Genomic DNA, 64,009 nt, shown 5'->3' with positions numbered 1-64,009 from the left:
TAATTGTTGTGACAGTGTAGTAATTGTAGGGGCAGTGTAGTAATTTAGTGTCAGTGTAGTAATTGTTGTGACAGTGTAGTAATTGTAGTGACAGTGTAGTAATTGTTGTGACAGTAAGGTAATTGTAGTGACAGTGTAGTAATTGTAGTGACAGTGTAGTAATTGTACAGTGACAGTGTTGTGTTTGTTGTAGTACAGTGTAGTAGCAGTGTGTTGCTGTAGTAGCCAGTGTACAGTGTGTAATGTGACAGTGTAGTAATTGTAGTGACAGTGTAGTAATTGTTGTAACAGTGTAGTAATTGTTGTGACAGTGTAGTAATTGTAATGACAGTGTAGTAATTGTTTTGACACCTAGTACACAGCACAATGTAGTGGTAGTAGTGACAGTGTAGTAATTGTAGTGACAGTAAGGTAATTTTAGTGATAGTGTAGCAACAGTCACAGTGTAGTAACGTCACAGTGTTGTGACAGTGTAGTAATTGTTGTGACAGTGTAGTAATTGTAATGACAGTGTAGTAATTGTTGTGACAGTGTAGTAACCTGAGTAGGCTCTTCAACCTGCATCATACATGACACATACACACACGCACACATGTACATGTGCATGCATACACTCACCTCTGCACTGTAATGACGCAACTTTCTGATTTATAATTCATTACTTTTTCAACGTCTTTTATATATTTTTGTTATATATATATATATATATATACATATATATATATTTCATTTTATATTTAGACTGTACTTTGCATGCCTCTTATGTTTCTATTTTTTACATATTCTTGGAGCTGCTGAACTGTGACTTTCTCTGTGAGATGAATAAAGTATCTATCTAATTGTAGTGACAGTAAGGTAATTCTAGTGATAGTGTAGCAACAGTCACAGTGTAGTAACCGTCAGTGTTGTGACAGTGTAGTAATTGTTTTGACAGTGTAGTAATTGTAGCGACAGTGAAGTAATTGTTGTGACAGTGTAGTAATTGTAGCGACAGGGTAGTAATTGTTGTGACAGTGTAGTAATTGTGACAGTGTAGTAATTGTTGTGACAGTGTAGGAATTGTACTGACAGTGTTGTAATCGTTGTGACAGTAAGGTAATTGTAATGCTAGTGTAGTAAAAGTCACAGTGTTGACAGGTCTACACAGACCATGGTCAGTCACACACTTTCCTTTGTTGTTAACAGAGAACAGAACATGGATGTTGGAGAGATTTAAAGAGGTTTAAATTGCTGATGCTCCTGCAGCTTTTTTGTGTGACATATGGAAACATCATCAGTTTCTGTATCCATTAATTAGAGTTAAAAAATTAAAAGGCAGACAATGTCCGACTGTAGTGAGCTTCATGTAAACAGTCTGAACATTTAAACACCATCACTCCACCAAAACAGGGAGTGCTCAAGAGCTCAAAATAACTTTCTGGCAAAAAGGTTCTGTTGTGTTCTGGTACCAAATACCATGCATTGGTTCAAATCTGTGTCCGTTCTGATTGTTCTGTATCAGTTCTGTATCAGTTTTGTCTGAGGCTGTTTCCATGGACCCAGCTTAGTACAGAGTCTGACTCGAGCGTGACTCGAGCGTCGGTGCTGTTGCCATGGTAACGCGCAGGTGAAAAGAGGTGTCGTTCTGAACTGTAGCTCATTCCCACCTGAGTAGCCTCGTTAGCATTAGCTGTTAGCTCCTTAGCTTAGCTCCCGCTAGGGCTCCTACCTGCTCCACGGTGGCCGGGTCCACGGACTGCAGCCGGGCCGCGTTCTCGTACTCGTCCTCGCTGTTATTTCCGGCTCCCTCCTCCGTGTCCTGGCTGGAGCCCACTCCTCCGTTCCCGGTCACACCGGGCTGGCCTCCGCCGGCCAGAGTCGCCACCACTCCGCCGGAGCAGGTGCCTGCCTGCCGCCGTCTCTTACTCAGTCCAGGCCCGGAGCAGCAGCTGCCGAGGCCGCCGCCGCATCCGACGACGCCGGCCGACACCACCAGCTCCCCGCGGGGCACGGCCACCATCCCCCCGCTGCCGTCCCGACCGTCCCCGGGGCCCACCGGGGACACGGAGCCAACCGGCGGCGGAGAGGCCTGCTGCGGCCGGGAGCTGGCCTCGATGCTCCGCCTGTCGTCTCTGGCGGAGGGCGGAGCGGGCTGGTACGACCACGGCGGAGGCGAAGCCCTCGGCCGCGCTCCGGTCCGCCCCGCGTGCGGGTGCTGGTGCGGGTCGGAGCCGCTGCGACGGTCGCTGTCATCGGCGTGGTCCGACACTCCAACCCCAGAGCTGGGCTTCTTCTTCGGGAGGATCGTCATGTTGGAGAAGGAGAGACGGAGGGAGGAGGAGGGGGTCAGCGGGTGACGAGTCCTCCCTTTCTAGATCTAAAGTGTTGCTGTATTCGGCTCCGGTCCGGAGCTCCGCCTCCACACACCGAGAGCTCACCGTTAACGACGCGGGAGGTGAAGAAGCGGCGGCGGAGCGGGAACTTTCCCTCTGTTTAGAAAAACAAAAACAAAACGAGGCTCCGTCCGTTTCTTCTTTTTCTTCTTCTTCTTCTTCCTGCCGACATCAACAACATCAACAGACTGACGGGCCGTGGCGTCACTTCCTGCTCCCAGCGTCTACGTCATCACGTCCATGTTCTCTCACTTTATTTATCATAAATGTGCCGTCAAAAGTTGGTGTTTTGATCGCAAACCCTGAGTCAGCACTTTTTTCCAACGCGACTTTATTGTAAAATGAACGAGCGGGAGGATCAAAGGCGAAGATAGAAGACACTTTAGGAACGAACTTTATTGACAAACTGACGTGAAACATCCTTATTATGTATTCTTATTCATTCATTCTTTCATTTTTTAAATGAACATTGACAGAATCATATGTATATATATATATACATATATATATATATATATACATATATATATATATATGTCTGATTTTTACATGATGTGATATATATATATTTATGACATCATGTAAAAATCATACATATGTGTGTGTGGATATATACAGCAGCTGCAGGGGGTCAAAGGGCACAGGCCTGAGGTGAACCACAGTGAGACACCTGCTGAACTCTGTTTAAAATCAGCACAAGGAGCTGAAATCTGGAATCTAACTGACATGACCGAAATAAACATATGAATAAATAAATCATTTTAATTCAGTTTTAAAACATTTTTTATTTTTTTTTTCAAACTTTTCTTTTCTCTTCCCCATTTACACAAAACGCACCCGTTTTTTATTGAAGATTCTTCGTCTTCGTCTTATTCTATCACCTGTTCATTTGTTTACATCTGTTGTTGTAATCTGACATTAACAGGTTTAGCAACACATTTTTTGTAAGTGCCTGAATATACATTTATGTTTGTCAATCTGAAACAATTTAAATGTTTCTTTAAAGGTTAAAATATTTAATAAGATAATACAACTACACACACACACCTACTGTTTATGAACACACACTGTATATACATATATACACATACATGTATATATATATATATATATATATATATGTATATACACAGTATATACATATATATGTACATGGGAGAAAAGAAAATCAGACACCTGCCGTAGAGTGACGTCTTTATTTATATCAACACGCACACACACACACTTCTAGTTAAAGTTGGTGCTCAGTGTTGAGTGACAGTAATAACAATAATAATAATGATATGTTTTATCTTTGTACAAATACCCTGCATTTTTAATGTTACAGTCAAGTTTAATGCCAGTGCTCATCACCAGCAGAGGGCGCTGTCGTTAATGTGAGTGTTTATTTACCAAACATCAGATTCAGACTCTTGTTCAGGTTCAGGTCCTGGTCCTGGTTCTGTTCTGGTGTCACACGTTCAGTTTATTCAGTTTGTTTGGGGTGGAGTGGCTCAGTGGTTAAGACCGTTACCCTGTGTGCAAAAGAATTCATGGTCGCATGTTCAACTCCACCCCTGGCAGGTTGTACTCAGGTTCCCTTGTAAGTCGCATTGGATAAAAGCCTCTGCTAAATGACATGTAATGTAATGTAATGTAATGTTCCTCATCAGTGAAACAAAAAAGAGGCTTGAGTGACAGGTGTGAAGCCCTGCCCTCACCCTCGGCATAATAGGGTCAAATAAAAGGTCAGGTCAGAAGAATGTTCTTCCTGTCCATGCAGAAGGTTTGAATAAAGCTGGACATAGAGGGGACTGTTGCCACGACGACCACCGCAAACAATAATAAACCGTGATGTGTTCATGCTGCGCGGCGTTCAACAACACAACCGTCTGTCTCCGATCGAGTCCACATCACAGACAGACAGACAGACATTTGAAGGCGGGGCTTGTAAGTGCGAGTGTCAGTGCTGCGTTCAAGTTCAGTACAATAACCTGAGTCTTTGCTTTGACAGTGCAAAGACCGTCAGTGTGCTTCACACGAGGGGAAGGAAACGAGGGAGGACACGAGGAAGGAAAGAAGGACATGAAGAGACTCAGAGGTTTACAGCTGATCTTCTGGTGTTTTTATGTTTTGGAGGTCAAAGGTCAAAGGTCAAATCATCAAACTCTTATGAGATGAAATGGTCCAGATATGGAACGGTGTCTGTTTCCAACACAGGCCCCTCTCTTCTTTCGTCTTCCCTCGCCCGTCTTGCCCCACCCTCCTCAACTGAAATTCAGTGCTTCTAATGGGTAAGCCCCGCCCCCTTACGCAGCTACCACATGTACGTCTTGGAGGTGTCAATCTGACTGAGCCCTGACTCTTCCCCCCTCTGTGCCCCACCCCTCTCGTCTTCCTTGTCGTCCTTGTCTTTGTCGGCCTCGCTCTCCCACAGTGTGATGAGGGGCGGGTACAGCTCGTTGAGTGGGATGGACGTGGACGCGGCGTGCTGCATGTACGTCTTCAGTGAGTGACCGCCACTCTTGTGCTGCTGGATGCGGCGTCTCATGTAGAAGGTCAACAGGGTCATGATGGACAGAGCGAACATGGAGCCCATGACCGCTGCCAACGCCACGCTGCTGCGCCGAGACGCCACCAGCTCCACCGAGAAGCCCGCCTCCTTCGTGGTCACGTTCACACAGGAAGTGTGGATGGGAGAGGCGGGGCTCGAGGGAGGGGAGGGGGAGGAGCCAGGAGAGGAGGTGGGAAAAGAAAGAGCCGAGGAGGAGACGGTGAGACAGACGTGATACTCGGTGGCAGGAAGAAGGTGAGTCAGGTTATATTCCTGCACGTCCACCGGAACCTGAGGACACAAGGGACACAACGGTGAGTTTAAGGACCTCCTGTCCCCACTGAGCTTAGGCTCCGCCTCCAAAAACTACACTCACTCACTGACAACTGCTAACTACACTGCCCTACTGCCCCCGAATTCACCACAGACGCTCAACTGTCCTAGTGTGCCTGAACTCACCACATATACTCAACTGCCCTACTGTCCCTGAACTCACCACATACACTCAACTGCCCCTGAACTCACCACAGACACTCAACTGCCCTACTGTCTCTGAACTCACCACAGACACTCACTGTCCCTGAACTCACCACAGACACTCAACTGCCCTACCGTCCCTGAACTCACCACAGACACTCACTGTCCCTGAACTCACCACAGACACTCAACCAGACAGTGACTGCAGCACAGGTGGGCAGTCTCACCTCAGCAGTGAAGCTGATCTGAGGATTGTCTATGTGGACGATGGCACTGGTCCAGTGGAGCAGAGGGGGCGGGGCTTCAGATGAAGATCCTCCACTGGGAAACAACCTCCACTCCAGAACCACGGACTGGGCGTGAACTACCTGCAGCAAGAACAGGAAACAGGAAACAAGAAGTTTAATGAAAGTAACAAAACATTTGAAAAGTCAAATATGTGAAGATTAAAATAAACCAGAACCTTGGCCAGAACCACCAGAGAGGCTGCAGCACTCGACGAGTTCCCCGACCAGGACTGATCTCTGCTGGACTCGCCCTCCCGCCAGGTTCCAGCGCTGGACAACCAGAACCCCTGAGAGTCCACTGACACCGAGACGCTCCTTGTGTCTGCGCCCTCCGAGTTCCACGCCACACAGGTGTACACACCTGAGACACACAGGGGTCAGTCAAGACCAGGTCCAGCACCCAGCAGTTCTAGAACTAGTATCAAAACCTGGACTGGGACCAGGACCAGGGCCTGGTCTCTAGGCTGGTCTGAAGTGGACTGACCTGCGTCTGAGGACTCGGCGTGTTTGATCACCAGAACTCCGAGTTCTGACATACGATGTTTGGTCTTCTTTGATCTGCTCAGGCCCCACCCCTCCTCTAATGTGATTGGTGCAGCCATGTTCTCAGAGCTCACCTGACCAGAGGAGACACACAGGTTTAAGTTTGTGATGTCATAGGAAGGATGTCACACGCACACCCATGACCACACCCACCTTATCTCCAGTGGGTGTTACCCAGTAGAACTGAGGGGCGGGGTCAGCATCCGCCCAGCACTCCAGTCTGATTGGCTGCCCAGCTGTGACATTCACAGTCGGTGGGAGGGACTGAGGACAGATGTGAGGGAGACAGCTGTTGGCTCCGCCCACACCCCACCCAAGTGCCACTACCTCCTGCAGCTCCCGACCAATGAGGTGAGAAGGGGTGGAGCAGACGGTGATGGACGGCTCCAGCAGCCTCACATGTGATTGGTTGCCGAGGTGCGGCCCCCAAGTGGTAAGACAGTCACATCGCAGCGGGTTTGAGTGGAGAGACAGCTCATCCAGAGAGGGGAGGGATGAGAGGATGTCAGCTGACAGGAGGCGGAGCTGGTTGTTGTGGAGGAGGAGAGTTCGCAGGGAGGACAGCTCACTGAGGGGCAGGAGGAGGAGGAGGAGTCATCAGATTCATTCAGTGTGAAACAGGAAGTAGCGTAAGGTGCGGCATGCTCACCTGAAGGCCCGCGGGTCCACGTAGGAAAGTCGCGGGTTGTTACAAATCTCCAGTTTGACCATTTGTGGAAGCTTCTGAAAAGCTGCGCCCTCCACCATCAACAGGTCGGCCATGTTGTTTAGACTGGAACGTAAACACAGCGCTAATGTTCACGCTACGACATCACACACAATCACTGAAACATCTGTGAAAGGTTTGAGAGAGTCCAGGTCAACACGTGGACTTGGACTCAGACTGACCTGAGCTCCTCCAGGTGCTGAAGCTTCTGGAAGTCTCCCTGCTGGACTCGGCTGATCGGGTTCTTGTTCAGGTCCAGGAATTTCAGGTTAGGAAGCATGTTCAGAGCATCCCGAGGAACCGACCTGCAGGAACCAGAACCACAACAGCTCACCAACGAGACCCAGAGCCACAGGACAGGGTCTCTGACTGAGCTGCAGATGTAGACTCACCTGAGCCTGTTGTCATAGAAGGACAGGCTCTCCAGGTAGTCCAGACCCAGGAAGGCAGTGGTGGGGACAGACGTCAGTCCCATTCCCGCCAGAACCAGACTATGGAGACGGGACAGAGGCAGGAAGTTTTTTTCCTCCAGACCCAGGATGGGATTCTCCCCGATCATCAGGATCTCCAGAGACGGCAGGGACTCAAACCAACGACTGTCGATGGCCACTAGACGGTTAGAGTTCAGGTGGAGCCTGTAAAAGAGAGAGGAGCCGTGAGGGGGAGGCGCAGGAGGAGGAGGAGCAGGAGGAGAAGGAGGAGGTACCTGAGCAGGTTGTTGAGTCCAGTGAAGGCGTTGGCAGTGATGGAAGAGATGTGGTTGTGGTTCAGGTAAAGTTCTTCTAAACTGCTCAGGTTCCTCAGACTGAAGTCCAGAAGTTCCTCAATGACGTTCTCCTCGGCATACAGAGTGACCAGTTGAGACAGAGAGTCCAGACCCATGGAGGTCACCTGTGTCAAGTGGTTCTGGGACAGGTCCAGTTCTGTCAGGTTTGTCAGACTCTGAAGTTCAGTTGAGATGAACGAGATGTTGTTGCTCTGTAGCAGAAGAACCTGGAACACACTCACACACACATCACTGTTAGCCGTGAGACGATGTTATCACTGTGATGATGTCATCAGTGTGTGACTCACCTGTGTGTCAGTGCAGATGTCCACAGGAACCATGTGCAGGTGAAGTTCGTTACAGTCCACGGTTCGAGCCTGATGATACACAGACTGTGACGTGAACCAGGGCCGTGTCTCACACACACACTGTTGAGGACAGAGCACAGCGCCACCTGCTGGACACACACACACACACATCTGTTTAAAAACACAGCATTTTCACTTCCTGCTTTCCACTGAACATGTGACTGTGGTTTACCATGACTGGCCCCACCCACTCCAGCACACACTGATGACATCATAAGGCAGAGGAGTGGCATGAAGAGGACTGCAGTTCCCATGATGCACTGGGGTAAATGATGACAACTTCCTCCAGATATTCAGAAGAGGCGGAGTCTCATCTACTGTCAGTAGCTCATGTGACTGTCTCTGAAATACAAAGGTAACAATTAGCCTAGCATAGCATTTAAGCTAAGTCACTAAGCTCCTCCTCCTTCAGAACATGTGATTCATTCACACTCACTCTCTCACACCACACCTCAGAGAGAAGATCAGTGATTTTAACATCAGAGACACAAGAGGTGCTGTGTCACCTCTGGTGTGAGCTGCTAATGTTAGCATCCATGACTAATAATTCTATTCTATCATTTGGCACTATTTATGATGACATATTAGCATGTTATCAAATAAATCCGCTACTTTACAGCCTGATACTCTTAACTTCAATCTCAGTGAAAACAAAATGGCTGCCAGCAGAGACACAAGAAAAACAGGTTTCAGTCGCTTTAACAAAAGACTTGTCTCATAAAATCTATGTCAGTTTACATTCACGATGCCTTAACAACATGTTCACGTCACTGTGAGACAGACTTTTCCAACAGGAAACTGAAGTTTGTAAACCACTGACTCACACACACCAAAGTCCATAGAGAAAACCAGTGATTTTAACATTACAGAGACACAGGAGTTGTTGATCTTGGATATCCACGCTCCAGATCCAACGGCACCCTCCTCCTCCACCCAAACATAGGAGCACAATCACGGCTCGTTCAAACACGGCACACATGGCCTGGAAGATATTGAGCTAAAATGCTACTATTAACATTGAAAAATTGTTAAAAAAAATATGGGAGTTATTTAAATGGAATAAAAAGAGATGTGTCCTGACTAGGCAGACTAACACTATGTTTATGCACTCATTTCAAGTCATTTTTTATACTTTATAGTTTAAAAAAAATCAAACATTTTACTGTGGATGAATAGGGCACATCACTTTGTTTTATAGTTTACTGCCATGGAGGCTTGAGCCTCTAAGGATTTTTTTTGTAACTGATGCAGTTATGGTACAGAAAAACAGAGGTTAAATATTGAATATTATGACAGTAAATGAGTTTGTTATTGTATTTTATATGAATATTTCTAGACAAAAAGCTTCTACTTATCAATAACTTCCAAGTTATGTGATGATGATGTGAAAAAAAGAACAACAAAATGTGACCTAAAGACTCCATATGAGTGTATAAACATAGTACTAGCCTGCCTAGTCAGGACACACCTCCTTTTATTCCATTTAAATACTTACCATATTTTTTTTATAGTTTTTTAATGTAAATATTAGCATTTTAGCTCAATAGCTTCCAGGTCAAGTGACCCAAAGACTCCAAATGAGTGTATAAACATAGTACTAGCCTGCCTAGTCAGGACACACCTCTTTTATTCCATTTAAGTACTTCCCATATTTTTATAATTTTATTAATGTAAATATTAGCATTTTAGTGTGGCCTAAAGACTCTAAATGAGTGTATAAACATAGTACTAGACTGTCTAGTCAGGACACACCTCTTTTTATTCCATTTAAATACTTCCCACTTTTTTTAACCAATTTTTCCAATGTAACAGGTCATGTGACCTAAAGACACCAAATCAGTACAGGACCATTGTACTAGACTGCCTAGTTAAGACACACCTCTTTTTATTCATGACATGTCATTTAGCAGACGCTTTTATCCAAAGCCACTTATAGTGACACAAAGTGACCACACGAGGCAGCAGTGGACCAGCAGCTCCTGTGTCCCGTGAGCTAAAATCACTGATTTTCTCTATGGACTTTGGTGTGAGAGAGATGTTTTTTTTAATTGAAAATACTTTTTATAAACACATGCAGACTGTAGGACAGATCATTCGTGTTGTTTATAAACTATGCTATGCTAAGCTAACAACATCCTGACTTCAAACTGTCTGTGGTGATGTCATTATCATCATTATTGATCGTTATTGATGATGATGATCGCCATTATTAACAAGTTTAAATCTGATGCACACGCACACACATGCACGCACGCACGCACACGCACGCACACACACACACACACACACATACACAGCAGCAGGCTGTTCCCGGGCTCTCACACTTTCATCATCTTCATCATCTAAGATGAAGGACACATGTTCTCACCTCGTTCTCCTGCTCAGCCTGTCACAGAGTCCGGAGCAGCAGCAGGTACCGGCTTAGATCCCGCGTTTGCTTCGGGTTCTCTTGGTCGTGGTCCTGCTGGTCCAGGTCGTAGTTCTGTTGGTACTGGTTCTGTTGGTCGTTGTGAAGCAGAACCGGCTCCTTTTCTATCTGAAGCATCACCTCCCGTCCCTCATGTCCTCCGTCAGGTACGCAGCAGCAGACTCCAGCTCAGCCAATGACATTTAGAGACGCAAAGAACCAATCAGAGCTCAGGGCTGATGAGCGGATGGGGGTTACATGACGTAATGCACCAGATTCTCCTGCTGACTTTTCTTCTTCTGTGTTTTTAACCCTCCCTCTCACACACACACGCTCTCTCACACTCTTTTATCATCATCATGTTCATCATCAGTGACGTCACAGTGGTCCGGTCAGTCTTCATGAGTCACAGTTACTGTATGAGTGATGAGTGAATGATGATGATGGTGATGTTAAGTTGCATTTTTAAATTTAAATTATATCTGAAAACAACATCTTTATTTTATGTGAAAGTAAATGATTTCTCGCATTATTATCATTGTTATCATCATCATTATCATCATCATCATTATTATTCTTAGAGCTGTTTTTAGAGATTTACTCTTTCTATGTTTACACTATCAATACTTAGTTTTAGTTTCTCTTATGTTTTCCAACAACAACAGTTTCATGTATTGTTATTATTATTATTTTTATTATTATTATCTGTTTACATGAGACACAGTGATGTTACAACACTGAGTGTCCACCGGGGGGCGACTCTGAAGCGTTTCAGCCCGTCTTCAATAGAACATGATGTCACTTTGTACATGATTTTTACATTTACAGAATAAAGTGGGACACACATGATTGACAGCGAGATAAGGACCTGATCATGTGACGTAGATATCGTAGACTTAAAGTGACGCAGATTTTATGAACCAAGTCTTTTGTTAATAATAAAATCTTGTTCTTTCTTGTTTTCACTCAGAGTGAGTCTCTGTGTCCCAGGCTGGTGAATGAGTGAATATTAATGATACTCAGATGGAGCAGAGGCCTCAGAACAAAATAATTTTTATTATCGTACTTACTTCGTTTGTAAAAAACAGGAACATCTACATCAAAGTCCAGAAAAATAGTTACGTTTGACATTTTCCAGTAAACACGTGGACACGTGGAGCTGCGTCTCAGAAAAATAACAGCAGACCCCGCCCCTTTACACAATAAACTCCTCAGCCAATCACTGGTGAGGAGGGGCGGAGCCACGCAGGATCTGACAGCAACGACGCACCACAGAAAAAAAGCCCAACATGACGAACACGTCAGTCTAGAATAAAGATTCAAATATGTACAGTCACTTCCTGTGTGACTTCATCCTGCTGCAAAGCATCATGGGACACTCGCTCAGTATGACCAGACAAAAGGTCAACGACACATCCCGTGATAATCATCCAAGCAGGGCTCCAGCAGCTGATGACACGCCCCCTCACACTCATGCTCAGACAGCAAGGCTGTGGGAGGAGCCAGAAGTCAAGCACCGTTTTCACGGTAACAGTCACTGCAATGAGTGAACGAATAAAAAGATCAAGAAACAGACACACCGATCATATGATATCGATCGCTTATCAATACACGTGTCACGTGACCCAGAATTACCCAGAATTCACGGCTGCAGCTGATCCGTATAAAAACAACATGGGTGGAGTTGTGCTGGTGAGAGAAACCATTCATGGCTTATTGATCATCATGCAGCGTCTGTTTCCATGGCGGCGACGTCAAAACTTTATCGACAAAATAGAAGAAACATTTCTCTGATATAAAAATAGATTCATGCTGTCAAACAGTCAGAGGTCAGGACAGGAAGTGACGCTCAACGCTGACTGCAGGTCACACACACACCTGTGACATCATGATCGTCACCGTTATATTTACTCACTCCACATCAGTCAGTCACAGTCAGCTGATTCACGAGCTTCACTCACGTCCTGACACTCAACACCTGTGTGTGTGTGTTACAGACTGGTGGTCACACACACAGAAGCATAGATAAACATGTAAACAGCGCCACCACGAGGAGCATCAGCAACAATAACAGCAACAGTCAGGTAAGGTTAGCGTGGTAACAACAGTGCTAGCAGTTAGCATCACAAACAACAACAGTCGTAAAGAAGTCGTGATTATCACTTTTCACTTTGATAAATTTTTTTTTAAATAAAACTTTTTAAGTTTTGCAGCTGATTTTTCCCCCTGCAGTTTTCAATGTAGCCACACATTTACACGTGACCCACAATGCATCTGTGCTGCAGGGAGCCCCGCCCACGGAGAGTCTCCCTGTAAATGTCAATGTACTAAAAAGTGCTTTGTTTCATGCAGAGGGGGTGCTAACGGCTATCAGTGACGAGCTCTCAGTGACAAGCACATCCTCGCTGACTGAAGCTAAAGAGGAGCTAATGCTAAGTATTTACATCTACAAAAACAGCCACAATTTAATTTTTTAAAATATTACTGATTATAGATCATAAGTAAAATATATGATAAACACTTGTTTTCTAACTGGGACGTAAGGTCACGACCTTCGAAGCTAAAAAAAAAATCCTCATCTAGCTAATATCACGGCTGCTGGCTAATGTAGCAGCTAAATATTCATCAACAACGTAAACATACAATGTTTCTACATTTGTATCAACAACAAATCATGTGTGACCTCGTCAGCGCCCCCTGCACTGCCAGCACGTCATTACACCTTTGTCTGTGACATCATCACTGCAGGTCGCCAACAAAGCGTTCAGGAAAAATATGGACCAATCAGAGCTGCCCGAGGAAAACGACCGTCGTCGTCATCAAAAAGATTCACTCACCAGGAGTCACATGACCACATGTCAGAAAACAAACATCCAAACACTTTAAAGAGAAATGACTCTGATGATCTTTATCATCATCATCATCATCATCATCGTCTCTGCTCTGTGCTTGGTCCGTTCAAAGTCATGCTGAGGACATCAGTCCAATAACAGGACATGCATACATGTGAGGGGGCGTGGCCAGGAAAAATCACGTTTGTGAAGGAAACCAGCAGAGACGATGGCAGGGTGTGAAAATCAAACACGCCCACTTTGACATGGATCACCCTCCTGAAAACATGAAAAAAAAAAAATCACGTCGTCCCTCAGACGTTAACGTTCTCATATCATTGACAGTCCACAGAAAAAAAGAAGAAGAATCCCTCGTTCATATGACGAGCAGTGCTCACCACAGCACTCACGCTGAGGGAACAAGGCCTTCAACAAGTTCCTGTCTGAGCGCCACACTTCCTGTTCCTGGAGTGTGTCAGTGGCTGTCCAGGTGCAGTTGTCCTCCGGGCCTCCAGGGGGAGACAGTCAGGTGAGTCCTGACCTGATAGAAGAGCGAGGAGTGAGGAGCGAGCTCAGGGTTTGTGAGGACCAGGAGAGAGGACGACGGGAGTGGACAGACCGTCAACGCTCAGAGCTGGAATGTGGATCTGATTATTACTGCTGCCGTTAGACGGAAACTAGAGACAGAGAGAGACAAGAGGGACAAGAGGGACAGAGAGAGAGAGACAAGAAAGACAAAGATAGACAAGAGGGATAGAGAGAGAAGAGAGTGACAAGAGAGACAACAGGGATAGAGAGACAAGAGAGACAGAGCAACAAGAGAGAAACAAAAGGGAGTCGAGAGAGAGAGACAGACAAGAGACAGACAAGAGAGAGACAAGAGAAAGAGATTATTTCTGTGATCATGTACGATATAATCAAGCATCGCAATAAAAAAATCATCGTATGCAGTTTCCATGACAACAACAATGGTGTAGAAAATGTTCAGTATTTAAAGTGAGTGAAAATGCAGAATAGTTTATCAACATACAGTTAGAGTGATTGATTTATTTATGAGTGATCTCTGCAGTCATTCCACGACGTCATGATTTATGTCAGTCATGTTTATTTTGTCTGTTAGCTTTAAAAATATAGACCCACACGAATGAGGAGGAGGGGTTTGTGTTCACATGGAATTATAGTTTCTGATTCTTTAAAGAGGCCATAGTATGGTCCTATCTCACTTATATGTGAGATGTGGAGGTGTACTTAGAAACATGAAGTCATTTTTATGGTCAAAAACGTCCTCGTCGCTACAAACAAACCAATGTAAATGTCACATCACTGACGCTCTCATCAGCCTGCTATGTCCTCTTTAAAGATCCCAAAGCCCAGAAGTGCCCATTAACGCTGCATTTGTGTGTATCTGCGTCATTACCTCGTTTATAAAGCCCTAAAAGTCCATAACAATCAGTTCAGCCACTGCTGAAAGCGCAGGGTTTGATTGTTTTCCTGAGCTCTACGAAGCGGAATGGCACTTCCCTTGACTAGTTACGTCACTGGCGAATTTCACCACTCCTCTAACAGCAGCGCGTCCTCCAGTGACGTACTTTCAACCGTAGAAGAAGAACTACTCCGTACAATCGATACACTCAGCAGCTACAACAAGAGTAGTTGTAGCTGCTCGTAACCACAACATTATCCAAGCTACAGGCGTCCTGCAGCAGTCTTTCACTTGTCTCAGTGTCTTCTCACTCTGGGTCAGACTCCGGATCAAATGCATAAGGGATTACAGCATTACTCATTGTTTTGATCATTGCTAGTGGTGCATCTGCCTTTTCAGAGGGGGAGCTGCGGGTCTGAGAGCTGAAGTGCCAATTACATCACTTCCAGGTAACTGGCCAATCACAAGACAGCCCCTGTTCTGCGGCTGTGGTTTTGGTCTGAAACAGCACGGCTGACGAGAGCGTCAGCGATGAGACATTGACATCGGCTCGTTTTTATGGCATCTTTAACAACACCTGTAATAACCACTCACTCTCCCACACCAAAGGCCACAGAGAAAATTACTGTCTCACTGAGGTCAATCTGAATAAAGGATTTCAAACAATGAAGTGACAAAATGCATTGCAGTGTGTGTGTGCGTGTTACCTGGAACGAGAGTTTGGCCGGAGAGCGAGGAGCGATGGGACTGAGCGTGCTCCAGAAGTGGATGGTGGAGGGAAGAGGACTGGGGGTCAACAGGACCGGAGTCTGGACACAGAGAAAAAGAGACGGAGATGGGTGAACACACACACACACACACACACTTTTTGACAATTGAGCAGAGTGTGTGTGTGTACCAGAGCGTGTGACGTGATGACGGTCGGCGTCAGTGTGTTGGTGGTTGGAGCGAGCAGACTGTTCACGGCTGCGTTCACCTGCACAGCAAACAAACACAACATCAGGCTGTGATGTCACAGGTTTGTCACCAGTCAGCTGACTAAGTGACGTCGATGTCATTGGCCCTCACCTTATCCAGAGAGAGGCCGGGGGGGAGGGAGGGCGAGGAAGGCAGCTCCAGCCCTCGAGGTTTCTTTGGTTTTGGAGGGGCAACGTCTGAGGCGGAGGTCACAGGAGGGGTTACTGTCCAGGAGGAGTAGAGAGAGGAGGAGGAGGAGGAGAGAGAGGAGGAGGAGGAAGAGGAAGAGGAGGTGAGAGAGGAGGAGGCGATCACCACAGTAACAGAGGGATCTGAGAGAGAGAGAGAGACAGAGAGAGAAAGAGTTGACAGTCTTTTGTTAAGTGGCTAAAATCCATTTTCCTTTTCTTTATGCAGTGAGCTGATTAAAGTTAAACAGGAAGTGTCTGATGTCGTTCAGCATCTTTTACACCTTCTGAAACCTGACAAAATGGCTGCCAAAGGCTCTTTCAACCACAATCACAAAAAAACAGACCTTCCCTTTAAGGGATCCTCCTATCCCAACATACACACACACACCTGTCAGTGTGTCCTTCCTCTCCATCTCCACTACGCCCTCCCCTGTGGCCTGCTGACCTCTGACCCCGGGCTGCAAGCAGGAAGGGGGCGGGGTTTCTACAATGGTGAGGGGGGGCTGTGAGTCGCCCGAGTCACAGATCAACTGAGGAACCTGGAGGAGAAACAGATGAACACCGAGGTCAGCTGACACTGTGATGTCATGAATATGTTAATGAGATGACGTCATCACTGTTCCTGGACCAATCAGAGAAGAGCCGAGACAGAAAAGTTCAGCCTGCGATTCACAACTTTGGACTGTGGAGAGCAGCGTCGCACAAATAAGAAGAAGACGAGAAACTCTCACCTCGTCTACCTGCTTCTCCTCCAGAGAAACCATCTCCAGCAGCTCCTCCTCTGACGGAAGGTTCTCCTCCTTGATGATGATGGAGGGACGGACGGTGGGAGGCGTGGCCACAGAGGGAGGAGGAGCAGCCACCTGCTGCTGCTGGGGGGTAGGAGGGTTAATGATGACAAAGACCTGTGGGGTCGGGTGAGTCGGAGCAGTGTGAGGGTGAGGAGGGAATTGAGTGTCTTCAACACAATCATCCTGCTGTGGCGTGTTCATGCCAACGGAGGCAGGAAGTGGAGGGGTGGAGCTTGCTGACCCGCCCAGAGGGATGAGAGGGGTGAGGGAGGAGGGATCCCCGACACTGGTGAGATAGATGTGAGGAGGGTCGTTCAGAGTAGGAGGAGCCGGAACAGGAGGATTCTTGGAAAGAAGGAAGTAGACGATGTCAACAAACAGGAAGTCTGACATCATCGTGGACATTTTGTGAATGAATACAGAACATTTATTACAGAATGAACCTTTAACTCTGGTCAAAACACAACATGTTTTTGTTATGTTTATGTGTGTGTTTATTTTATGTCACAGCAGTGAGGGAACGTGTGGCACTGACTCAAAAAAACTCACAAACAATTCTACAGTACGTGTACGTTCATATTTAACCGTCTCACCTCGTCCACCTGCTTCTCCTCCAGAGAAACCATTTCCAGCAGCTCCTCCTCTGACGGCAGGTTCTCCTCCTTGATAACAATGGAGGGACGAACAGTGGGAGGCGGAGCCACAGAGGGAGGAGGAGCAGCAGTCATAGCCACCTGCTGCTGCTGCTGGTTGGCAGGGGGGTTGAAGATGACAAAGACTTGCGGGGGGTGGTTCGGGTGAGAAGCAGGCTCCTGTGGGGGGGTCAGTGAGTCCCCCACAGGAGCCTGCAGGGGGATGAGGGGGGTGAGGGAGGAGGGATCCCCGACACTGGTGAGATAGATCTGAGGAGGGTCACTCACAGGAGGATTCTGGAAAACAAACCATGAGACCATGTCAACACGCAAGTCTGGCCTGAATGATGATGACGAGCAGAGCTGTCACATGTCTAATACTCACCTGTGATTGGCTGCTGGCATTGGCCGGAATTTCAGGACTGAGCACCGGAGTTGGACACGGAGAGGACTGAGTGACCATCACCTGGAGAGAAGAGTCTACAGCAGCACCTACTGATGATGATTTAGACCCTGGCAGTACAGAGACCTGAGGAGGAAGAGGAGGAAGATGAGTTGATGGCCTCTGATTGGTTCCAGCTAATGTGACATGATCAGCTCACCTCTCGGGGTATGCGGTCGAGCTTGGGGGCGGGCTCCTGCTGCAGCTCTGTTCTAATTGGCCGGGGGCTGGGCGTGGCCTGCAGTGAGTGGATGGTGAAGGTGGAGTAGAGGCCGGATCTCATGTAGTCATTTCTGGAACTTTTGGGCGACGAGCGCTGTCGATCAATAACAAACTAATCAGTTTACGAGAACATTCGTGAGGTCACTTCCTGTTCAAACAGACAGTCACCGCCCACCTGAGGTAAGGTCTTTGACGGACAGGCTGGCGACACGCCCCCGGGGCATTTTGATTGGTTGCCAGCGTCAACATTGTCGTTCTTCGGAGCATCAGTCTCTTCAGGCAGTGAAGGGTCAGGCTGACTGACAAACTTATAAACAAAGTTCTGACCGCTCACCTTCTTTATGATGTTCTGAGAGAAACACAAACCATCACATAGTAGTATTATTAGCAGTAGCAGTAGAAGTATTAGCAGTAATATTAATCGTAGAAGTATTAGCAGTAATATTAACAGTAGAAGTATTAGTAGTAGTTGTAGTAGTATTAGTAGTAGAGGTTTTAGTAGTAGCATTAGCAGCAGCAGTAGTATTAGTAGCATTAGCAGCAGCAGTAGTAGTAGTAGTAGTATTAGCAGCAGAAGTAGTAGTACCTTGTCGTAGTAGTATCTCAGGGCTCGGCTCAGCTTGTTGTAGTTCATGTTGTGCTTGTTCTTGCGTAGTCCCCACAGTCGAGCCACTTCCTCAGCGTCCAGCAGCTTAAACTCTCCATCTTCACCCGTCCACGAGATCAGGTGACTTTGACGCTGGTCCTCCAGCAGGTGGAGCAAGAACTGCCACAGGGTGATGGACGGGTCCATGTCTGCACCAGAGACAGAGATCAGAACAGATCAACACCGAAGAGCTGACATCACAGCGAGGGGCGTGTCCCTCCACCATGTAGATCATTGACTGACCTGTTACACTATTAACTGACCAACATTCACCATGCACTTCACAGCAGAAGATAAACAAACACAGTTTCTCTAAAATTCTGCTGTAAAAATCTGTCAGTATGTGTGTGAGTGAGCGAGATACAGAGAGCAGTGACAGCCGCTCATCCTGCGGGAGGTCACACACACACACACACACACACACACACACCATGTTGAGCAGCCAGTTGGCGTCAGGACCTTGTTCTCAAAATCATCATCATCACCATCTTCATCATCACCTCTCATACTCCTGTCTCTGTGATCATCACACTCACACACAACACAGTGCGTCAGTGTTGCCATGACAACACGCGAGTATTCCATCACTCACTCAGAGCGGTCTCCATGACAACAGTCAACATCTGTAATATAATAACAAAGCGACAGGCAGCGGTCACTCAAACATGCATCAGTCAATCAATCAGCCAATGACTGATTCATGAGACGTGATTGATCGATCAGTCAGTTTTTAAAACTAATTTCAAATCAACTAATAAAATAAAAAAACTTCCTTGGATAAATACCATAAACCTCTATGATTTATCGTTTCACCCATAATTAAGATGTGTGTCAGTCTGTGTGTGTTGCACACTGCGCACATGAACACATGTTTGATATTTTGTGGCTGAATAATTTGAGGATTTTTCTGACAGAATTTGATTTGTGATATAAAGTGTGATCTGTGTGAAGTGATGGAGCAGCAGGACCAGGCTGCATCATCATCATCACATGACCTGTTCTATATTCTACTGCAAAGATGAGACAAGCTGTGTCCACCATGTGGGAGGAGAAGACATGTTCCACCATGATCTTCGCTTCATGTTCCCATCATTTCTGTGACATGTGTGTCAGACACGCCCGCCACCAAGGCCATGTTTCCACCAAGTGGAACAGTTCAGTTTGGTTCAGTACAGTACATATTTGTTTGTGTTTCAATTAGGAATAGAGCCAAAATAACCAGCCCCAATTGTTCCATTATTTGACACCCTTCCTTGGGGTACCAGAGTACAATGGTACGGTCAGGGTAGAGCTAGACCAGCTCCACCCATGTCAAGTCAGCCGATTGGGCGAAAGAGAAACGATGGGTGTAAATATCTCATGGATGTCCACAGGCTGTTCTGCCCAAAGACTATCAGACAAAACAGAAAAAAGAGCTGCTCTGTTGTGTTGTTATCACACCAGTACTGTACTGTACCATGATGGAAACACAGCATCAGTCACACAGCATGTTTCACTACAGTTTTCATTCACACATTCATACAGTGTATCTACGTGCAGTGTATCACACACATTTCATACACACAAACACACACAAGTTCATAGCACACACACAAGTTCATACATGCTGCTGCAGCTGAGCAGGAACCACAAACTACCTGGACCACACACACACACACGGCTGCAGCTGCAGCAGGCCTCAACAGCGTCCTCACACCTGTTGTTCGTAAACGTAAACACAGCATCATGTCTCACCATTCATGTCTGTGTGTGTTGGTCGTCTCTTCCTGTAGTTTAATTACGTCACACTCACAGGTCCTCCATGATCTCTGTTCTTCTTCTGTAGTCTGTGTTGTTGTTGTTGTTGTTGATGATGTTGTTGTGTAGCCAACAGCTCTCTGGATCAGTCTGACCACAAACAAACCAGCAGTTTGTTTTCCGGCTGTCGTAAAATAACGGCCCGGCCCGCAGCTGTCCCGTGTAACACCGGGACAAACCAAAGTTAGTTCCGCCGATCCTCCACGTGAGACAGTTAACGGGGAAGTCACCGGCTCACGGTCCGGTGTTAAAATGAGACAAAGTGTCCGCCGCTGTCGTAAAACAACAGTCTGAATGAGAGAATAATAAACCTGGCTTTTTCACAGCGCAGAGCGATGCTAACTAGCATGCTAACTAACAAACTGACATAACCGTATAACAGCCAGGCTACATATTAATACGAAATGTAACCGACTACGATAACTAACATGTTATACGCACTTTAATATAATAACGGGATAACCAGTGTGCTAAAATGTTTCTTTAACATAACATGGCAGTTTAACAGACACGATAACCAGCAACGCTAACTAGAGACGCTAACGCCTCCAGGCTCGGGTCTCGCGCAGCCTCAAACACCAAACTGACGCCAACTTTATCCAACTTTATGGGTGTTCGCTCAGCTTGCTAACCAGCTAGCCTGGCCCCCTTCCGCCTCGTCCACTCTCGGTCAGCTCTCTGGCACTGCTGCCGCGGCGGCGGCGGCGGCGGAGCCGAGCCTCGGGCCTCCGACACCAGAGAAACGTAGTGAGTGAACCCCGCCGACGGTTGTTTAGTCTCGGGGAGCGGAGAGCAGCGTCCGCCCGCGGAGACCAACTTCATCCCTCAGGTGTTTCCACAACTCTTTCCTGTTGTGAGCGACGCGCCCGCCCACACACCGCCAACAACACTACCACACGTCCGGCGAAGGATTTCAAAATAAAAGTCTGTCGAGTTTGGAGTTGTTTTTATTCAATTGACAGGCAAAAGTACATACAATGAAAAACAGGCACTTTTTCTTTTTTCAAAAACAACAACCACTTACTTATACCCTCCCACCCCCAGCCCCTCCCAATCCTACAAAATTTTATTATCGATCCATAATAACACACATCCTTCCCTCTTAGCATAAAAAGACATACAAAAAGTACACAGATAATTAAGAGAAGGTATAGATCATTCATTAGTCCTGTAGTGTCTTTAGACTAGCTATGTAACTAATCATGCAGCCCCAAACCGAATCAAATTTTCCAGGTGTCCCCCTCAGATTGTATTTAATTTTCTCCAGATCTAAGTACAGCCTAAGGTCCTTACTGCTTTCTACGTGATAATAAAGAAGCAAAGGCAAAACTATCTTTAATTTTTTCCTAATTGTTTGATGGTCTGATAAAACTCCAAAAATAGCCAATTCTGGACAAGGCGTCAATTTCACATTTAGTGCTTCTGCAAGATGTTTAAAAACATCTGTCCAGTGAGCTTGCAGACGGGGACAAGACCAATACATGTGGGTCATGTTCGCTGGTGACGAGTAACACCTATTACATGTGTCTGGGACATTGGGATACATTTTTGAAAGTTTGGAATTGGTAAAATAAATACGATGGACAACCTTAAATTGTATTAAATTAAGCCTGGCGTAAGATGTACTGTTATTTACACGAATTAATGCTGAGTTCCAGACACCATCATCGATAACCCTGCCAAGTTCTTGTTCCCAGTCTTTCTTGATTTTATGAAGAGGCGTCCCTTTGAGATGGGATATTAAGGTGTACATTTTTGAGATAAGGCCTTTCGGATTTGTGGGAATGTCCAAAATTGAGTCAATTACTGAGTTAGGTGGAAAATTGGGGAAACAGGTACTATTTGATTTAACAAAGTTACGAACCTGGAAGTATCGGAATAGGTGAGACTTGGGAAGGTTAAATTTTTCACATAATTCGCTGAAGCTAGCGAAGACATTGTTAATATAGAGATCACTTAGCCTGACAAGGCTGAAGCTCTGCCATAGAGAAAAGGCATTATCAATGCTGGGAGGGAGGAAGAGATGATTGTTATGTATGGGGCTGTGATTAGACAATCCTTTGAGTCCAAAAGTACATCTGAATCAGAACCAAATTTTAATTTTTTTTGGAAACTACAATTGGGTTGCATGTATATTGGGATGGTTGAAAGGGCAATTTTGATGTAAGTAGAGCTAAGAGTGCCGTAGAGCAGGATTTAGCTTCTAGTTTACACCAGATTAATTCAGGTTCGCAAATCCAGAGAGTAATTTTGCTTATGTTAGCTGCCCAATAGTAGAGTCTTAGGTCAGTGAGTGACAAACCACCAACAGACTTATGCCTTTGTAAAAACTCTCTCCTAATCCTGGCGGTCTTGCCTTTCCATATAAAAGATGAAATTAGCTTGTTTATAGCATGAAAAAAGGAATTGGGTAAAAAGCTCGGCAAGCGTTGGAAAAGATACAGGAAATGTGGAAGAACGTTCATTTTGATGCAATTTACCCTGCCTGCTACAGTTATATGTAAATTACACCATCTTTCCAGATCTGATTTAAGCTTGTCGATTAGGGGTAGAAAGTTGTTCTTATAGAGATCTGACATCTTACAGCAGATATGAACACCAAAGTATTTAAAGCTGCTTTTAGACACTTTAAATGGGAAATACACAATCGGGGACCCCAAGGGCTGTTATTTACAGGAAAACATTTGCTTTTTGAGGAGTTCAATTTATAACCGGAAAATGCTCCAAAGCTGTTTAGCAATTCAATTATTTTAGGGATGGTGGTTACTGGATCAGAAATAAACAATAATAAATTGTCCACGTACAAGGAAAGTATATGTTCCAAACCACATCTGTGAATTCCTTTACTAAAACTGGCCGATTTAAGTGCTATAAATAGAGGTTCGATTGCCACAGCAAACAACAATGGACTCAGAGGGCACCCTTGGCGGGTTCCTCTGTTAAGTGTGAAATATTGGGATTTCATCCCATTAGTACTTACGGACGCATTAGGGGAAGAGTATAAAAGTGAGATCCAGGATATAAACTTAGACCCAATACAGAACCTCTTTAACACCTCTAACAGATAACTCCACTCCACCCTATCGAAAGCCTTCTCCGCATCCAGGGAGACCACCACTTCTGGTGTGTCCCCGGACGCAGGAGAAAATAGAAGGTCAAGGAGGTGGCGGACGTTGGAGAAAGAGTGTCGGTTTTTCATAAACCCGGTCTGGTCGGGTGACATGATACTTGGCATAATTTATTCAAGTCGTAAGGCCAGTGTTTTAGCTAAAATCTTGTAATCGGCATTTAAAAGGGAGATAGGATGGTAGGAATTACAATCAGAATCTTCTTTACCCGGCTTAAGTAATAAGGTTATTGATGCTTCGGTGAGAGTATGAGGCAGAGCACCCCGGTCCAGAGAGTCATTGAACATGTCTAAAAGGAGAGGGATTCATTTATCAGCAATTTTTTAAAAAAACTATATAGGGTAACCATCTGGGCCAGGGGCCTTGCCACTTTGCATTAGTTTAATTGAGTTTGCTATTTCATGAAATTCTAAGGGTCGATCCATTTCGCTATTCTGAGTAGAAGAAATGGGTGGGAAATTTAGGTTATCCAGGAAGCTCATCATTTTTGTTTTGTCAGTTGGGGATTGTGAAGTATATAGTTCAGAGTAAAATGTTTTAAAGGTTTCATTTATGACAGATGGCACTACTGTAAGTTCACCTGAAGGGGTTCTAATCTGTTTAATTTGCTGGGATATGATTGGCTTTTTATTAGGCGAGCCAGATGGCGTCCTGCCTTCTCACCATGTTCCTAAAGAATCCACGTGATCGTAAGAGTAATTTTTCAGTTTCTTGTGTAGACAATAAGTTATAGTGCCTTTGAAGGTTTTGTCTAAATCAGGGGATGGAGAATTTGATAATTTTCTGTCCAATTCTTTTATGCTTTCCATGAGTGGTTCCTGTTTTTGTTTTTTGAGTTTATTTAGTCTTGCAGAATAACATATAATCTCTCCTCGGACTACCACCTTTAATGTCTACTTTGTTGTACGACTTTTAATTTACATTATTTATTAGTGGATAAAGATTTAATTAAAAAAAATGTCACGACTGGACCTACTCATATCCTTATTAGTAACATTAGAATTATTATCATCATTATTATTATTATAAATAATAATAATACGTATAATAATATTAATAATTATAATAATAATAAGAGAACACAAACCAATTTAGTTGTGTCAATTGACTCATATCTCACCAGGTTAATATCTTAGTTTGTTCGACCGTAGACTTCCTCTACAGAAAATGTATTCAAAATCATTAACTTCTGAATTATGCTGCGCAAAGACAAACATGTTGAAAAAATAAAGTAAAACAATGAAATTATAATTTTTATTGAGATCAATTATCCGTTATTTAGCGAGATGACTGTGTGTGTGCATCACCATCACCCAGTTCCTTCACACAGCTGCTTCCGTTTAGCGTGCAGTTTCCATGGCAACAGACTCCAGGTGCTTCATCGCTATGATTTTATTTATGCTGAACTAGAGTCAGCATTATCATTTCCTCTACTCATCATGTGATGAACATGTGTTTACTCCTGACGTTTGTGTGCTGCGGGGAGTGAAACCTCCTCAGGGCGGTGTCATATCTGTTACAGCGCCACCAACAGGCCGTCCTGGTGGAACCTCTGTGCTGTGCAGAGGTCGGGTGTAGAATCTGAAGTGTCCTCTGCTTGTCCCGCACTAGATCATCACATTGAGAGAACTTCTCCACTCCTGCTGTCGGACACGTCACTCAGTCCCTGCAGCTCCCGCAGACCCTAAGGACAAGAGGACCAATCAGAAAAAGGCTTGTCTTCTAACTCCACCTCCTCCATCTGACCAAAGCTCCTGTCTAAAACATGTGGTTCATTAACTGATCATTCATGTTATATATAGTGAGAAATGATGAGTGGAGGCTCACTGTGTCACTGTGGAATCATGAAATATCATGCACCTTAAAGGCATAGTTGGGGTTTTCTGACGCAACAGGGGGCGCTCACTGTGCTGTGACTGTGTCAGTGTCTCATACCATTATATTTATTATATTTATTATAAATGTGTTGACATTCTTTCAGGTAATGAAAGTGATTAGTGATTAGTTGATTCAGTCAGAACTGCAGATGAAATTAAATATAATAAAATAAATTGAACATGACAAACTTACCTCCAGCACCATGCGGATGTTGGCTTTTATTTTGGCGGAGTCCTTGGTGAGCTGCTCTGTGAAGCTGCAACACACAACGCTAACATGTTAAGCATCTGTCTGTTTACGAAACTGTTTTACCAAACCGTTTACGTTTTGACTCATTTGTTTCATTACCATGTATTATATGTGCTTTTTTCCATCAATAATCTATGTGCTGATTAAAATGGAATTAATTGCATTTGAAATTTAAAGGAAAGAAAAAGGTGACAGCAAAGAACTGACGCTGTGAGCTGGTTTGTCTTTTTGTCGATGAACCGAAGAGCTTCGTCGTGATTCATCTCCACAAAGAAACCGTAACCAACTGCCACAAAGATCCTGGACGTGTCCTCCCTGACAGAGACGAGACAACGAGAGACAATGAGAGACAACAAGAGACAACGAGAGACAACAAGAGACAATGTCTTCCTTCCTTTTTTAATCTGACAAATCAGACTAAAACGTAAACATATTCTGATACAACAGAGCAACGATCACTGGGATGAAAGTGGGATTTTTAAATTATGTGAAGTCTGTGGTGTGGTATGTGGTTTGATACTAATCAGCTGTCAATCACAGTGATTGATGAGGTAATTGGTAACTTACACTTCAGCCTGGACATAGAAGTTACAGCCCAGGTCCACATCTGTCTTCAGTCGCTGAGAGTCTGCCCCCTGCAGGAGAACACACACACACACACACTGTGACTCTCTAATATGAAACATAAAACATTCAGTCCCTCTAGTAAAAACATTTAAGATGAAACAATTATTCTATAAGTTACATAATCAGTAAACCAATGTGTGTGTGTGTGATTATCTGTGTGTGTGTGTGTACCTGCAGACTGTAGATGGTGTTCTTCAGCTGCAGATACTCAGAGATCTTCTCATAAACTTCATCTCTTTGCTCTAACACTTTCCTGAAAACACATCACAAGCATCTTAATCACATCAGTGTGTACATTAATCATTATAACTTCATTATTTTATTAAATGAATTATCTGACGCAATATATATGATTAGGATTTATAGCATGAGATGTGACAAATATAATCTGCTTGAATCTTACAGTACATGCTGTGATGAGTGAAAGTCAAACAGTATAAAGTTTCTTACTGTAAATCTTTCTTCAGAACCAAACTGATGAAGTTTTCGTACTGCACCACCTTCTCGTCCATGTTAGCATTAGCATTAGCGGGCAGAGACATGTTTTTACCTTTAAAATTAAATATACGCTTTAATCTTCCGGCGGCTGTAAACACGCACACTTTCTCTGTTATCACCACGGCCGGTTGTGACTCGGTTCCGTCACACACGGTCCCATTGACGACCCAAAACTGACGTAAACAACACACACGCTTCCGCCTGTAACCCCGGAAAAACCACCTGTGACCGTGGAAACGACTTCCGGGTTACACATTAAAAGCAGCACGCGCCTGCTGGAGCATCATTTCAAGAATAAAATTCCTAAATGAATTAAAACATAATGACATGTTACCTCCCGTTGACCTCTCAAACTTTCACTCTTTCAGTTCAGGAGCTGCGCTACTCCTCGTGACGTCACTGTAAACAAAGATGGCGGACCGGTTGTCGCTAAGGTTAGCTCGTTTAACGCAGACCGTTTGTTTAAAAGTGTCTCGTAAGTGGACGTGTCAGCGTTTCTTCCTCTTCGTTGTTTGTTAAAACATCACTTTGAGTTTCTTTACTCACCTTCTGACAAACCCGACGCGTAACTAGCTCGTGGAATGTGAGGTTTTATCTCAGTTCGCTGTCAGGCTATGCCAGCCGGTTACCAAGGTAACGTTAGCTAACCGTTCATTTGTTCCGCCCGTTGTTTTTTTTTGACAAAAGTTTGAGAATATTCGTTTTCTTCGATTAGCCGACTTGTAGAGAGCGTTTTGCTGCCATTATATTTCGAAGACACGTCAAAAGTAATGTTTAATTAAAACAATTGAAGGCGGATTCACTATCCGCCTTCAATTGGCAAATTTATGAATTGACTTGCGTGATAATTTGCAAATTACAACCCAACAGAAGTTTCCCTCTGGTACAGGCTGGGATGAGCTCACAGTGACGTCATGATGACGCAGTTAAAGGCCCAGAACAGACTTCAGATCAGTGACATAGAACTGGACCTAAACGTTTGAGCTCTGGAGTCTTGTTTCCTGTCAGATCTGGACCCAGTGTTGGACATGGAGCAGTACAGTATCCTGGGTCGGATTGGAGAAGGAGCCCACGGCATCGTCTTCAAGGCCAAACACATTGAGGTAGTTCTGCACTGATCAATAATCATTCTACAACCATGACTGATATTCACTAATAACTGATCAGGTGTATTGATAGTGGGTGTGGTCTGTCAGACAGGAGAGACGGTGGCTCTGAAGAAAGTGGCTCTGAGGCATCTGGAGGACGGCATCCCCAACCAGGCCCTGAGGGAGATCAAGGCTCTGCAGGAGATCGAGGACAACCAGCATGTGAGTGCCTGAGGGCCTGAGGTCAGAGGTCAGCATCACACTCACTGCTGTTCCTTGTGGTCAGGTGGTGAAGCTGAAGGACGTCTTTCCTCACGGTACAGGCTTCGTGCTGGTCTTTGACTTCATGCTCAATGACCTCTCTGAGGTCATTAGGAACGCTCAGCGACCTCTGACCCCGGCTCAGGTCAAAGGTTACATGAGGATGCTGCTGAAGGGAGTGACCTTCCTGCATCACAACAACATTATGCACCGGGTAAAAAGCAGCTGAGTGTTTCCTGTATCCCTTCACAATTAAAGCCCTGACTTCCTCTGTGCATGCGTGCATATGTTAACTGTGTGTGTGTGTGTGTGTGTGTGTGTGTGTGTGGGTGTGTAGGACCTGAAGCCAGCAAACCTCCTCATCAGCTCCTCAGGTCACCTGAAGATTGCAGACTTCGGTTTAGCGCGACTGTTCAGTGAGCAGGGAGAGAGACTGTACAGCCACCAGGTGGCAACCAGGTATCACGGGACACACATAATCACACGTATGAAGCAGCAGTGGTTATTTTTTTGTTTAAGTTACACATTGAACCTTTAATCCAGCATCAAACACATGTTTTCAATTTTAAGTCTGTGAGACGGAAACAAAAGTTTTGCTGGTTCACCTTTTCCTCTGTGTGTGTGTGTGTGTGTATAGGTGGTACAGAGCCCCTGAGCTTCTTTACGGAGCCAGAAGATATGACGAGGGCGTGGACCTCTGGTAAGAAAACTACAGCTCTGCAGCAGATGACACATTGATGACACAGCAAAAACAAATACAAACAAGTTCTCTTGTTATTTACGTTAGTTTCACATCATAACTGTGTGTGTATGTGTGTGTGTGTGTCTCAGGGCGGTGGGTTGTATCTTTGCTGAGCTCCTGAACTCGTCTCCTCTCTTTCCTGGAGAAAACGACATTGAGCAGCTGTGCTGCGTCCTCAGAGTCCTGGGCACACCCACACAGGAGAGCTGGCCAGTAAGACTCCGCCCCCACACCTCCTACACGCGCACATACTGCTGGTCAGGTTAAAATGGGTGGGGCTATAGTTGAGGGTTTGAGGTTATGATGTTGCATAGAGATGACCCCGCCCACAGAGGCAGCCATTTTTTCATGAATTCGCAGTCGCTGTGTCCCATTCGAGGGACTGGACCTTATGGAGTGTGGATTTGTTGGCCGGATGTCGTCATATTGCGTCACAGCGCAGCGACGTAGGCTGTCCCAATTCAAACAGTCTACGTCGACTCCTTTGTATCCAGCCGACGTATGTGGCCGACGTTAGCTTGTTTGGGAAGGATAGGTCTGGTGTATCCTTCTCAGCCGACCATATCCCATAATCCTTTGCGCGCCACCGGCAAATCTCTTCTAATACAAGCAAGATGGCGGAGGGAAGCGCCTCAAGTGGCAGCAGCGAGTTTGTTATGAAATGTAAGTATGACAAATCAATCAAACAAAACAAATTAAACGTGTTTTCTGTTCTAAAAGTCGTGCCGCTATTGATGTAATTAATAAGCGCTAGTCACAAGACTGGCCGCCACATTTGCTGTTCCCTGTCTTCAAGCACCGGGAAACGTTGTTGTTTCAATTACCGCGTAACTTTTAAACTTTTGTTTTAAGTTAAACTTGACTTAACATAGATGTGGTGGGTGTATATAAGGCTTATTTTGCCACGTACGCTAATTATAGTTGGTGGTATGATAGAAAAATACCATAATCATTTTATTTTGTTGAAGGGACCAAGGAGCAGATGGCTGAATTTATTCACCTGTTGCCTGGCGGTAAAACATAAATGTTACATCGGTAGTTCCTAAAAATAAGCGGAATGTTATTCCTATAATGACAATTTTAATTTTGAAAGGGCACAGCACCATGTGTAATTTAAAACCCCTGTACTAAGACTACTGATACATCTCCCCTTGTTGCTTTTGTCTCAGAATAGTACTATTTTGGAAAGAATGGGCCTGCAGGGCGACATAACTCCCTTGCAGGCAAAAAAGGAATGTAAAGTATGTAGTATGTATATATTAGTTTGATAAGTCTATTCGGTGTTTTACATTATATTTGGTTGATCATGGGTATTAATAATATACTTTTTATAAAATGTATTTCATTGTTGTTATTGTTGACTTTTGATAAATCCTCTGTTTCAGGCTCAGGGGAAGGAGTGAGTGGGAAGCCCACTGCTGCCACTTGGCCCTGGTATGTCCACATGGATGAGGTGCTGGGACAGAAGCACTCCATTGCTCCATCTGTCCTTATCTCCTTCATCCCTGAGGACAGACCAGGGCCAAGTTCAGCAGTGGGTGGACGACTAGAAGGCGGCGAGGAGGAGGAAGATGAAGAAGAAGAAGAAGAGGAGGAGGTGCAGGTGCCACAAAGAGGAAGAGGGACACGGAGGGGGAACTTGTCGACCTCCTCAGGGAGGACATGAGGGAGATGGAGGAGAGGAACGAGAGGAGGATGGACCGACTCCTCTCCATCTTTGAAAGATGTGTCCCAAAAGATTAAATTAAATTAAATTAAATTAAATTAAATTAAATTAAATTAAATTAAAAAGATTGTTGTTTAATAATTTACTGTTCAATAGATTCATGAATTTGATTTTATTATTTTAATAGAAAAATCAGACAAATATGCAAAACATACATTATTATTAACATTTTAAATTAACACAACTATATACATTAAATAACATTGAAATTAATTGAATTATTAACCGTTTTGAAATAAATGGAGAAATAAAAATGAATGAAGATTTTTCATGTGTTCGAACAGCATGATTAAAAAGATAATGAACTCTAAACCCTCCATCAAAATAAGTAAATAAACTAAACTCAATTAAAATGAATACAAAAACTGACTAAAACTACAAAAACTACTACTATACTAACTACTACTAAACAACTTAACCAAATAATAAATATATGATTTATAATAGTTATATTAATTTAGACATTTCTTGCGAGCTAGGAGTCGACCGCGCACTCCGTAGGGTCCAGTCCCTGGAATGGGACACGGCTAGTGACTCAGTCCCTGTTATGTTCAGGTGCTGTGGCCCCGCCCTCACCTGTATGATCAGCTCAGGTCATTATTATCTGGGATCAATCACTCACATATTCACTCATTCATTCATTCATTTATACATTGTCATCTGCAGCCAATCCCAGCTGTCACAGTGTGAAAGGCAGGTCAAAGGTCACCAATCCATCACAGGTCAAGCTGTTCAGTGTCCAGTTAACAACAGTGTTGGAGCGCTCTCTTCATCACCATGGTAACGTCCCCACTTTGTGTCCACAGGAAATGGTCGATTTACCCGACTACAATAAAATCACCTTTAAAGAGAATCCTGCAATCCCATTGGAGGAGATTGTGCCGGACACGCCTCCTCAGGCCATCGACCTGCTCTACAACTTCCTGGTTTATCCTTCAAAACAGCGATGCTCTGCCTCTCAGGTATGAAACAGGAAGTTCTCTGAGTGACGTCACAGGAAAATAGCTGCCGTGTAAGTGGTAAAATAAAAGTTTCTGATTATTGATCTTCTTGCTTTTCTCCTCCTCCACTCCTTCATTCTTCTTCCCTTCCTCTCCTCCTCCTGCTCCTCCTCCTCAGGCACTCCTCCATCCGTACTTCTTCTCTTCTCCTCTTCCCGCTCACCACTCAGAGTTGCCCATCCCTCAGAGGGGGGGGCGGCCCCCGCGGCAGCGCCTGCAGGCCCCACCCACTGACTTCTCTGTGGACCTACCCTTGCAGAACAGCGTAGTGGACCCTGTGATGCTGCAGGGACACGCTTCCTGCCTCTGACCAATCATCAGTTTGTCAATAATCAACAACAAAACGAAGTATATGACTGTATTAAACAACAATGTTGCTGTTGTTATTAACAACAATCAAATGGATGAGCCCTGCCCCTTTCCAACTCTTTTTCATTTGTATTTGTTGTGAAATGTTGATGTGTGTGAGTCACACAACACAAATAAAAACAAGAGTTTATCAGTCAGATTATTTTGCATTGTGGGTATTTCTGCTGCCTCCAAGTTTCTTCCTAAAGAAATTTTCCACACATTTGGCTCCTCCCACCATAATTTTCTCCTCCAGGCTCCTCCCACTCTGCTCAGATCAGCAGTCAGACTCCAGTGTGTGTGTGTGTGTGTGAGCAGCTCATCCTGTGAGTATATTCATTATATTCATCTTCTTCATCCTCATCTGTCACAGAGGTCCTGTGTGGTCAGAGAGAGAGCGCTCACTCTGTCACCTTTAATCGCATACTCTGAGAGTTTTATTCTGAACTTATACAAGTGATAATGGTGAGTGCTCTGTGACTTCCTCCTGCATGTGTGTTTGTGCACTGTGAACAGTAAATATATGAATACATTAGGTTATATTTATCGCATGATTATAGCAGTAAAATGATACAAAAACTGATCTGGTGTTCACATGGCATCTGTCTGTTTTCTTTTTTTTTGCGTTATAAATATATTTTTTTTTTTTTACTGTAAATATTGAAAAGAACGGCTTTTATTATGGCGTGTGATCGAATACTTTTATTAAAATGTCATGATGGACAGATATATTCTCTTCTGCAGCTTAGCCCCGCACCTTCACGCGCCTTCCTCCAATCATCAGTCATGTCCCATGATGCCACTCACCAGGTCCTCAGTCCCTGCCTCTGGTTGGACGAGTCCAGTTGTCAATCACTGAGCTCAATTTATGTTTCACCTCCCTCCTCATCAGTATGTGACTTTAACTGCCTGGCCACGCCCCCCAACTCAACTCCTGTATGGAACAGGTACTATGACAATATGGGCCCCTCCCTCTCTGGTGGTTGGTTGTCACCTGTCAATCAAACATGGCGACAGGATTTTGGTCCAGGTGAGACATCGTCATGTCAGTCTCTGTCATGTGACCAAGTGACTCCACCTCTTATCAAAGTGTGTGTCTGTGTATGTGTGTTTCTTCAGAGAAGCGTGTGTGTGTGAGCTGTGGGACAGACAGCACTCCCCTGTGGAGGAGAGACAGCGCTGGTCATCACACGTGTCACGACTGCAGCTTTAAGAGACAAGAAACAAACAGAGGAGTGTTAACATCAAAGAGAACAAGAGTATGACACACACACACACACACACACTCTGCTTTCAACCTTGGTGCTAAACTGTGTTGACATTTGTCTAAGGGGTCTGTACCCTGTTTTTAGTGTCCGTGTTAAGCTAGGCTAATATTTTTACCCTGTTTTTAGTGTCCGTGTTAAGCTAGGCTAATATTTTTACCCTGTTTTTAGTGTCCGTGTTAAGTTAGGCTAATATTTTTACCTTGTTTATAGTGTCTATGACTAGCACTTTATAGTTTGGATTACTTGAAGCACTCTTGTTTGTTCCCAAATGTTTAAATGCACTTATTCTAAGTCACTTTGGATAAAAGCGTCTGCTAAATGACATGTAATGTAATGTAATGTGTCTGTTTTAAGCTAGGTGGCTAACCGTTAACCCTGGTTACAAACTGACTCAGAATTGAATGAATCTGGATTTTTTTTTTTTCAGATGGTGACTCTGCGAAAAGGAACTCGGTGTGTCAACTGTGACACAGAAAAAACAACACTGTGGAGAAGAAACACTGAAGGACAACCAGTGTGTAACGCCTGTGGACTCTACTACAAACTACACAAGGTACTACACACTCTACTACAAACTACACAAGGTACTACACACTCTACTACAAACTACACAAGGTACTACACACTCTACTACAAACTACACAAGGTACTACAAACTACACAAGGTACTAAAACTGTGTGCGTGCTTGCGTGTGTGTGTGTGTGTGTGTGTGTTTCAGGTTAACAGACCACTGACGATGAAAAAAGATCAAATCCAAACCAGGAAGCGTAAAGTGACCAAACAGCAGAAGCAAAAGCTGTCATTCATAAAAAAATAGTTCCTGCTTCATGTGTTCACTCACCTCATGTGTTCACTCATACTTTACCTTTACACTTTGTTGTTCTTCTTTTTGTCTTTTTTTCCCTTGCTTTTTGTTTTTCATTTTTGTTTTAACTGGAACAGCAGTGGGGAAAATGTCGCCCCCTGTGGCCGCAATGGTTATTACAAGGTACAACACATCATCGTCCTCTTATGATGATGATGATTTTGTAAAATCAGAGCTCAGCAGATGTTGTTTGTTTGTTTGTCTTGGTTCAGATGTGTTTGTAAGAACTGATGTCATGCTCATATAAAGTTGAACTATGGTGTCCTCCGAGGCTCAAGTTTTCATTTTCTTTGACCTTTACACTGAAGAGACGTACATCTGTCTGTCTCTCTCTCTCTCATTGACAGTTTCACACATAAACAGTATATATATTGTGTTTAGTCCAGTTGTAATACTGTAGACAGACAGTGAAGAGCCCCCCCCCAGGCTCCGCCCCCTGCAGGAGGCTGATGTTGTGTAACGCAGGAGGCCTCTGGTTTTCCGGAGAGGAAACGGGCGATGGAGAGGAGACGTTAGAGGCCAGAGACTCTCTACCTCTGTGTGTGTGTGTGTATGTGTGAGATGACACTGAGCATCAACCACAACACACACACACACGCACACACACTGAACTGTTAACATGTGGCTGACAAACTTGTGACCACAACAGCAACGAAACCCCTGGACGTCAACGTTTAACTCCAGTTAACTTCGCCCATGCACGAACACACACACACACAAGGAAAGACAGCTCACATGACCACAGGCCTCTGCAGTTGATCATTTCATGCTCATCATGACCTTGGTGACCCCTGGACTCTACTGACCTTTGACCCCACACAGACCAGCCGTCTCAGATCACCTGTGTGTAAACGAGGACGACACAAAAACGACGTCCTCTCACCACCTTTGTCTGATCACTTACAGGTGCATCGTTGGTCCTGAAGGTGGCGACAGAGGGGTAATCACCAGCATCACAGTTACCATGGTGACACCAATAGGTGAATCCCTCACTTCTGTTAACTCACCATCATCATCTTCATCATTGAACCTCAGTGAGTCATTTTCATGTTGTATGCGTGTGTGCGGTAGGAAACAGTATAAGAGGTCATGACCTCTGACCTCATACATCAGCTCACATGACCTCTTGTTTTAAAACTCATCTCCGTTTTGTTTTGAATTAAATATTTGTTTGAAACTTTTTTACTGAGATTTAGACGTGAGGACGATGTCATGACTCTCACACTAAACCTCATAGAGAAAATCAGTGATTTTAGCTTGCGGTGACACAGGAGCTGCTGGTCAACCACTGCCTCGTGTGGACACTTTGTGTCACTGAGGTCAATCTGAACGAAGGATTTCAAACACTGTCGTGACAAAATAAGACATTTGAAGTTACTGATGGAGGCAGCAGTGATGTGATGTTAAAATCACTAATTTTCTCTATGGGGTTTGGTGTGAGGAGAGTGAGTGGTTTACAAGCTTCAGTTTCCTGTTGGAAAAGTCTGTCTAGCAGTGAGATGAAGACGTGAACATGTGACATAGACATCGTAGACCTCCATGTGTCGTGTCTCTGAGGACAGACGTGTCTCTGAGGACAGACGTGTCTCTGAGGAAAGACATGTCTCTGGACAGCATCCTGCAGAAAAATCTAAATCAAATAAATAAAACAACTCACTGGTCACAGATGATTAATAATCATTAACTTTATAAATGTTCATCTTTACATTAAACTTGAAAAGTAATAAAACACTGTGTGTGTGTGTGTGTGTGCTGGTCATGTGACTTTTCTGTTATTTATGACAAAGTAAATCAAAGGGTGAATTTACAGTTGTCATATTTAAATTGACTCATCAATAATGATTTAAATCACAAACTTTTTTTTAAACACGTAACGACCTCTGACCTCAGATGCCGCGTGATGATTATTATTCTGTAAATCAAAGTGACGAAGACAAAGACTGGCCACGCCCACTGGACGTGAGGCTTGTTTTGGTTTTATTGGACATGCTGACGCTCACAATCGTCTCACATAAGAAAAAACAGCTCAGGGGGCGGGGCAGTGAGAGAGAAGGGGGCGGGGCCTCAGCGTCAATCTGCAGGATGAAGGTCCAAAAACAAAATGAGGCACTTGTTCTGATCCAGAGCTGCGTTACCATGGCGACCATGTCAGAACCACAGCTGGACATGACATCAGTGTGTGTATGTACGTATGTGTGTGTCTATGTGTATGTGTGTGTCTGTGAGTATGTGTGTGTGTGTGTGTGTGTATGGCTCTGTTACATCATCACAATAAAGGTTTTTTTCATTTTTACAAGCAGGCAGATCAAACTTCTCTGTTCTAACGATGATGGTGATGATGAAGATGATGTCATCATTGAGTCTTTACATGTTTATAAAAATAAAAATCATTCCATCATATTCACATGCTCAGATAAACAGAATCAGCTGTTTGGTCTCCGAGGCGACGAGACGCAAACATTTGCATACGAGTTTAAAGATGATGATGATGACGATCATCAGTCTGTCTCTCTTCAGGTCACTGACTCCTCTGTGTTTACCTCTAATTGGTCAGCTGAATTAAGATGGGAGAGTGGGCGGGGCTTAAGCTTAAGTGAAGGTTCCTGGAGAAGATGAGCTCTTACCATGGTGATCTACTCTGGTTACCATAGTGATCTACTCTGGTAGCTGTGGTGATCCACTTTGTTTACCATGGTGATCTACTCTGGTTACCATGTGATCTACTCTGGTAGCCATGGTGAACCATAACCTCACAGAGAGCAGTGACACTGACGTGGACTCATGACTCAGCGCTCATGCCCTGAGGCATGATGGGTAAATAAAAGATGTCAATCAAACGCCTCTAAACCATCAACCAATCAGAAAAAAGTTGTTGTCTTTTTACATCTCATCCTCCAATCAGAAGTTAGAATAGTCTGTTATCATCCAATGAGATGCAGGAAGGGGTGGGGTTTTCTCTCAGCAGGCCAATCAAATAAAGCCCTTATAAGTAGCCAATAAAAAATCCAGCAAATACAGGAAGTGAACGTTGTCAGAGTCAGCCAATCAGAGAGAAAGCCCACCCATCAGTGCCCGCCCACTGGGCCGACTGCCAGTCAGAGCATGTGTCAGTTTCTGTGGGCTGGGCTTCAGCCAGGGGCCAGGGGCGTGTCCCTGTTGCCACAACGACTCATCTCTCCTCCAGTGAGACTCCTCCCTCCAGCTGGTGGTGATGCTGGCTGTGGATTGGCTGACGTCTGAGAAGCTGGCTGCTGATTCGCTGTCGGACTGACGCTGGCGCTTGTCGTCGTCCGTCGGCATGAGGAAGGAAAACACCGCACCTGAGCTCCCAGAATGCTTTGCACTGCGTGTGGATCTCTTCTCCTGCACCTCCCCCCTGTTGGCTCCTCCTCCTGACGCCACCCCCTCCTCTGGCAGAGTGGTGTCCCAGTATGAAGCTCTGTTTTTGGGTAAGCTGCGGCTCCTCCTCCCCTGCTCCTGCTGGTCATCCCGCTTCTTCTGTCTGACAGTCTGATTCCTCCCCCTTTCCTCCTTCTCTCTCCTCCTCTCTTCCTTCCTTCTCCTCCTCTCCTCCTCCTCTGTCCATCCTCTCTGCTCCTCTGCTGCTGACTCCTCCTCCCTCCTTCTTTCTTCCTCCCTCTTTCTCTTCTCCTCCTTTTCCTCCTTCCTCCTCCTTTCCTTCTCCTCCCTCCTTCTTTCATCCTCTCGCTTCCTCCTCCTTTCCTTCTCCTCCTCCCCCCTTCTTCTTTCTTCCTCCCTCTTCCTCCTCTCCTCATTTTCCTCTTTTCTCCTCCTTTCCTCCTCCTCCTCCTCCTCCTCCTCCCTCCTCCTCTCCTCTTCCTGTGCCTCCTCCTCCACCAGGTCCAGGTCCAGATCAGAAGGCCCTAACCTTCCTCCTGTTCTCTTTCTGCTCTCCCCTTCTCTCCTCGTCCTCCTCTTCTCTCCTCCTCCTTCTCCTCCTGCTCCTCCCCTCTGACGGATGGAGGAGGAGGTTGCCATGGAGATCAGGTGCCGCTCCTCTGTGTGGGAAGAGGAGGAGGAGGAGAGAACTCCTTCCTCAGGGCCTGAAAAAACACAGACAGAACATGTTTGAGTGCAGTTCCTCTGTCGTCCATCGGGCGCTGCCACTCAGACACAAACTTCCTGACACTTTCACAATAAAAGTGTGCAGTGAGAGGATGGTGGTGGTGTATAGAAAATGCACATAAGTTATAATGAACGTGATTATTTTCTGATGAGCACAGAATATGGGTCGACGTCATTTACATAAACAGACATGTAAAAAAACACTGACGTAAATAATGACGTAAACATCGATGTAAATAATGACGGAAATGAAGAAGGAGCGATGGACGGATGAGACGGAAGGATCTCTTTTTACCGACCGCGAGTTTTCAGTTCGTCCAATCACGTAGAAACACGGTTCACCCTGTTTGGAGTTTGTCATACAGAGAGAGAGGCTGGACAGCTCCACTGAGGAGGAGGAGGAGGAGGAGGAGGGGGAAGAGTAGTAAAGCAGTAGGACAGACAGGAAAAAGACAAAGTAGAAACAGATCAAGTCAAACAGCAGAAATGACAAAGATCCCACGGTGACGAGATGAGTCACTACGACTGAAACAAGATACAGTGAAATATCTCGATATTTTGTGTGGCGATATTATGTCGCAATTGAGTTGATTGATTTTGTGAGTATATCGCCGTATGTGATTTCACAAGTAAAATATTTTGCAATATCGCGATAATATTGTTACTTAAATTTTGTGATATCATATTGTATTGTGACTTAAATATTGCGATAATATTGTTACTTAAATTTTGTAATATCATATTGTATTGTGACTTGAATATCCCGATAACATTGTTACTTAAATATTGTGATATCATATTGGATTGTGACTTAAATATTGCGATAATATTGTTACTTAAATATTGTGATATCATATTGAATTGTGACTTAAATATCGCGATAACATTGTTACTTACGTATTGTGAGTTAAATATCGGGATGATATCGTATTGTTATAATATCTTAATGTGATAATATAGTTGTGAATCATGTGACATCATGATTCATTCCTGGCTTGTCCAGCAGGAGTCCCTCAGTGTGATGGACGTGTGTGTCTCACCATAGTCAGGGACGTAACCGTTTCCTTTCTTGAGGACGAGGTGGATGCGATGTCCTCCTCGTCTGATCTGCTCCACAGCCTGACTGTGAGTCATCCCCACTGTGCTGTCCCCGTTTATGTCCACCAGCTGATCAGACACCTGTCCACACAGGTGACACCTGTCATCGTGACCACGCCCACTGTCTGTCACCTGACCTGACTCTCATCTAATCATTATATGTACATAGATGTTAGTTAGTGTGTGTGTGTGTGTGTGTGTGTGTGTGTGTGTGTGTGTGTACCTGTATCTTGTGGGCCCCCTCCATCAGACCCAGTACATACAGGCCCATGTTGTACTCACTGCCCCCCCTCAGAGAAAAACCAAACCCTGTTGGACCTCGATCCAGATCCACACTATAGAACTGGTCCTGCAACACACAAACACACACACACAGAGTGTAATACTATAGTATTACCACCACTGATATTAAATTTACTGAGTAAATGTGACACTGACCTTTGACCTTCCTCTCGATCCTTTGATCAGTCGACTATCGATGTCCAGATCAGCTGCTTCCATCTGAGAGGAGGAGTCTGAGGAGACAAGGAGAGGAGACAAGGAGAGGAGACAAGGTCAGAACACACTTGTCCTCTTACAACTGCACGTGTGTGTGTGTGTGTGTGTGTGCGTGTCGTACAGCGTCTGGGTGTGACGCTCAGCCTCAGTGTGTTTCCCGCCCTCCTCAGAATCTGGGCCAGGTCCCGGTGTTGTAAACCACCTGTTGGCCGGTTCTCCACGGCGTCCAGCTGGTCACCGGGCTGGATCTGTCCACTGCGAGCCGCCGGGCTGCCGCGACGCACCGTCACAAACCGATGGGACATGAGTGAGGACGCTGCTGAGACAGAGGGGGTGGAGCCACATCATTGTCATCATACGGCAAACACTCCCGTACCCGTGGCAACATTTTTAACAGGAAACTGCAGTTTGTAAAGTGCTCACTCTCCTACACTAAAACCTTTGATGAATCAGTGGTGGTCAGTAACAGGGACAGACCAAGGCTCCGCCCCCACACTGACATATTTGAGTTTAGTAAACCTGTTGTTATGGTGACGCCTGATGTCCACATGTCTCCACAGGAGTCAGAGACTTTTATCTTAAAATCTCAGAGTTTTGTTTTTTTTCTGTCACTCCGCAACAACCTGCTTCCTGTTGGTCATGTGAACACAGGTCACATGATTGTTTAATCAGCTGTAACAGTTTGTCCTCACACACACACACAAACTGTGTGTGTGTGTGTTAATCCACCACTGGAAATAATCCTCCCAAAAAAATATCATGAGAGTCAGAGTGAAACCAGCTGGTACTGAACTCACACACACACACACACACACACACACACACACACACACACACACACTCACTCACACTCTGGCTCAATGAGGTGAAACTATGTCTGACATTCCTGAGAGCTGATAACCACTGAGGAGGAGGAGGAGGAGGAAGAGGGAAAAGAGACATAACTGTAGAGAAAAAGGGAAATATTCTCGCAATATTCTGTAAATGTGTTAAAACAACATTTATAATGTCAATAACATTGATAAATAACATGTGTGACCACAAGATGGCAGCAGCAGCAGCGAGTGTTTAGTGTGTTTAACTCCTGGCTCTAATCAGCTGAATTTTGTTTGGTTTGTTTGTTTTTTTCTCTCTCTGACATAAAAAACACAGGGAAGTTAGTTTGAGGTTAGAAGACACAGCTGCGTCTGTCACACTGTTACACACGTCTTTTATAATCATCAGAAATTAATAATAACAATAATAAGAGTAATCATTTGATACCAGCGTTCTCCCATTAATTTAGCGTGTGGTAGCGTTTAGTGTCTGTAGGGGGAGCTGTGGAGTCAGACTAATGTCATTGTCGTAAATAACATCTCTGAACTGACATAGATGTGATTTAAACATTATCTCACACACACACACACACACACACACACAGTGACTTACGTTTGGAGTCTTTATCATTTCTCAGAAGTGACTGCAGTCGCTCCAACATGATGAACAAACTACACACACACACACTCTCAGAGTGGATGAGCAAGACTGAGTGTGAGCTGTGGAGAGGGAGATGGACAGCTTGGAGGGGTGTGGCTTAACAGTGGTGGGAGGGAACTAAATGTACAGTGTACACAGTGTTTGTGTGTGTGTGTGTGTGCTGAAACCACAGACTCAGTGTAACTTCAGTGTGTCAGCACAGCGCCCCCCACAGGCTGCCTTGTCACTGTTATAGATCAGCTGATTAATAAGAAAATAACTGCTGAGTCACTGATGATCAGGTCCTCACTCACCGCCGCTGCTCACTTCCTGAGAGGCGATGACAAATCCAAAGCCTTCCCCTGGCCTCCTCCTGAGCTCCACCTCCACCTTTGCTCCGCCCCTCCCGTCCTTAGTCACTGCTCCCAAGGCTCCTCCCCCTCTGTTTGGAGGCGGTCCTCCAGCACTCTCCTGAACTCCCAGCAGATCCCGCGGCTCCAGCGTCAATGTCACGGGAACCGAGTCCAGGAAACTGGTACTCTGGATCAGTGTGGACGCCGACGGCCCGTTAGCCGTCTGAGGAGGAGGCGGGGCATCTGCGAAAACGAGGAGGAGTCACGATACAGAGTGAAGACGTCAGGGAAACACATTTCATGTCAGTCACAAGTTCAAAAACCATGAGCAAATATGAACAAATATTAATACGATCAGTGCGATGACCACAGACTCACCTTGTTGGGCCCCGGGGCTCGGTGGGTGGGGGCCCCCCTGAGAAGAGTCTGGGGCTAAACCTGCCTGACTGAGAGCAGGAACGGCCCCGCCCACCACGGCCGCAGCGGAGGACGAGGAAGGCGAGTCAGCTGAGGGGTGGGAGGAAGAGGGTGTGGTCTGACCCTGAGGAGAGGGGAGGGGCTTATAGAGGTTGGGGGTGACGACTGGAGAGGAGGCAGGGCCTGGAGAAGCAAGAGGAGGGGAAGGAACATTTTCTATTTTAGTTTTTATTTTCACCGTGTAAACCCAAAACAGATGTTTCCAGCTGACTCAGCTGTGGAGAAGGTCATCAGGGTCATGTGACCTCGTACCTGCTCTGTAGACCAGCAGCACCACCTCGCCCTGTTTGGTGTGTTCCTGCAGGATCCTCTGCACCTGAGGGGGAAACATCTTCATCACATCATCCTCTACAGCTACAACTCCCAGCATGCCTAGCAGCGGAGGTCACTAGCGGTTTGGCCAGTGTTTGGTCGATGAACAGGAAGTTGTTACCTGGGAGAAGCTGAGGCTCTGAACATCTGCTCCGTTGATCTTCACGATAGCGTCCCCTGGCTGCAGTGACGGACACTGCCTCCGGTCCCACACTCGCCTGACCAGGGCCAGCTGACCCCCCTGACCCCCCGCTGTCACACTGAACCCCAGCCCCGCCCCCTCAGTACGTCCCAAAGCTACCGGCACCAGCTCCCCACCAGGGGGCGACGCCAGTGACGCTGCCCCCAGTGGCAGCACCAGACCTGAGGTTCCGTGGGAGGAGGCGGAGGTGGAGGGAGCTTGGTGATTGGCTGGACACCCGTTAAAGCCGCAGGGCGCAACGTCTCTGGGCGGAGTTAGGGCAAGCGTGGTCTGGGGCATTGGCGGCCGCTGTACCGGTGCTCCCGGAGGTGTGGACGAGGAGACAGGGTTGTTAGTGATGGAGGCGGCGTTCTGGAGGAAACCGGTCTCTGGCTGAGAGAGCGGCAGTTTGGTGAGAGCAGAGGACGAGGACATGAGCGGCAGTGTGGACGTGGACACGTCGCTCTCTGACGACTTTGAGCTCTGATGGAGGAGGAGCGAGGAGGAGAGGGCGGGGAGTGTGCTGCTGCTGTAGCCAATCAGTGACGACCTGTGTGGAGACGGGGGAGGAGACAGAAGACGTCTCGTCACGTCGGCCGTCTTTGGTAACGTGACAGAAATTTGCTAACACTCACCTGCGAGTCCCGGCGTTGGACGGACCGCCATCAGAGTCGCTGTGATTGGCTACTGTCCTGTTAGGGGGCGGAGTCACCCCCAATGGAGGGTCAGAGGACGTGGGAGTGGGCGGATCTGTAAGCCCATTTGTCATTGGCTGTGCGGCGTAAGAGGGCGGGGTTTGGCCAAGTCCTGCATTTTAGAGAAAAGGAGACACTGGATCAATAACTTACAGGTTATTTGCAGGTGATTGGCAGGTGATTGGTGGATCAGTCTCAGGTGTGAGCGTAAATGGACCTGTCGTGTTGCCGTTGGCGTCCTGCGTGCAGCTGTAGGTCAGGTGTGTCAGAGCTCGGGTGCTAGAAGCGTCGCTGGGTGTCTGAGGCTGTTGCAGGAGGAGGTCAAATGTCAAACACAAGGTCAGTGAGTGACAGCAGTGTTAAAAAAAAAAGAGCTGAGATTAGCGGTGGAGTCACACACACCGTCTCCAGGTTCTGTTTAGGACAGCCGTCTGGGTTGTAGAGCATCGGGTAACCTCGCCTCAGAACCACGTCCACGCTCTGACCCATCGGCACCGACTTCAACATGTCCACCACGTCTTTATGAGACCGACCGAGGACACACTGGTCATTGATGTAGACCAGGATGTCAGCTGCATCACAGAGACACACACAGAGTTAAGTGAAGTGAAGTTACATTTGTAAACACACCAAAGTCCATAGAGAAAATCATTGATTTTAACATCACACACACAGGAGTTGTTGATCCACTGCTGCCTCCATCACTCAGTTCAAATGTCTTATTTTGTCACAGTGTTTGAAATCTTTGGTTCAGATTTACTTCAGTGACACAAAGTGACCACACGAGGCAGCAGAAGACCAGCAGCTCCTGTGTCCCCACGTGCTAAAATCATTGATTTTCTCTAGGGACTTTGGTGTGGGGGAGTGAGTGGTTTACAAACTTCAATTTCAGTGAGATAAAGACGTGACGCAGATTTTATTGCATGTCTTTTGTAAACGTGGCTAAAATCTGTTTTTCTACTTTCATGTTTATTTTCAGCTCAACATTTTTTTCATTTCTCAGGTTCTTGAGATTTCTGCCTCTGAAACTTTCCCAGGAGATTTACTGTGTGTGTGTGTGTGTGTGTGTGTGTGTGTGTGTGTTACATTCCTGACAATTTAGCCTCAGCACATGTGAGCAGGTCTGACTGTGGGAGAGAAGAGAGAAAAGACTGTGTGTGTGCGTGTGCGTGAGTGTGTGTGTGTGTGTGTGTTAGTGAGATTGTGTCCCTTTAGAAACATAAAGAGCTGAGAAACAGTAACATTTATCCTCCACACACACACACACACTGTCACGCGTGTGCGTATGTGTGTGTGCGTGCATGCGTGAGTGTGTGTGTGTGTGTGTGTGTGGACACAGGTGAGACAGCAGGTGGCGCTCAGTGATCAGTCTCATCATTCACCTGTGGTTACAGCAGAGTTCACTGTGATGAAGGTGAACCCAGCAGTGAGTTAGTAAGTTGTAATAAAGTAATAACTCAAATATCTAACGTTATAAAGTAGTGATGACAGGGTGCAGTACCAGTGTTGAGGGCAGGGGGCCCTCCAGGTGTGACGCTGTAAACCTGCAGAAACTCTCGAGGTCGACTTCCTCCAACGATGTTAAAACCAAAACCTCGAGGACCTTTAGAAAGACGAGTGTGGATGGAGTAACCTCTGAGCTGAGACGCCTGCTCTGTGAACTCTGGAACTGAGACAGACAGACAGAGACAGACAGACAGGCACAGACAGGCAGACAGTGAGAAGAGCAAAAATAGCTGTATGTTGTTATGTGTCAGTGCTGCCCCCTACTGGCTGCTGCAGGTTCAACATTACACAATTTGTTGTGTTTGTTGTCTTTTTTTATTTCCACAGAAATAAATAAAATAGTGAAAGTGAAACTAAAGTCATTAATAATTCAAATGAAAAATAAAACTTACGCTCAGTACAAGGAGTCGTGTCTTTGCTCGGAGTTCGAGGATCAAACCAGCTGGTCGTCTTTGACTTATGACTGACAGACATACAGACACACAGACACACAGACAAGAGAGACACACAGACAAGAGACAGACAGACAAGAGAGACACACAGACACAGAGACAATAGAGACACACAGACAAGAGAGACACAGACAAGAGACAGACACACAGACAAGAGAGACACACAGACAAGAGACAGAGACACACAGACAAGAGACACACAGACACAGACAAGAGACAGACACACAGAGACAAGAGACAGACACACAGAGAGAGGCAGACACACAGACAAGAGACAGACACAAGAGAGGCAGACACACAGACAAGAGACAGACACAAGACAGACAGACACAGAGACAAGAGAGACAGACACACAGGGAGAGATAACATCATCAAATTCAGCTAAATAAAAATACACTTACATTAATAAACCAATAAAATAAAAACTGATGTAAACTGCTGAGTGATCACTGGTTATTGGTTATTGATCACTGATGATTGATTATTGATCACTGATTATTGGTTATTGATACTGACTCGATGTAGTACGGCTCTCCTGAGTCACTGAAGGCCAGCTCCCAGTTCTCAGGCAGTGGAGCTCCTCCTCTTCCTCTTCCGACTCCTCCCCTTCCTCTCCCTCGTCCTCCCTCCTCAGTTCCTTCACGGCTCCCTAGTGTCGACTCCCAAGATTGGCTCAGAGGCAGAGTGGTGGGCGGGGCTCCAGCTGAACCTAGTGAGAAATGATGATGATGTTCAGTTTTGCAGTGGTCGTGCTACACCTGCTGATGGGGGGGGGGGCGCGGCCACACAGTCTTAATTTAACAGTCATTAAATAGTGATATAAATGACCAGAGGGGGCGCTGTCCTCCTCGCTGTTGTCTCCCTCCTCCACAGCTTTCTCCAGGTTACTCAGAGACTTGCTCCTCGTCCTGAAGTTCCGCAGCAGGTTGCGATGTTCCTGGTACGTGATCGGTGGACTCTCTGGGCCGATGTGGACGGGGCGGGGTGTTCCGTAGTAGTTCCCTGTGATTGGATGGAGACATTGGCACACGTTTTTGAGGGCGTGGCCACGACATGATATGACATGATGATATGAGATGAAGCAGAATACATTAATAAAAATAATGATCAAAGTGACGTACTGTACCTTTGAACTTGCCGCTCTCCAGCAGAGCTCCAGACTCCTCCAGAGAGAAAAACTCCTCGATGGAAACAAAGTTGTAGTCGACACCTGAGATCTCACCGTCCCGAGGCTGCCGGGTCGTACCTGCAGGGAGGACGCCGTGATGTCATCATCACACGTCTGTGTGTGTGCACGTATGTGTGTGTGTGTGTGTGTGAGACGTACAGGGAACAGCGCGCAGGTACAGGTTCTCTCTGATCAGCTGTTGGAGTTGACTGTCCATGGATCCTGGAGTGAAACATTTGCTGAGATACAACCTGAGGTCCTTACAGAGGGATGACCCTGACACACACACACACACACACACACACACAGAGGAAGTGATGTCATCAGCACCAGATGTGTGTGAGGTAAAACACAATTTAACATATTTTTTTACTTCACATGTTCAAACGACTCATTCAGTCACTTTGAATCTACTCGTCAATATTTCAGCCAATCACAGCCTTCTCTCGTGAGTCATGTGACCACATGTCCCCTGACCTGGTGACACCGTCTTGATTCTGATCGGATGAGGACAAGAGTTGAGGACTCCTCTGACATCGCCGAGGGTCATCCCTAACACCGGTGTCCCACCGATCTCCAGGATGATGTCACCCACTGTGGCTCCGCCCCCAGGGGCTGCCGTGACAAAAGGGAACTCGCCATAATCGGCCCCGCCCCCGATGGCCAGACCCAGCTCTCCTGATCCCCCGCCCAGTGGAACGAAGCTCTCCTGCACCTGCAGTGTTAGAGAGAGAGTTGTGTGTTTGTGTGTTTGTGTGAGTGCATGTGTGTGTGTGTGTTTGTTGCGTTGTTACCTTGGAGCGCCAGTGCAGCTTCTTCACCGTGGCTTTAGACATGGCGGCTGAGCTGCAGGAAGAGACAACAGCAAGGGGACGACTTCAGTCAACAACACACCTGTGATGTCATCATGTGATGTCATCGCTGGGGGAACACCCCTCACGCCCTCAACAATGACACAAGGTTTCCTACATGTCTCCTTGAATCCTAGGAATGCTACACTGTCTCCTAGCAACAGTGAAGTGCTGAATCAGCTGAACGACACAGAGTGGAGTCAGAGAACAGATGGTGAACAACGGGGAGCCACACACACACACACACACACACACACACTTAAAAGGAATAGTTCAGGTTTTTGGAGTGTGTAAGTATTCTTATTAACTGTGCTGTGAGCTGTGAGTGAAACTGACTTTATCTCACTGTGAGACAGACTTTTCCAACAGGAGGCTGAAGTTTGTAAACTGCTCACTCTCCCAGGTTCAAACTAAGTGAACTGTCCCTTTAACTAGAAAAAAGCAGATGAGGAAGCTTCCTAGGAAGGAGAGGAGGAGGGAAAGTGTAGTTTTAAGACAGGAAGTGACACGTGTGTGTGTGTGTGAGTGAATGAATGAGTGAGTGTGTGTGTCTGAGTGAACGAGAGTGTGAGTGAGTGAGTGAGTGAGTGTGTGTGTGTGAGTGAATGAGTGAGTGAGTGAGTGAGTGAGTGTTACCTGGTCAGCTTTCATGTCCACACTCAGTGTTTCTGTTAAATTCTCCCTCTTTATCACGTAATGTCTCTTTACCTTCGTCTCTCTCTGATAAGACTGGTCAAAGTTCAGTGTGTGGAGGGAGTGTACAGGAATGTGTGTGTGTGTGATGTTAACACTGGTACATGAACAGAATAAACACTTCATCACAACTGTATCGCCCCCTGATGGCAGCAGATATACAGAGTGAATTCTGTGTGTGTGTGTGTCACGACTCCTCTGACCACTGAATCTTTTCTAAACATTACTGGAGGTCATGATTATTGTTGTTGTTTGAAGAAGCTTCATTTTCTCATGTCTCTATTTTCATTTGTTTTACTCAACATCATCTGGACATGGACACAGATGTGGACATGGACACAGACATGGACACAGACATGGACACAAACATGGACACAGACGTGGACACAGACGTGGACACAGACGTGGACACAGACCTGTGTTGTTGAGTCTTTGTTTAGTTGTTTTCACTGTTGACTTTTCTCACATTCTTCTTCTTCACTTTCATGTTTGAGTTTCACTGCTGTTTAAAAATTAACACAGACACGCCCCTACTGTTCAACATGACATGCCCCCTACTGCTCCTCTATAATAATACACCTGCTCCTCTATAATATACCTGCTCTTCTAAAATACACCTGCCCCTCTATAATATACCTGCTCTCTATAACAATACACCCCCTCTATAATAATACACCTGCCCCTCTATAATAATACACCTCCTCTATAATATACCTCTCCTCTATAATAATACACCTGCTCCTCTATACCTGCTCTCTATACCTGCTCTCTATAATATACCTGCTCCTCTATAATATAATAATACCTGCTTCTCTCTATATACCTGCTCCTCTAATAATACACCTGCTCTCCCCTCTATATAATAATACACCCTGCCTCTCTATAATATACCTGCTCCTCTATTATAATAATACACCTGCTTCTCTCTGATATACCTGCTCCTCTCTATAATATACCTGCTCCTCTCTAATATACCTGCTCCTCTATAATAATACACCTGCCTCTCTATAATACCTGCTCATATAATAATACACCTGCTCTATAATACACCTGCTCTCTATAATAATACACTGCTCTCTATAATATACACATGCTCAATATAATAATACAACTGTTCTCTATGATATAACTGCTCCTCTATAATAATACACCTGTTCTTCTATAATATACCTGCTCCTCTATAATAATACACCTGTTCTTCTATAATATACCTGCTCCAATATAATAATACACCTGTTCCTCTATAATAATACACCTGCTCCTCTATAATAATACACCTAATATAATACACCTGCTCCTCTATAATATAATATACCTGCTCCTCTATAATAATACCTGCCTCTCTATAATATACCTCTAAATATAATAATACACCTGCTCCATATAATAATACAATAATAATACACACTATGATATAACTGCTCTCTATAATAATACACCTGTTCTTCTATAATATACCTGCTCCTCTATAATAATGTTCTTCTATAATACCTGCTCTATAATAATACACCTGCTCCTCTATAATAATACACCTGCTCCCTAATACACCTGCTCTCTATACCTATAATACACTTGCTCCTCTATATTAATACCTGATCCTCTATAATAATACACCTGCTTCTCTATAATAACTCACCTGCTCCTCTATAATAATACACCTGCTCCTCTATGATATACCTGCTCATCTATAATAATACACTTGCTCCTCTATAATATACACCTGCTCTTCTATAATATGCTCTCTATGATATACCTGCTCCTCTATAATAATACACAGCTCCTCTATAATATACCTATATTAAATGCTCTCTATAACAATACACCTGCCCCTCTATAATAATACACCTGCTCCTCTATAATATACCTGCTCATAACAATACACCTGTCCCTCTATAACCACCTGCCCCCTATAATAATACACCTGCCTCTATAATATACCTACTCTATAATAATACACCTGCTCCTCTATACTAATATACCTGCTCCTATAATAACACACCTGCTCCTCTATAATATACCTGCTCCTCTATAATATCAATCCTCTAATAATACACCTGCTTCTCTCTGATATACCCTGCTCCTCTATAATAATACACCTGCTCCTCTGATATACCTGCTCCTCTATATAATACACCTGCTCTCTATAATAATATACCTGCTCTCTATAATATACCTGCTCCTCTATTATAATAACACCTGCTTCTATATACCTGCTCCTCTAATATATAATACCTGCCTCTCTATAATATACCTGCTCCTCTATTATAATAATACACCTGCTCCAATATAATAATACACCTGCTCTCTATATAATATAATACAGCTCTATAATAATACACATGCTCCAATATAATAATACAACTGTTCTCTATGATATAACTGCTCCTCTATAATAATACACCTGTTCTTCTATAATATACCTGCTCTCTATAATAATACACCTGTTCCTCCACCTGCTCCTCTAATAACCTAATATAATAATACACCTGCTCCTCTATAATAATACACCTGCTCCTAATATACCTGCTCCTCTATAATAATACACCTGCCTCTCTATAATATACCTGCCCTCTATTATAATAATACACCTCAATATATAATACACCTGCTATAATACACATAATTACACACCTGCTCCTCTATAATACAATATAATAATACAACTGTTCTCTATGATATAACTGCTCCTCTAATACACCTGTTCTTCTATAATATACCTGCTATACCTGCTCCATATCACCTATAATAATACTGCTCTCTATAATAATACACCTGCTCACACCTGCTCCTCTATGATATACCTGCTCATCTATAATAATACTTGCTCCTCTATAATATACACCTGCTCTTCTATAATAATACACCTCTCTATGATATACCTGCTCCTCTATGAATATACCTGCTCCTCTATAATATACATGCTCCTCTATAATAAACCTGCTCCTCTATAATAAACCTGCTCCTCTATAATAATACACCTCCTCTCTGTACCTCGTCAGTCAAATATAGTGATATCATCAGCTCAGGTTAGTGATGGTGAACTGTTTACTACAGAAACACACACTCTCTCTCACACACACACATTCTCTCTCTCTCTCTCTCACACACACACACACACACACACACACTTTATCTTTTATCTCTCTCTCTCTTTCACACACACACACACTCTTTCTCTCTCTCTCTCGCTCTCTCACACACACACACTCGTTCTCTCTCTCTCTCTCTCTCTCTCGTTCTCTCTCTCTCTCTCTCTCTCACACACACACACACACACCTCCTCTTACTCCTGCTGCTACATCACAAACGGTGAACAGAGACAAAGAGCAGCTTCTGTTTTGTTGTTCACACTCACACACGCACGCGCGCACGCACAGCTACACGCACTGATGATGGAGGATGTGACCGACCCTCCGCGGCTCCTGTACCCGGCCACCAGCCTCTGAGTGTCGGCTGTCAATGTGCTGACACCGCGGTTGTTCTTCTCGTGAACGCGCCTGTCCTCGCGCTCTTCTCCACACGTTACCTTCATATTTTCTGCGTCGTTCTCCGCATCAGCTGATTCTGCCGCCTCTGCCGCTTCAGCCGCGCGCCGCGCCGCGTCTCTCTCCGCCGCTCCGCTAAAATCCTCTCCGGGCTTTCTGTGTATTGATCGCTCCCTCGGTGGTGCCGCGGCGTGCGTGCGTGCGCGCGCCACGGCGGTGATGCGCGTACACGTTTGACAGTGCCTGATGTCCACTGCAGGTGAAAAATGCAAAGCACTGAGGGATCAGTGTGAGTGTGTGTGTGTGTGTGTGTGTAACGCGCGTGCGCAGCTACCTGTTTTAATGGAGCTTTACTACACAGTGAAAGCAATGACGAGTGAATGTCCCTCTACCACCACCCCCCTCTCTCTCTCTTTCATAGAGGCAATGAGAAAAGAGAGGGTTATGATAAATGTGTGCGTGCGCGCGCTTGTGTGTGTATAGGGGGCGGGGCACCAGGAAGAAAGGGAAGGAAGTGAGAGAGAGCTCCACCTTCTGAGGGAGGAGTCTGTGTGATGGGGTTGTTCATGCTGACATCAGTGTGTGTGTGTGTGTGTGTGTGTGTGTGTCATGACCTCGCCGTCATCTGAAGTGTGTGTTTGTATTTCTATCTCTGTGAGGACCGGTGACAAAATCACTGACCTTTGACCTCAGTATCATTGTATATAAATTGAATCAGTGTAATTTGTGTAGGTGTAGAGGGAGTGCCATCTTCAGGTCAATTCATAACATTACCATATTTCACATTCCTCATATTGATTGTTTATCTATTTATTTATTTATCTATCATTTTTGGATGCAGAGAGAGAGAGAGAGAGAGAGAGAGGGCAGGAAGGGAAGACACAAATTAGGTATAGAAAGAACAAGGTTAATGAAATGTAATGAACTCATAGTCATACCCTGAGTGTGAGATCCCCCAGCAGTCTAGGTCTATAGCAGCCTAACTAAGAGATGGTCCAGGTTTCCCTAAGTCAGCTCTAACTTTCTAACTCTAGCTTTATCAAAAAAGGAAAGTTTTAAGTCAAAATCCTCTAAATTTGTGACTTTGAAATCTTCAAACAGGCCATTAATGCACAAATATTCAATATTGAAAAAATCTGTGATTTTAGATCCCAGGGACACAGGAGCTGTTGGTCCACTGCTGCCTCGTGTGGTGAGTTTGTGTCACTGAGGTAAATATGAACAAAGGATATTTAATGCTGAACTGTAAAAATAAGACATTTGAACTTAGTGATGGAGGAAGCAGTGTGCTGTGATGTTAAAATCACTGTTTTTCTCTATGGGGTTTGGTTTATGAGAGTGAGATGTAGATTGTCCCTGTTTCTCCTCCATCATAGACACACACAGGTTGTACTGTTCCTTTCCTCCAGCAGGAGGCAGCACAGACATTTTTATTATTTTTCAGGGATGAGGTCAGACAGAGAGGATCATGGGAAACACATGAAGGAAAAGCAGGCATTTTACCTTTTAAATCAGTTTTATTTATATTTGTGTCCTTTTTCATCACAGGAAGTAACAACTCAATACAATAATAAATTTGTTATACATGTATCATAACGATGTGATCATTATATCATTATGTAAAAACTCAACATACTCTAAACAGCACAGTTTTTATGAAGTGATGAATGATGAAGTGGTGAATGATCATTGATTATGATAAACCTTTAAAAACAGAATTAATTTAGAGAAAGTTTGTTCATAAAAATTGAAAAACAACACAACGTAACTTCCTGTCAACAGCTGTGTCCACTCACATGTCCACTCACACTGTATTGTACTGTATTGTCCTCTAAATGTGACGATCATTGACTTCCATTCAAACAACCAAAGCAGAGTCACCCCCTGGTGGATATTCAGTTGTTTTTGTTTAGTTTTAAAAAAATATATTACTTCTTTTATTTCAGCCTTTTAATTTCATGTTTTATGAGAACAAGTGTGTGTGAGTGTGTGTGTGTGTGTGTGTGAGAGAGAGAGAGACTGCAGCAGCAGGATTACGGATGGCTTAATATAGAAGCTTAATGACACACACACACACTGGCCTAAAATCCTGTCATCTCTGATCTGAAGGAGAGTTTTATCTCTGTGTGATGGAGGGGGAGGAGGAGGAGGAGGAGGAGGAGGAAACAAGAGGATAATGGAGTGAAATGAAGGAGGTGAATGAGGTCAAAGGTCAGAGGAGAGTCCTTGACTTTGAGTTGAAAATGAAAAACAAAGACTCCATCAACCTGCAGTGTGTGTGTGTGTGTGTTCACCTCTGAAGGTCAATGTTCCATCATCTTCCTCTTCAATTTGCCTTTGAGTGTTTGAAATCCTTTGTTCAGAGTAACCTCAGTGACCACACAAGGCAGCAGTAGACCAGAAATCATTGATTTCCTCTCTGGACTTTGGTGTGGGGGAGTGAGTGGTTTACAAACGGTCAGTTTCCTTTTGAACATTGAGATAAATTTGTGAATATGTGACGTAGACATCGTAGACTTAAACTCAGAGTGAGCATCTGTGTGACAGGCTGGTTCTCAGCAGCAGGGGGCGCTCATAGCTCAGTCAGCTCTGACTGTGTCAGTATTTCATCATCATCATTATTATCATCATAATTATTATTACACATTTCATCATATTTCATTTCGTCATATTTCATTTTATCATATTTCATTTTTAATATTATAATTTAATTTCAATTAAAAGTTTATGCTTCTTTTCTGCTGATGCTAATTCCTGTGATGAGCGCCACCTGCAGGAGACATGAAGTAGTGATTCTTTATCTTCATCATCATCCTCATTATCATCTTCTTCTTCTTCATCATCATCATCATCATCTTCTTCATCATCATAGTCATCATCATCATCATCTTCTTTTCTTCTTCTTTCGAATATTTCTGTTTCTCTGTCTCTTTAACTCTTAGTCCCGCCCCTTCTATCTGAGCTTTTTCTGTTTAATCTCCAATTGGGGAAGAGAGAGAGAGAGAGAGAGAGAGGGAGAGAGAGAGAGAGAGAGAGAGAGATTAAACTGAATCGTCTCTGGATTTTGTTTCATCTCCTCATTTTTTTTCTTCTGTCCTATGTGAATGAATGAATGAATGATTGAATGAATACTTTGATTGATTGATCCGCAGCTGCAGCTGTTTAGAAGTCATCAGTCATGTGTGAAAGTTGTCGCGGGAAAAGTTGTTTGTGAATCAGAAGAAGAAGAAACATCTGATGTGAATCGACATGAGACGGAAGTAATCGCTTACAGATCGAAGATGATGATCAGTGTCCAGAGCTGAGAGAGACAGAGAGAGAGCAGTGGAGGACATGTACGAGGAGAGCCGAAGAAGTAAGTGATTGATAAACATGTGACAAATATTTGATGATGATGAGATGGTTGTTCTGTGATCTCTCTGTAATATAACTGATGTCTCTATGATGTCACTGTGATGTTTCTGTGATGTCTCTATGATGTCACTGTGATGTCTCTGTGATGTCTCTATGATGTCTCTATGATGTCACTGTGATGTCTCTGTGACGTCTCTGCGATGTCTCTGTGATGTCTCTGTGATGTTACTGTGATGTCTCTGTGATATCTGTGATGTCTCTGTGATGTCACTGTGATGTTCTGTGACGCTCTCGCGATATCTGTGATGTCACTGTGATGTCTCTGTGATGTCTCTGTGATGTGTCTGATTTCTGTGATAATCACTGTGATGTCTCTGTGATGTCTGTGATGTCTTGATGTCTCCTGATGTCTCTGTGATGTCACTGTGGTGTCTCTGTGATGTCTCTGTGATGTTGTTGTGATGTTGTGATGTTTCTGTGATGTTTCTGTGATGTCACTGTGATTTCTCTGTGATGTCTATGTGATGTTTCTGTGATGTCTCTGATGTCTCTGTTGTGTCACTGATGTCTCTGTGATGTTACTGTGATGTCTTTGTGATGTCTGTGATGTCTGTGATGTCTGTGATGTCTCTGTGATGTCTCTGTGATGTCACTGTGATGTTCTGTGATGTTGTGTGATTTCTGTGATGTTGTGATGTTCTGTGATGTCTCTGTGATGTGTCTCTGTGATGTTGTGTGTTGTGATGTTTCTGTGATGTTTCTGTGATGTCACTGTGATTTCTCTGTGATGTCTATGTGATGTTTCTGTGATGTCTGATGTCAATGTGATGTCTCTGTGATGTCTGGATGTCTCTGTGATGTCAATGATGATGTCTCTGTGATGTCTGTGATGTCTCTGTGATGTCTCTGTTATGTCACTGTGATATCTCTGTTATGTCTCTGTTGTGTCACTGTGATGTCTCTGTGATGTTACTGTGATGTCTTTGTGATGTCTGTGTGTCTCTTGATGTCACTGTGATGTTCTCTCTGTGATGTGATGTCAATGTGATGTCAATGTGATGTCTCTGTGATGTCTGTGATGTCTCTGTGATGTCACTGTGATGCCAGTGACGTCACTGTGATGCCAGTGATGTCGCTGTGATGTCTCTGTGATGTCTGTGATGTCGCTTTGACTTCACGGCCACTGATGCTGGGAACTCTGCTTTGTGATGTGACATCACTATTTCTCACTGAAAGACATTTGTGATGAAGGAAATGATGAACAAGAAGTAGAAAGTTCCATAGAAGAAAACCCAAATGACAAACTACTGGACTGGAGTGGAATGGGATGTGTAATCTGGTACGAGTGTATAGTTACGCTGTCGTCAGCGGATCCGGAACAGGAAAATTTCTGATAACATGTGACATCACCTGTTACCACGGCAGCAGAGGTAATCCTCGCTTTGTCCTAATGAAGCACAGTGTGTGTGTGTGTGTGAGAGAGGGAGAGAGAGAGAGAGAGAGAGCATTGAAGAAGAAGAAAAACTGCCCCAATGTTCACTAAATGAACTGATGACCTTCCAGCTGGACCAGGCTGGAGGGCACACACACACACACACGCATATACGAACACGCACACTGATACAGGGCAGTGATAAGAGGAAAGTTAACAAGGCGGATGTGGTTTGTGTGCCAGTGATGGGATGCCCCGTTACACACACACACGTGTCACAGTGATGTGAGCTGACTGCGGGTGAAGCAGGAATGAAACCCAGAGTCATGTGACCTTAGCTGTGTCTTCATGTGTCTTAACCTCTGCTGCTGATTGGACGGTGACGAGGAGGAGAAGACATGTTGAAGGAACATGTCACTATGCTCTTCAAGTCTGTCCTGAGAGCAGACAGGAATCCTGGTCCTGGTCCTGGTCCTGGACCCTCATATCTGAAGCTACCATTATTGGTCCAAAAGTTGGTGCCTGTGACATCTGCAGCTGTGGGAGGGGCTAGTGTCAGCCATTTTGTGAAAGAAACTTTGTGAAAGCCACAAGTTTCTTCGTCTTCTGTTGAGAAGACATGGACAGGGTTCCTGGCTCCTCTGGCTCCTCCTCCTCATTTGATGTCATTAACTCACCTGAATTCACTGTCAGGTGATGATATTATGTCATTAGAAAATGTTATGATGTAATGAGGACAACTGTACACAGTGATGCTCAACAACAGCTGGACACACCAGCAAAGCATTCTGGGAAACGGGAAATCTAGGAAGTCACTAAACAAAGGAAGAGAGAGAGAGAGAGAGATAATCTCACCGCCATCGCCATCACTAGTGTGTGTGTTCATGGTCCTCAGGTACTAACACATAAACCATGGTTCAAATCACACACACACACACACACACATAGATCTAGGTCACAGCTGTTCACTACAATATCTCTGTTTTCACCTCCTCTGGAAACTCTCTCTCTCTCCATGTTAATAATAAGACTGACAAGTTAACAACAACATATTAGTTAGTGTGTTTAACAACATGTTAGTGTGTTTTAACAACATGTTAGCGTGTTTAACAACATGTTAGTGTGTTTAAACAACATGTTAGCATGTTTGAACAACATGTTAGTGTGTTTTAACAACAGGTTAGCATGTTTGAACAACATGCTAGTGTGTTTTAACATGTTAGCATGTTTGAACAACATGTTAGTGTTTTTGAACAACATGATAGCATGTTTTAACAACATGTTAGTGTGTTTTAACATGTTAGCATGTTTGAACAACATGTTAGTGTGTTTTAACATGTTAGCATGTTTGAACAACATGTTAGTGTTTTTGAACAACATGATAGCATGTTTTAACAACATGTTAGCATGTTTAACGACATGTTAATGTGTTTTAACAACATGTTAGTGATTGCTAATGATCACATCTTCTTTCTCTGTGTGTCACCAGGTGTCGGGCGTAATGGCTACGCCAATGCTGTGGATGGAGATGAGGGGGGAGGGGATGGTGAGCAAGAGGAGGAGGGGGGTGAGGGGGATGGAGAAGGAGGAGGAGGAGGAGGGGAGAAGAGAGACACAGAGTGGGATGAAGAGCTGGATGGAGAGAATGAGGGAGGAGTGGGGATGACAAGGACTGACACGCTTCACTCAACCACAAGTTCAACTGGTACACAGAGGAGGAGAGGACAACACGGCAAAAAACAGGTTAGACAACACACTAACCAAACAGGTGAGACAACACGCTAACAACACACTATCAAAACAGGTGAGACAACAACACTAACCAAACAGGTGAGACAAACGCTAACAACACACTATCAAAACAGGTGAGACAACACACTAACAAAACAGGTGACACAACACGCTAACAACACACTAACAAAACAGGTGAGACAACACACTAACAAAACAGGTGAGACAACACGCTAACATCACACTAACAAAACAGGTGACAACACACTAACAAAACAGGTGAGACAACACGCTAACATCACACTGAACAAAACAGGTGAGACAACACACTAACAAAACAAGTGAGACAACACACTGAGACAACAAACAGGTGAGCACTAACAAAACTAACTAACAAAACAGTGAGACAACACGCACATCACACTAACAAAACAGGTGAGACAACACACTAACAAACAGGTTAGACAACACACAAACAAAACAGGTGAGACAACACACTAACAAAACAGGTGAGACAACACACTAACAAAACAGGTTAGATAACACACTAACAACATACTAACAAAACAGGTGAGACAGCACAACAAAACAGGTGAGACAACACGCTAACAACACACTAACAAAACAGGTAAGACAACACACTAACATCACACTAACAAAACAGGTGAGACAACACACTAACAGAACAGGTGAGACAACACACTAACAAAATAGGTAGACAACACACTAACAAAACAGGTGAGACAACACGCTAACATCACACTAACAAAACAGGTGAGACAACACACTAACAAAACAGGTGAGACAACACTAAACAACACACTAACAAAACAGGTGGAACAAAACAGGTACAACACTAACAACACACTAACAAAACAGGTGAGACAACACACAACCCACTAACAAAACAGGTGAGACAACACGCTAACAACAACACACTAACAAAACAGGTAGACAACACACTAACAAAACAGGTGAGACAACAACGCAAACAAAACAGGTTAGACAACACACTAACGAAACAGGTGAGACAACACACTAACAAAACAGGTGAGACAACACACTAACAAAACAGGTGAGACAACAAGCTAACAAAACAGCTGCACTAACACACTAACAACACACTAACAAAACAGGTGAGACAACACACTAACAAAACAGGTGAGACAACACACTAACAAAACAGGTGAGACAACAAGCTAACAAAACAGGATGATGATGATGATGATGATGACGGTGATAGTGATGATGGTGATGATGGTGATGGTGATAATGATGATGATGATGCTCCTCAGGTTCAGGGCAGTAATCAGGTGCAGCGAGCTCCTCGAGCGTTATACTGTCTGAAACTCAACAATCCGATCAGACGAGCTGCTCTGTCCATCGTCGAGTGGAAGTATCCTTTCCTCTGACCAATCACCTGTCAGCTTTGTACCACATCACAACAGACCCCACCCTCATGTTGACCCTGACAAGTTAGCGATGTCTGCTAACATGTATAACACGTATAACACTCATTGTCCATTTGAGAAACACATGACTTCCGTTTTTTGGTATAGCAGCATGTCCACAGACACCAGTAGGGGGCAACACTATGTGTACAACAGTGAATATCATGCTGAGGAATGAAAGAGTGACTGCCAAATAATGAGCCATTCTCTACATCCACCAAGAAACTGACTGCCAATTAATGAGCTGTTATCTATATCCACCTGTAGTGAGAGTAGTGAGAGTGACCTGACCTGTCAACATGTCAGGTCAGGTCAACTGTAGAAAAATGAACTTTGACCCTGCTGAGCTTCCTAAATATGTGTCTCAGACCGTTTGACGTCTTCATCCTGTTAGCAATCTTTGCTAACTGTGTAGCTCTGGGTGTGTCCAAACCGTTTCCAGAGGACGACTCTAATTCCACCAACCATGACCTGGTAAGTCCCTCCCCCACACTAATTACACAACTATTACTACACACCTGGACGTACACGGAGACTCGTGTCCAGTCTTTGTGCTAAGCTAGGCTAGGTTGGTAAGCTAAACCAATCAGGAAGCAGATGACTGTGACTGTGCTCCGCTGTGATTGGTCAGAGAGATGATAGGTGACGTGCTGTGGTTGTTTCAGGAACAAGTGGAGTACATCTTCCTCATCATCTTCACCGTGGAGACCTTCCTGAAGATCCTGGCCTACGGTCTGTTCATGCACCCGAGCTCCTACATACGCAACGGATGGAACCTTCTGGACTTTGTCATCGTCATTGTCGGGTCAGGAGTACACACTGAGTACACACTGAGTACACGCTGATTATACAATGTACTTCATACTGAGTACACAGTGTGTGTGTGTGTGTGTGTGTGTATGTGTATATATCTACACTCTGCTCTAAATACACTCGTCTTCTCCGCTGCACCAAACTCAAACTGTCACCGTGACAACACAGTCCACTGCACTGACACTGTCACCGCGACACCACAGTAACTTGAATAAACTCAACCATGCAGAGCTAATGCTAAGCTAACTAAGGTTATAGCAAAGTGTGATGATCAGTATATGTCTTGCCCCTCATGGGACCATAGTGGTCCCTGGTCTTGAGTGTCGTGGCTCAGATGAGACCTGTAATATCTGTGATACAGATGACGCTTCACTCTATGTCTCTCTATTCATCAACTTTTATCTTCTTATTTTTGTTGTTGTTGTTGTGCAGATTGTTCAGCGTCGTCTTGGAGACGATGACTCATAAGTCTGGCGAGCAGGCAACCACGCACCACATGCCTGGAAAACCTGGAGGTCTGGACGTGAAAGCTCTGAGGGCCTTCAGGGTTCTGAGGCCACTGAGACTGGTCTCTGGTGTCCCCAGTGAGTCTGATTGTGTGTATGTGTGTGTACATGAAATTTCATGTTTTTCAAAATGTGGTCTTACGAGTTACTGACACGTCTTTATGTCACTGTTAGACAGATTTTTCCAACAGGAAAGTGAAGTTTGTAATCCGCTCACTCTCCCGCACCAAACCCCATAGAGAAAATCAGTGATTTTAGCTTGCGGGGACACAGGAGCTGCTGGTCTACTGCTGCCTCTTGTGGTCACTTTGTGTCACTGAGGTCATTTTGAATGAACGATTTTAAAAGCCAAATTCACTAAAATAAGACATTTGAACTTAGTGATGGAGGAAGCAGTGGATCAACAACTCCTGTGTGCTGTGATGTTAAAATCACTGATTTTCTCTATGAGGTATGGTGTGGGAGAGTGAGTGGTTTACAAACGTCAGTTTCCTGATAACCTGAACCAACCCTTTAAGCTCTGTGTGTGTGTGTGTGTGTGTGTGCCAGGTCTTCAGATTGTGTTGAACTCCATCATGAAGGCCATGGTTCCTCTCCTCCACATCGCTCTGCTCGTTCTCTTCGTCATCATCATCTACGCCATCATCGGCCTGGAGCTTTTCATCGGACGCATGCACAGGACCTGCTACTACACAGCAACGAGTAATCTGATCACTAATCTGATTCCTGCAGTAATCCGACCACTCTCTCTTCATAACTGAAAGAATTGTGTCCCGTTGACTGTGCAGATATGTACGTGGAGGACGACCCGGTGCCGTGTGCGTTCGCGGGTCACGGCCGTCAGTGTGTGGTGAATGGCTCAGAGTGTCGAGGAGGGTGGGACGGTCCCAACGGAGGAATCACCAACTTTGACAACTTCTTCTTCGCCATGTTGACGGTGTTTCAGTGCATCACCATGGAGGGATGGACAGACGTCCTCTACTGGGTAAACTACTGTCTACTCAATACATCACACGTATCATGTCCTCATCCTCTCATCTCACTCTCTGTCCCTGTCCCTGTCTCCAGATGAACGACGCCATTGGCTTTGAGCTGCCGTGGGTGTATTTCGTCAGTCTGGTGATCTTCGGCTCGTTCTTCGTGCTGAACCTGGTTCTGGGAGTTCTCAGCGGGTCAGTCACATGACCTGACCTTTACCTCGATGTGGATGAATGAATGAATGAATGAATGAATGAATATGTGAATGAACGAATGCTGTGTGGACTGCAGGGAGTTCAGTAAGGAGAGGGAGAAGGCCAAGGCTCGCGGAGATTTCCAGAAGCTTCGTGAGAAGCAGCAGATGGAGGAGGACCTGTGTGGCTACATGGACTGGATCACTCAGGCTGAAGACATGGACGAACTGGACGAGGATGGACACTCACGTAAGAGGGGGTCACGGGGTCGTGGGACGTATCCTCTGATGTTCATTAATTAGTTGACAGTGGACAAACAACTCTAACATCTGCGCCTGTGTCTCAGATCCATCTCTTCGAGACCTTTCAGACAAGAAGAGAGGGAAGTTTGGATGGTTCAGTCACTCCAATGATACACACGGTGACACACACACACACACACACACACACACAGACATGCTGTGTGACATAAATGGTGAGGTGTTAACCTGTCTCTGTCTCTCTGTCTCTCAGCAAGTCTTCCTGCCAGTGAAACAGCGTCTGAAAACACTGTAAACATTGATGAAGAACACACTAACTGCTGCCAGGCCTGCTGGTAACACACACACACACACTCACTGACATAATAACCTAAATTGTCAAACAACGTCCTCAGTCTCCACAAACGTCTCTAAAAATAACTGGAGAGACAAAAATGTCCTTGAGGACACAACGTCTTAGTGTTTGTGAATGTTTGTGAGGACATGTAAGGACACACCTGTCCTCTGCAGTCATGTGACAGAGAGTTAGGCAGGAAACTGACCTGACTTCCTATGCTTTCAGTGTCCAGATGATGAAGATCAGATGCTGGTGAGTTCACTGACTGTCGGACTCAGGAGGTGAGAGAGCGACACACTCTCCTCTCATGTCTCTCTCTCTCTCTGTCTCTCTCTCTCCGTCAGTCGTAAGTTGCGGCGCTGGAACCGTGTCTTTCGCAGAAACTGTCGCACAGCTGTGAAGTCGGTGACCTTTTATTGGGTCGTTCTGCTGCTCGTGTTCCTCAACACGTCGCTCAGCGCCTCCGAACACTACGACCAGCCCGACTGGCTGACACAAGTCCAGGGTAACCACGCCTACTCGCTGTGATCAGACGATGTCACACGCGTGAGGCTGATGATGACGATGATGACGTGTCGCGTTGTCTCCACAGACATCGCCAACAAGGTGCTCCTGTCTCTGTTCACCGTGGAGATGCTGCTGAAGATGTACAGCCTCGGCCTGGCTCACTACTTTGTGGCGTTCTTCAACCGCTTCGACTGTTTCGTGGTGTGCGGTGGAATCGTGGAGACCATCCTGGTGGAGTTGGACATCATGCCGCCGCTGGGAATCTCCGTGCTGCGCTGCGTCCGCCTGCTGCGGATTTTCAAGGTCACGCGGTGAGAAAAACATGCATACAGCTCGTCCCCGAGGCGTCAGAGGGCAAAGGTCACAGATTTGTTTCACTGTCATCGTGTCTCAGACACTGGACGGCTCTGTCCAACCTGGTGGCGTCGCTGCTGAACTCCATGAAGTCCATCGCGTCGCTGTTGCTCCTCCTCTTCCTGTTCCTCATCATCTTCGCGCTGCTCGGGATGCAGTTGTTCGGAGGGAAGTTCAACTTTGACGAGACGCAAACCAAACGCAGCACCTTCGACTCATTCCCGCAGGCGCTGCTCACCTGCTTCCAGGTACTGCCCCCCCCAGGTCACAGGTCACAGGTCACAGGTCACATGTGGTTTGATGTGTCCACTGTGTTCAGATCCTGACAGGCGAGGACTGGAATGTGGTCATGTATGACGGCATCATGGCGTACGGCGGCCCCGTGTTTCCCGGGATGATCGTGTGCGTTTACTTCGTCATCCTCTTCATCTGTGGAAACTGTATCCTTCAGTGTGTGTGTGTGTGTGTGTGTGTGTGTGTGTAGCATGTTAAACATTCGTGTTCTTAGCGTGTGTCAGACATCCTGCTGAACGTCTTCTTGGCCATCGCTGTGGACAACCTCGCCGGAGGAGACGGAGACGACAAGAAGAAGGAGTAAGTGATGGAGGGAGGGAGGGGGTCGAGGAGGAGGGACAGCTCATTTCCTGTTTCCTGTTCTCTCAGGAAGAAGGAGGGAGCAGAGGAAGAGGAGGGGGTTGAGGAGGAGGAGGC

At 45.1% G+C, this 64,009-nt stretch overlaps 8 protein-coding genes and 1 long non-coding RNA gene across 14 annotated transcripts in view; 3 read left to right on the top strand and 6 right to left on the bottom strand.

Annotated features, from left to right (window-relative positions):
- The window catches only part of otud5a (OTU deubiquitinase 5a), a 4,951-nt gene extending 2,404 nt beyond the window's left edge, over positions 1-2,547 (bottom strand). For 2 of the 3 annotated variants that reach the window (XM_044039231.1, XM_044039233.1), the window contains exon 1: positions 1,709-2,547. In XM_044039231.1, the coding sequence (XP_043895166.1) occupies positions 1,709-2,290 (582 nt within the window). In that variant the 5' untranslated portion in view covers positions 2,291-2,547. The remainder of the gene's footprint in view (positions 1-1,708) is intronic. The other variant, XM_044039232.1, reaches the window with a different exon arrangement.
- Positions 2,548-3,984: 1,437 nt separating this feature from the next.
- si:ch211-180f4.1 (uncharacterized protein LOC100144405 homolog) lies at positions 3,985-10,642 on the bottom strand. 2 transcript variants are annotated; one of them, XM_044037310.1, is made up of 12 exons: positions 10,421-10,642; positions 8,225-8,394; positions 7,993-8,141; positions 7,625-7,911; positions 7,311-7,553; positions 7,101-7,223; positions 6,862-6,984; positions 6,366-6,780; positions 6,154-6,286; positions 5,846-6,030; positions 5,610-5,750; positions 3,985-5,196 (listed from the first exon to the last, which is right to left on the bottom strand). In XM_044037310.1, the coding sequence occupies exons 2-12, from the start codon at positions 8,304-8,306 to the stop codon at positions 4,669-4,671; spliced, it is 2,409 nt and encodes an 802-aa protein (XP_043893245.1). In that variant the 5' UTR covers positions 8,307-8,394; positions 10,421-10,642; the 3' UTR covers positions 3,985-4,668. The 2 variants fall into 2 exon arrangements, with proteins under 2 accessions (XP_043893245.1, XP_043893246.1); XM_044037311.1 differs by having other exon boundaries at positions 7,993-8,138.
- Positions 10,643-11,495: 853 nt separating this feature from the next.
- On the bottom strand, positions 11,496-21,259 carry elk1 (ETS transcription factor ELK1). Its single transcript, XM_044038920.1, has 12 exons — positions 20,329-21,259; positions 18,535-18,743; positions 18,124-18,297; positions 17,887-18,042; positions 17,670-17,813; positions 17,246-17,581; positions 16,593-16,997; positions 16,250-16,400; positions 15,782-16,002; positions 15,612-15,689; positions 15,421-15,522; positions 11,496-13,967 (listed from the first exon to the last, which is right to left on the bottom strand). The coding sequence occupies exons 1-12, from the start codon at positions 20,333-20,335 to the stop codon at positions 13,863-13,865; spliced, it is 2,088 nt and encodes a 695-aa protein (XP_043894855.1). The 5' UTR covers positions 20,336-21,259; the 3' UTR covers positions 11,496-13,862.
- A 3,500-nt stretch (positions 21,260-24,759) lies between these two features.
- Positions 24,760-27,008, bottom strand: uxt (ubiquitously-expressed, prefoldin-like chaperone). Its single transcript, XM_044038753.1, has 6 exons — positions 26,724-27,008; positions 26,445-26,526; positions 26,214-26,281; positions 25,854-25,961; positions 25,590-25,653; positions 24,760-25,203 (listed from the first exon to the last, which is right to left on the bottom strand). The coding sequence occupies exons 1-6, from the start codon at positions 26,813-26,815 to the stop codon at positions 25,135-25,137; spliced, it is 483 nt and encodes a 160-aa protein (XP_043894688.1). The 5' UTR covers positions 26,816-27,008; the 3' UTR covers positions 24,760-25,134.
- A 79-nt stretch (positions 27,009-27,087) lies between these two features.
- On the top strand, positions 27,088-31,994 carry cdk20 (cyclin-dependent kinase 20). The gene is made up of 9 exons (XM_044038751.1): positions 27,088-27,404; positions 27,780-27,874; positions 27,968-28,081; positions 28,146-28,334; positions 28,458-28,579; positions 28,758-28,820; positions 28,952-29,075; positions 31,395-31,550; positions 31,708-31,994. Exons 1-9 carry the CDS (start codon positions 27,386-27,388, stop codon positions 31,897-31,899), a joined length of 1,074 nt encoding a protein of 357 aa, XP_043894686.1. The 5' UTR covers positions 27,088-27,385; the 3' UTR covers positions 31,900-31,994.
- A 74-nt stretch (positions 31,995-32,068) lies between these two features.
- gata1b (GATA binding protein 1b) lies at positions 32,069-34,057 on the top strand. Its single transcript, XM_044038752.1, has 4 exons — positions 32,069-32,967; positions 33,057-33,196; positions 33,633-33,758; positions 33,925-34,057. Exons 1-4 carry the CDS (start codon positions 32,619-32,621, stop codon positions 34,021-34,023), a joined length of 714 nt encoding a protein of 237 aa, XP_043894687.1. The 5' UTR covers positions 32,069-32,618; the 3' UTR covers positions 34,024-34,057.
- Positions 34,058-38,066: 4,009 nt separating this feature from the next.
- Positions 38,067-47,590, bottom strand: magixa (MAGI family member, X-linked a). The gene is made up of 21 exons (XM_044038250.1): positions 47,147-47,590; positions 46,830-47,067; positions 46,512-46,628; positions 46,311-46,430; positions 46,013-46,186; positions 45,701-45,893; positions 45,125-45,195; positions 44,728-44,895; positions 43,629-43,798; positions 43,444-43,531; positions 43,167-43,338; positions 42,472-43,081; positions 42,291-42,354; positions 41,940-42,161; positions 41,523-41,804; positions 39,875-40,072; positions 39,694-39,770; positions 39,479-39,604; positions 39,198-39,336; positions 38,457-38,544; positions 38,067-38,135 (listed from the first exon to the last, which is right to left on the bottom strand). Exons 1-21 carry the CDS (start codon positions 47,186-47,188, stop codon positions 38,129-38,131), a joined length of 3,366 nt encoding a protein of 1,121 aa, XP_043894185.1. The 5' UTR covers positions 47,189-47,590; the 3' UTR covers positions 38,067-38,128.
- A 1,163-nt stretch (positions 47,591-48,753) lies between these two features.
- LOC122777192 lies at positions 48,754-50,199 on the bottom strand. Its single transcript, XR_006361297.1, has 3 exons — positions 50,173-50,199; positions 49,027-49,173; positions 48,754-48,768 (listed from the first exon to the last, which is right to left on the bottom strand). It is a non-coding gene; the product is annotated as an uncharacterized LOC122777192 (long non-coding RNA).
- A 4,201-nt stretch (positions 50,200-54,400) lies between these two features.
- The window catches only part of cacna1fb (calcium channel, voltage-dependent, L type, alpha 1F subunit), a 22,995-nt gene continuing 13,386 nt past the window's right edge, over positions 54,401-64,009 (top strand). For all 3 annotated transcript variants that reach the window (XM_044037841.1, XM_044037840.1, XM_044037839.1), the window contains exons 1-19: positions 54,401-54,736; positions 57,657-57,910; positions 59,194-59,294; positions 59,718-59,823; positions 60,015-60,154; positions 60,595-60,746; positions 61,218-61,370; positions 61,457-61,653; positions 61,737-61,840; positions 61,938-62,089; positions 62,187-62,261; positions 62,354-62,435; positions 62,663-62,689; positions 62,782-62,942; positions 63,030-63,255; positions 63,339-63,546; positions 63,618-63,738; positions 63,817-63,892; positions 63,962-64,009. The exon at positions 63,962-64,009 is cut by the window's right edge. In XM_044037841.1, the coding sequence (XP_043893776.1) occupies positions 54,715-54,736; positions 57,657-57,910; positions 59,194-59,294; positions 59,718-59,823; positions 60,015-60,154; positions 60,595-60,746; positions 61,218-61,370; positions 61,457-61,653; positions 61,737-61,840; positions 61,938-62,089; positions 62,187-62,261; positions 62,354-62,435; positions 62,663-62,689; positions 62,782-62,942; positions 63,030-63,255; positions 63,339-63,546; positions 63,618-63,738; positions 63,817-63,892; positions 63,962-64,009 (2,405 nt within the window). In that variant the 5' untranslated portion in view covers positions 54,401-54,714. The remainder of the gene's footprint in view (positions 54,737-57,656; positions 57,911-59,193; positions 59,295-59,717; positions 59,824-60,014; positions 60,155-60,594; positions 60,747-61,217; positions 61,371-61,456; positions 61,654-61,736; positions 61,841-61,937; positions 62,090-62,186; positions 62,262-62,353; positions 62,436-62,662; positions 62,690-62,781; positions 62,943-63,029; positions 63,256-63,338; positions 63,547-63,617; positions 63,739-63,816; positions 63,893-63,961) is intronic.

This window comes from Solea senegalensis, linkage group LG11, assembly GCF_019176455.1.
Source record: "Solea senegalensis isolate Sse05_10M linkage group LG11, IFAPA_SoseM_1, whole genome shotgun sequence".
Classification (NCBI taxonomy): Eukaryota; Metazoa; Chordata; class Actinopteri; order Pleuronectiformes; family Soleidae; genus Solea; species Solea senegalensis.
This window is presented reverse-complemented; position numbering and strand designations above follow the sequence as displayed.

Excerpts from the sequence above, each read along its gene's own strand:
- gata1b (XM_044038752.1), top strand. The coding sequence starts at position 32,619 with ATGGCGTGTGATCGAATACTTTTATTAAAATGTCATGATGGACAGATA. Across the intron at positions 32,968-33,056 it reads GCGACAGGATTTTGGTCCAG|AGAAGCGTGTGTGTGTGAGC; the intron begins GTGAGACATCGT and ends GTGTTTCTTCAG. Across the intron at positions 33,759-33,924 it reads TCTACTACAAACTACACAAG|GTTAACAGACCACTGACGAT; the intron begins GTACTACACACT and ends TGTGTGTTTCAG.
- cdk20 (XM_044038751.1), top strand. Across the intron at positions 27,875-27,967 it reads TCAAGGCCAAACACATTGAG|ACAGGAGAGACGGTGGCTCT; the intron begins GTAGTTCTGCAC and ends GTGGTCTGTCAG. Across the intron at positions 28,335-28,457 it reads ACAACAACATTATGCACCGG|GACCTGAAGCCAGCAAACCT; the intron begins GTAAAAAGCAGC and ends GTGGGTGTGTAG.
- uxt (XM_044038753.1), bottom strand. The coding sequence starts at position 26,815 with ATGTCTCTGCCCGCTAATGCTAATGCTAACATGGACGAGAAGGTGGTG. Across the intron at positions 25,654-25,853 it reads AAGACAAACCAGCTCACAGC|CTTCACAGAGCAGCTCACCA; the intron begins GTCAGTTCTTTG and ends TGTGTGTTGCAG. Across the intron at positions 25,204-25,589 it reads ACATCCGCATGGTGCTGGAG|GGTCTGCGGGAGCTGCAGGG; the intron begins GTAAGTTTGTCA and ends TCTTGTCCTTAG.
- magixa (XM_044038250.1), bottom strand. The coding sequence starts at position 47,188 with ATGTCTAAAGCCACGGTGAAGAAGCTGCACTGGCGCTCCAAG. Across the intron at positions 46,431-46,511 it reads GTACCTGCGCGCTGTTCCCT|GTACGACCCGGCAGCCTCGG; the intron begins GTACGTCTCACA and ends TCCTCCCTGCAG. Across the intron at positions 38,545-39,197 it reads CGGTTACGTCCCTGACTATG|TGGAGCTGTCCAGCCTCTCT; the intron begins GTGAGACACACA and ends CCTCCTCCTCAG.
- si:ch211-180f4.1 (XM_044037310.1), bottom strand. The coding sequence starts at position 8,306 with ATGGGAACTGCAGTCCTCTTCATGCCACTCCTCTGCCTTATGATGTCA. Across the intron at positions 7,912-7,992 it reads ACATCTGCACTGACACACAG|GTTCTTCTGCTACAGAGCAA; the intron begins GTGAGTCACACA and ends AGTGTGTTCCAG. Across the intron at positions 7,554-7,624 it reads GGACTCAACAACCTGCTCAG|GCTCCACCTGAACTCTAACC; the intron begins GTACCTCCTCCT and ends TCTCTTTTACAG.
- elk1 (XM_044038920.1), bottom strand. Across the intron at positions 17,814-17,886 it reads TCGACCGCATACCCCGAGAG|GTCTCTGTACTGCCAGGGTC; the intron begins GTGAGCTGATCA and ends CTTCCTCCTCAG. Across the intron at positions 16,401-16,592 it reads AGGAGAAGCAGGTAGACGAG|GTTCCTCAGTTGATCTGTGA; the intron begins GTGAGAGTTTCT and ends TTTCTCCTCCAG.